At 40.8% G+C, this 72,089-nt stretch overlaps 1 protein-coding gene across 3 annotated transcripts; it reads right to left on the bottom strand.

The window, feature by feature from the left end:
- Nucleotides 1-18,790: 18,790 nt before the first annotated feature.
- Nucleotides 18,791-50,097, bottom strand: Serpinb12 (serpin family B member 12). 3 transcript variants are annotated; one of them, NM_001135867.2, is made up of 9 exons: nt 49,982-50,097; nt 45,682-45,737; nt 31,868-32,053; nt 29,387-29,512; nt 28,944-29,081; nt 28,376-28,493; nt 21,977-22,119; nt 20,291-20,458; nt 18,791-19,476 (listed from the first exon to the last, which is right to left on the bottom strand). In NM_001135867.2, exons 3-9 carry the CDS (start codon nt 32,033-32,035, stop codon nt 19,072-19,074), a joined length of 1,266 nt encoding a protein of 421 aa, NP_001129339.1. In that variant the 5' UTR covers nt 32,036-32,053; nt 45,682-45,737; nt 49,982-50,097; the 3' UTR covers nt 18,791-19,071. The 3 variants fall into 3 exon arrangements, with proteins under 3 accessions (NP_001129339.1, XP_063128286.1, XP_063128287.1); XM_063272216.1 differs by lacking the exon at nt 45,682-45,737; XM_063272217.1 differs by lacking the exons at nt 45,682-45,737; nt 49,982-50,097 and adding an exon at nt 49,864-49,977.
- Nucleotides 50,098-72,089: the final 21,992 nt, after the last annotated feature.

Raw genomic sequence — 72,089 nt, 5'->3', positions numbered from 1 at the left:
GAGTTTAGAAGTTCTGAAAGACAGTCATGACCTTGGTGTATAGGTTCAGATAGTGTCCAGATTGGAATCCTGATGCTAAAGACTTAGTAAGACACAAAAAAAAAGGAGTTGAGAATTACTTAGGGCTAAGGCTATCTAGGTGCTGCAAGGGCAGCACAAGGACATCTGCTGTTGCAATACAAGGCTTATAGAGAATTAAAAACTACCATTGACTCAGATATAAAAAGAGGGAAGGACTTTTTAGCTGACCTCCAAGAATACCTAACCTCCCTCTCAGAGGTAGTCCTTCAGAATAGGAGAAGATTAGACCTGATATTCCTTAAAGGAGTCTGTGTGCTACACTGAAAGAAGAATGTTGCTTCTATGTAGACCATTTCAGGAGTAATTAAAGACTCCATGAATAAATTTAGAGAAAGGTTAGATAAAAGACAGAGAGACAGAGAAGCACATCAGGAATGGTTCGAGAGCTGGGTTAGTAGATCTCCTTGGATAACTACTCTGATATCTTCCCTTATGGGACCCTTCTTAGTTTTGCTTCTGCTTCTGATTATAGGTCCATGTATGTTAAAGAAACTAGTTAATAGGCTTGACTCCTACAAAAAGATAGAGACGCTTAACAAGGTTGGTTTGAGTCTTGGTTCACTCGGTCTCCCTGGATGACTACCCTACTCTCTGCTACAGCTGAGCCATTATTAATAATTTTCTTGGTTTTAGTTTTTGGACCCTGTGTGACTGAGACAACAGTACCAGTCAGTTAGGACAACTGGGGAGGCCAAATACAAGACTTGATATCAAAATTCTAAGATTAGAATTATTTAGTAGAAGGAGAAGGGAATGAAAGGAGAATTATACGAATTCTAGGTTTGGAGATACAAAATTAAAAGAATAAACCCCAAAAGGCCACAGACCGAGGGCTAAGCCCTACAGCCAGGACTAGCAGGCCATAAAGATAAAGGAGCATAGGAAACACTGTCTAGGCAGGACTGGCAAGCCATAAAGATAAGGAAAGGAATGCAGAACAGACCAGGAGTACCGGATCTGACTCACAGGCCACCTGGCAGGAAGAGATAAGCCCCCAGCCCCCGACATCCAGGACGCCCCAAACCTGCCAATGCGTGTAGCTATACCTTATTACCTCATCATGTGAAATAGCCAATCATATGTGAACATGTCTATGTGCCTCGTTTGAATCCACCAATCCCCGTAACTATGCATCTGCTTCTGTACGCCCGCTTCTGCTTCCCCAATCCCTATAAAAGCCCCATGCTGGAGCTGCTGGGCGCGCAAGTCCTCCGAAGAGACTGTGTGCCCGCAGGTACCTGTGTTTTCCAATAAACCCTCTTGCTGATTGCAAAAAAAAAAAAAAAAAAAAAAAAAAAAAAAAAAAATTTAAAAGTACAAGGTTTGGACCCAGTCCTTCTATTGATGCCATTATAAATTTCTGAGTTGATTAAACATAGAAATTAGGGGCCAAATAACAAATTGATGGCTCTAAGTTTATTGCTTGAGTGCTTTCAAGATAATATATTAAGATAGTTAACAGGCAAAAGTCCAGATTACCTTATATAGATAGTTTTCAAACATGTCAGAAATCCACAAAATATAGCATTTAAAGTTATCTTTTGTTGAGGCATATCTGCTCCTAACAGTTCCCATTTGATAGATTTAATGAAGAAATTGAGCATCTCTACATGCAGGTGAAGTAATACTTTGTGGCTAGGCAGCCACTGGGCAGAAAGTGCCTATTTCTTCTACAGACTCATGCAGTCCAAAAAGGGACACTTTATGCAGAATAGTTGACTGATAATCTTTGCAAACCCATAATTATCAGCCCTTCAAGGTTTCTGCATTTCAAGAGTCTGTCAGTTGATTTGGGGCCAGAAAAAAGACTTGGGCTCACATGTTGCTAACAGAGGACTGTGCTAGTAGAGATTTTTCTCTACAACTTCCTCAGTTCTAGAAGCCATGTTAGGCTTCCTATGTTTATAGATATTTGATCAATCTCAGATTTCTGATGAGGTTGAAGATTGATTATAGTCTCCTAATCTACTGAGGCTGTTTAACTTAGAAAATACATATTTAATTAGATAGTTATCAGAGAGTATACAAGCTAGCCAGGATGTAACATAGATTGTAAGCCTTTCTTAAGCTGGAATAGATAACTAAATGTTCTGTTTAACTGATAAAATGTTAGACTGGGTATAAGGTGTATTTTATGCTTTTAAATTACAAAACGATAATAGTTGTGCTCAGCTTATATTTAAAAGAAACGTTTTGTTTTTTTAATTAGACAGAAAGGATGAAATGTAGGTTAATGTCATTATGTACGTGAAGGCAGGTACAGGACAGAATGAGGCCTATCATTGGACAAGAAGAAAGGATGGGCAGGAGAAACGTTTTAGAGGAGGAGAAGACTGGAGCAGGAGAGGAGGAGGAGCCAAGAGAACATGGAGGCAGATGTTAAGATTTCTCTCTGCACATTTACAGGTTGTTATGACTATTCTTAAGGGATGGATGTGTACAGGGCTTTGTATAATATCTAGATGAGAAAACTATATCTTATTTAGATGGACAATTATATCTTATCAATTGGATCAGAAGTTATTCTGTCTTTCATGTGGCAATGTAACTGAGTTCAAGAGAGTGTGTTGTGGCTGGACACACTGGGCCACCACAGAATTTGGGATGTGTATATCTGGCATAGTGGCAACCTGCCTTGGGAACTAGATGGGTAGAGAGATTGTTGCTGGGCTCAGAGAGTAGCCATAGGCAGTGGGATATGGGATTGAGTCTAGCAGGTGAGATACTTTGTTGACTGAGATGAAAATATCCCACAGATGCTATGTGGCCCTATGGTGCTGATGTCAGTATGAAATAAAAGAAAGTTTTTTTTTTAATTTTACCATAACATATGTGTTCAAGGTTCTTCCCCACTTTTTCTTCTATTAGTTTCAGTGTGTCTGGTTTTATGTGGATGTCTTTGGTCCACTTGGACTTGAGCTTTGTACAAGGTAATAAGAATGGGTCAATTTGCATTCTTCTACATTCGGACCTCCAGTTCAACCAGCATCATTTGTTGAAAACGCTGTCATTTTTTTATTGCATAGTTTTAGTTCCTTTGTCACAAATCAAGTGACCATAGGTGTGTTGGTTCCTTTCTGGGTCTTCAATTCTATTCCATTGATCTACCTGCCTATCTCTTCACCAATACCATGCAGATTTTTATCATGATTGCTCTGTAATACAGCTTGAGGTCAGGGATGGTGATTTCCCCCAGAAGTTCTTTTATTGTCGAGAATTGTTTTCACTATCCTGGGTTTCTTGCTTTTCCAAATGAATTTGCAAATTGCTCTTTCTAACTCTATGAAGAATTGAGATGGAATTTTGATGGGGATTGCACTGAATCTGTAGATTGCTTTCAGCAAGATGGCCATTTTCACTATGTTAATCCTGCCAAACAACATTTTAAAGGGTAGGAACACAAAGAGAGGGGAATCTGGGGGTGAACTGCAGTATTATCCAATTGAATGTTGACATTATGCCTTAAACAAGAGAGTACCTTTTTCGTACTGGGCTATATCCAGGGCACCTGGCTTTAAGGTCATTAATTCATTTCTCCTAGACCTTAAGGTCCAGAGCTCAAAGTGCTAGGGGCGGGGGACAAAAATGGGGTCAGCTGCGTGTGGTTAATGAGAGATTGGCAGGCATTGGTCATGTATTTTTATAACATGTGCACCTTGTTTTAGATAACAGTGATTTCTATAATCTTTACTAGTTAACAGACAATAAAGAAAACATTTGGAGAAGTAGGATAATGAGATAGAAACTTGTTCCTAGGCCTGAGCACATAAACTTGTTTGACCCAGCCAGTAAGATGGAGAAGTTGTCCCTGAGATGGATAGACTCAGACAACTGTCTCCTTTCAAGTTGTCCCTGAGGGGTCTGGACTCAGGTTCCTGTTTACAATAGAAGCTGTTCCGACATTGGGAAGTTCCCAACTCCCCCAGGGATTTGGGACTTTGAAGTTAGTTTCTCCCTGTGATTAAATAGAGGCTGAAATGAAATAGTAGCACTTAAAGTAAGTTTCTTTTGTTTGTTCCCAACATAAGTTATTGGGCACTGAAATGACTCCATCTAGTTACACATTCCCAAGAAGAAAACATGAATGTAGAAGAAGAGCTATGTACAGAGGGTCTTAGTGAAGGGAGAAAAGAACTGACCAAAGGAAATGGGGGTGAAATGGCCAAATACATACATACATACAGAATACGCATGAAACATGAAACTGCTCCACCCACTGTCACAGAGTCTTGGTTCTAGACTTTCTCTGTGGTATCAGAGAACCAAACCTCTAGAGACTGCTCTGATTTCCATTTCTCAAAGAAGTGTCTTCTTCCTCTGAAAAATTGGAAGAACAAAATTGAGTGTCTCTGGCTTTGATTCTAAGGTACTTAACCTAAGACAAAAATGCTTAACATATGCTTCAAACACAACATTGCTTTTGCAAAACTTACAAAATTCTTCAGTGATTCTTAAATATTTTTTCCTTCATTTAACAAGACCTTATTTCTGGATATAGATTTGGGTTCTTTTTTTATACATTGTGCAAGGAATTTATTATCTTTCATGCCCCTTGGGAGTGTTTGTAGGGAGGCAGAAATATATAGAAAGAAAAATGTTATCTCTTTGTGATCAGAACAAGGAAATTAAATTGAAATATCATTTGAAGGATTTCTGAAATATAAGATTTTATGCTTATCATTGTAACTATACTTAAATATGATCATGATGAAAACTTTGGTTACTGCAATGTTTTTCTTCAAACAACTTAGGTTTGATTCACAAACTCTAAAACAAAGAGTTGTGATCCTACTGAGCATTAAATATTATTTATGCATACAATAAAAAACCCAAAGGTGGCACACACCATCACTGTATCCATTCAAAATATATACTCAAAAGTACAATATGGATGTTAATTAATTGATTAATTAATTAGCTAATATTTAAAAGAAAAATCAAAATTATACTCACAAAAATTGACACAAACATAAATAAAGAACAAATTTAGAATGATTAGTTAAAGGGAGTTCAATATAAAAATAAATATAGCAATATATTATATGTATATATATTAGAAAATGTTAACATAATTTAAAAAAATCAAAAAGCTATTGATGGCTGAATACAATGCCTGTAATCCCCACACTCAGAAAACTAGGGCAGGAAAGAGAGTCAGACTAGCCTGCCCACACAACATATGCTATTTTATCTGTCAACTTGCAAAACAAAATTTAAAAATCAACATATACTAGGAAATTCAAAAGCTATGTAAACATTTTAAAGGAAAACATACAAATAATTTGGAGTTAGCAGACAAAGAAAATGGAAGTTTGTGTTTAATTTGTGGTTTGGAAAATTCCATACTTAAAGATGCCAGTTTTGTCCAAACTAATCTTTGCAATCTCAGTCACAGTTCCAGGCTTTATTTTTCAAAACACCAGGAGAGTGATGCCAAATTTACAGGAACAAGAAAAGGGCCAAGAGTAAGCACACTGCTCTTTGAGTGTAGGAAGGAAAAGGAGCCAGCTCTCCTATCAGACTGCAGACCTGTTACTAACTAAGCCTGACTGATGCAAGAAGGGTGAGGCAAGAGCAAAGCCACATGTGCACATTTGACTTAAGCTGTTGCTTTAGGGCAATGGGGAAAGAATGTGCTTTCCAACAAATGATACTGAATTCATCAGATACCCACGTGGGGAAAAGGAAATCTTGACTACTGTCCAGACTCCATGTGTAAATTTCCATTATGAATAGGTTACTAGGCTACATTGAGGCACACAAATGCACAGGCAATAATACTAAAGGTTGCCAGATTGTGCTGCACAAAATTTAAACACTTTCATTTATCAGAAGATACTATTGAAAATGAACATATGTGCCCCATGACCTAGTAATTTCATCCCAAGTATTCATCCAGCTAAATGTGTGCAGGGCACCTGAAGCCATGTGTGCAAGGGTTTAAACCGAACTTATTCACGTGTATCTCAGCAACATTTTAATAATTAAGCATGATTTATTCAAACCGTGGAAAACTGCAGAAAGTAATGTGGATTAATTTACAAACAGTATTTTCTAAAGTAGCAAAATATAAAAGAATCCTAGGACATAGTTCTATTTATGTGAAATTCCTAGGTAGCAAAGCCTAAACTAGAGTGCTACAATATTTTGAAGAAGAGGAAGAAAGACAGAACTAGAAAAAGACAGAAGGTGGATATCTGAAAGAGAATGTTCTGTCTTTTTACCCAGGGAGTGGCTACATACTCTCCACTTTGTGGCAGTGTTTAAACGATGCCTGAAATTTTGTTTTATTTTTTGGTTCTGTATTTTGAAACAAGCTGTCCCTATGTAATGCAGGCCATCCTCCAATTTGCAGTTTGCCTACCCCATCCCTGAGCTCTGACTGAGATTGCAGCAAGTGCCACCACATGCAACTACACAGACAGATTTTAATAGTTCCATATCAGTGTAGTTCATCACTGTGGTGGTTTGAAAGAAAACGGCCACAACAGGCTCAAAGAGAGTGGCACTATTTGACAGATTAAGAGTTGTGAACCTAAGGGAGGAAGTGTGCCACTGAGGTGGATGGGCTTTGAGGTTTCAAATAACCCATTCAAAACCCAGAATCTCTCACCTTCTGCTGCCTGTGGATCCAGATCTCGAACCCTCAATTCCTTCTCCAGCACCAAGACCACCATGCTTGCCACCTTACTTACCACCAGGCTGACAATAGCCTAAACCTCTAAAACTGCAAGCAAGTCCCAACTAAATGCTTTCCTAAATGCGTTCTTTTATAAGAGCTACCTTGCTCATGGTTTCTCTTCACAGCAATAGGACATTGACTCAGATTCATTCTCTCTCTCTCTCTCTCTCTCTCTCTCTCTCTCTCTCTCTAACACACACAAACACACACACACACACAAACACACACACACACACACACACACACACACACACAAACTTTGATTACACTCATTAGTAAGTCCTTCATAATTTGTTGTTTGTTTTTGATCTTACGAGTCAGTCTGGGAGCTTTCCATCATTTACTCAACAAATGTTGAGCTTCTACTTTATATTAGATTCACAGTAAATGCTAATGAAGTACAGCAAGGGATCTGATTCAAGGGCTTTTTATCATTAAATCCATGTCTTTCTGATGAGATATATACAATACTATACCAAAAGATAGTTTCCACTATACTGTAGTGTTATCAATTAATTAACGGATTGGATAGGTAAAACTGTTGATGGTGAGTAAAGTAACCTTTTGCAGGGAATAGCACACTAACCATTTGACAAATTTTCTCTTGTTAAATTTACTACTTCTTTCAAATGGATTCTTCGAAAAACAACCAAGAAATGTTAGTGTCCCTTTACTGATATTTCTTCCTGTGATAGAACTGAAGCCACTTAATTTCACATTTCAGTGAGTATATGTCAGGGAGTATACTTCAGTGAGTATTATCACACTGGTAATAAGAAAACACACACTGCCCACTCTCTCCCTACTTATTCAATATAGTTCTTGAAGTTCTAGCCAGAGCAATCAACAAAAGGAGGTCAAGGGGATACAGATCGGAAAAGAAGAAGTCAAAATATCACTTTTTGCAGATGATATGATAGTATATTTAAGTGATCCCAAAATTCCACCAGAGAACTACTAAAGCTGATAGACAACTTCAGCAAAGTGGCTGGGTATAAAATTAACTCAAATAAATCAGTAGCCTTCCTCTACACAAAAGAGAAACAAGCCGAGAAAGAAATTAGGGAAACGACACCCTTCATAATAGACCCAAATAATATAAAGTACCTCGGTGTGACTTTAAACAAGCAAGTAAAAGATTTGTACAATAAGAACGTCAAGACTCTGAAGAAAGAAATTAAAGAAGACCTCAGAAGATGGAAAGATCTCCCATGCTCATGGATTGGCAGGATTAATATAGTAAAAATGGCCATTTTACCAAAAGCGATCTAAGGATTCAATGCAATCCCCATCAAAATATCAATCCAATTCTTCAAAGAGTTAGACAGAACAATTTGCAAATTCATCTGGAATAACAAAAAACCCAGGATAGCTAAAACTATCCTCAACAATAAAAGGACTTCAGGGGGAATCACTATCCCTGAACTCAAGCAGTATTACAGAGCATTAGTGATAAAAACTGCATGGTATTGGTACAGAGACAGACAGATAGACCAATGGAACAGAATTGAAGACCCATAAATGAACGCACACACCTATGGTCACTTGATTTTTGACAAAGGAGCCAAAACCATCAAATGGAAAAAAGATAGCATTTTCAGCAAATGGTGCTGGTTCAACTGGAGGTCAACATGTAGAAGAATGCAGATCGATCCATGTTTATCACCCTGTACAAAGCTTAAGTCCAAGTGGATCAAGGACCTCCACATCAAACCAGATACACTCAAACTAATAGAAGAAAAACTATGGAAGCATCTGGAACACATGGGCACTGGAAAAAATTTCCTGAACAAAACACCAATGGCTTATGCTCTAAGATCAAGAATCGACAAATGGGATCTCATAAAACTGCAAAGCTTCTGTAAGGCAAAGGACACTGTGGTTAGGACAAAATGGCAACCAACAGATTGGGAAAAGATCTTTACCAATCCTACAACAGATAGAGGCCTTATATCCAAAATATACAAAGAACTCAAGAAGTTAGACCACAGGGAGACAAATAACCCTATTAAAAAATGGGGTTCAGAGCTAAACAAAGAATTCACAGCTGAGGAATGCCGAATGGCTGAGAAACACCTAAAGAAATGTTCAACATCTTTAGTCATAAGGGAAATGCAAATCAAAACAACCCTGAGATTTCACCTCACCCCAGTGAGAATGGCCAAGATCAAAAACTCAGGTGACAGCCAATGCTGTCGAGGATGCGGAGAAAGAGGAACACTCCTCCATTGTTGGTGGGATTGCAGACTGGTACAACCATTCTGGAAATCAGTCTGGAGGTTCCTCAGAAAACTGGACATTGAACTGCCTGAGGATCCAGCTATACCTCTCTTGGGCATATACCCAAAAGATGCCCCAACATATAAAAAAGTCACGTGCTCCGCTATGTTCATCGCAGCCTTATTTATAATAGCCAGAAGCTGGAAAGAACCCAGATGCCCTTCAACAGAGGAATGGATACAGAAAATGTGGTACATCTATACAATGGAATATTACTCAGCTATCAAAAACAATGACTTTATGAAATTCGTAGGCAAATGGTCAGAACTGGAAAATATCATCCTGAGTGAGGTAACCCAATCACAGAAAAACACACATGGTATGCAATCATTGATAAGTGGCTATTAGCCCAAATGCTTGAATTACCCTAGATGCCTAGAACAAATAAAACTCAAGACGGATGATCAAAATGTGAATGCTTCACTCCTTCTTTAGAAGGGGAACAAGAATACCCTTGGCAGGGAATAGAGAGGCAAAGATTAAAACAGACACAGAAGGAACACCCATTCAGAGCCTGCCCCACATGTGGCCCATGCATATACAGCCATCCAATTAGACAAGATGGATGAAGCAAAGAAGTGCAGGCCGACAGGAGCCGGATGTAGATCTCTCCTGAGAGACACAGCCAAAATACAGCAAACACAGAGGCAAATGCCAGCAGCAAACCACTGAACTGAGAATAGGACCCCTGTTGAAGGAATCAGAGAAAGAACTGGAAGAGCTTGAAGGGGCTCGAGACCCCATATGTACAACAATGCCAAGCAACCAGAGCTTCCAGGGACTAAGCCACTACCTAAAGACTATACATGGACTGACCCTGGACTCTGACCTCATAGGTAGCAATGAATATCCTAGTAAGAGCACCAGTGGAAGGGGAAGCCCTGGGTCCTGCTAAGACTGAACCCCCAGTGAACTAGATTGTTGGGGGGAGGGCGACAAAGGGGGGAGGGCTGGGGAGGGGAACATGCATAAAGAAGGGGAGGGAGGAGGGGGATGTTTGCCTGGAAACCGGGAAAGGGAATAACACTCGAAATGTATGTAAGAAATACTCAAGTTAATAAAGAAAAGAAAAGAAAAAAAAAAGAAAACACACACACACACACATTTAAATAATTTAAATAAACGAGTGGGGCAGGGGAGATTCTTCCATCTTGTCTCAGCTAGACCCATCTTTGGTTTAACTGACTCTCCTCTTTTCTACTTCTCCTGTGAGAAGTCCGATGGGAAAGTACACAATCCTGCTCTAGAGACTTAGAGGTGAAGTACCCAGTGTAGGTTTTGACTTCTGTTAATCCGCTTGCTTGCTTTAGCTCCCCCTGCAACGGTCAACCAAGATGCCATTTTTTCTGTGTTCTTTGCCTTTAAAAGTTCCTGTAAAAAACATTCAAGTTTACTCTATAAGAAATGTTCTCCAGGGAATCACTGACTGGCTTAACACAGACTCTAAATGTGGACTTTGGTCATGCTTCATGGTCTTTCGGTCTCTACCCCGTAACATTATATAATACATATCCTGTCCCCTGTGCACCCTCTCTAAAAATGCACTTATCTACACAAACAGAAGAGGGCAGTCTTGAGTCAAGGAAAAAATATGACACTCCTCACTACATAATTTTCATAACATGTCATTCAACTATAGTCTGAATATTTTACACAGTTAAGCATGGAGGCAAGGGTGCCTTTAAAATCTATTAAAAATTTTTCAAAAAAAAAATGAACTCTAAATCTAGACACTAAAAAAGCCTGAGACTATGAACATGGGGAAATTTGAGAGTGAATAATGAAGTCTGAGACATATCTTGAGAAAACGGCAGGAGGGGAGCAGTAAGAACAACACTTCTCAGCTGCTGAGAACCCTGCGAGCAAGCAATCACAGGCCATGCCTGCAGCCCAGATAGTGACGTCACGAATGTGTCGGGATGAGAAAGATGCTGAGTTGTGAGTTAGCACAGCGTGAAAAAAAGACATGTATCATTGTCTTAAACCAGGAAATAAATTTATAGAAATAAATTATTCTTCCCAGAAATGAAAGAAAACAAGTTGCCTGCAAGGTAAAGTACAATATGAGCATAGAAACTCCAGACTATAAGAACAGCCTAGAAAACAAAAGCAAAATACAGGGTGAAAAGGTCACATAAAACAGAAACAGAGAAAGCGAAGAAGCCTAAAACATGTGCAATTGGAGTCTGTAAAAAATAGTTGGGTAGAAATTTTATTTAAACCTATGACCCAAAAAAGTATTTCAAAAATAAAATAAGTCCTGAATCTAGATATTGAAATTGCCTAGGAATATATACCTGGGAAAGCAAACAGCAAATGAGGAGAACTGAGATGGTTGGTTCTTTAACATTTCCAAAGAGAGAGAGGAGAGGGAAAGGGGTGAGAAGGAAAGAGAGGAGAGAGGGAGAGAGGAAGGGAGGGAGGGAGGGTTGAATCAAGTCATCCATTAAAAAAAATGCATAAAGGAGCGTTTAAAATCTTGAGAACAACATACAAATTAATAGAGTATATACATATTTTGACTATATTCATGTGTGTACTGGGGTTTCAGATATGGGGTGCAGGGAATGAAGTCCAGGCTTCCTGTGTGCTAGGCAAGCACTTTACCAACTGAACTACATCCTTAGAACCTCAGTGGAACAATACATTTAAAGAAACTCTAAACCATGGATTCAACACCCCAACAAGTATGCTTTCAACATAATATTTTATTATTTGGGAATTTCATGTAATGAACCCTGAACATACTTACTTCCTGGGCTATCCCCCTCCTTCCCCATCTCTGAAACCTTCCCTCCCCCACCCATCTCCCAAAAAGCAGAAGAAAAAGAAAAGAACAATACACCAAGTCTGCAGCATGGCCAAACCCCCCAGTGGCCAGCCCCTTAAAGAAAACTGAGACCCAGCAACACCCCCACCCCACTCCCCCACCCCAGCTAGACACCATCATCTGGGAGGAGCTACATACACTTCAGCGTCCGTATCTTACTTAAAGAATGAACTGCATAGAAAAACACTCAAGAGTCAGGGATTTAGAGAAAGTACTTTTGGGCCATTCCTGTAGAATTTAGCAGGTGAACTTCACAACCTGATTGCAGAAACTTCACAGCAGAAGCGCGTCCGTGGAAGTAAAGTGTGTAACTGTAAGCCTATATAACAAACGTCCTTTCCTAATCCTTTAGTGTGCAGATATAGATCACGAGACTTCTCCAGGAGCAACTCATCACAGCCCCTTTTCTATAACTGTCTGCGTGTCTATGTCTTCACCTATCTGTCCTGTTTTCCTGGAGAAAGCCTACTTACACATTGTCTCTGAACATAGTTTGTAGTTGTATCCTTGTCCTCATAATGCAGCTTGTCCTTACATAGGGTTATGGGGTGTCCCCTTCCACTCCTCCACATGGCACGGCTACTCAGGGAGGCATGATGCAGGAAACTGACTGTGATTACCCCATGCCCTCACCAGGCAAGGAACAACCGGAACTAGTTTGGGGGTCCCTGGGCCTGTGACGAGGCCAGAGCCACCTGGTTCTCAGGCTCTTGAACATACCAGGCAATGCTGGATGCCTTGGAAGAGCTGAGAATGAAATTCCCACTCCCACCCCTCACCCCCAGGCTGGATCTAGCCTAGGCTGAGGGGAAAAGAGGGGAGCTCTGGCTGGTCCCGTGGGGATAGTCCCTGGCTTGACGGTTATAGGCTTGGTTTTGGGCTTGGCTTAGTCTTGGTGTCAGTCGAGGCTGGCAGAGCAGAGAGGCCTTCTACAGATTTGACAGCAGCTCTATAGGCCAAGGCCTTCTCCATGGCTAAGAGGCAGTCCATGGTTTGAAGGCATCTATTCTCATAGCGGAAAGTGGATAAGTAAAACATACCCCATTTCTCAGGGCAGGCTTGAAGTTAAATACCTTTTGCAGGGGGCAATGTCTATAAAGGAAAACTTATTGGTAAAGCCCTCTAATCCTTTAGGTACCTCATTAAAATGGAGCTCTCTCTTGAGCCTATGTGAGCACAGGTCATGTCCTCCACATGTGGACAGAATTGGGTTGTTGCCCTTGCATGACTGATGGCCACAAATCTCTGGAGCACTGAAGCTGATGACAGGAGCCTGGTGCCCTGGAATCGGGAGAAACTCCTACTGTCCATTCAGGGTCTCCAGGGTTTCGGGCCTTAGCTCAACTAGGAACCAGGCAACCTTTCACTGTCCCACATCCTTTAACGACCAACCCAGCACTGCTCACATCTTAAGCCAGTGCACTGGGAATGTCTGTATGTACCCTGGATATCTGTGCCCTGGGGTTCTACCAACCACTGGATGTCTGGATGCACATTTCCTTGTGTCCTTCTTTACTTACTTTGATTTGAAGTGTTTGGTATTTTTTTCTAATGATTTTGGAAATTGTTCTTTAGTTGGTTAGCATAGTTTAGTACAAATCCTTCACATCACTTTCCATTAATTTCTAGAGTTAAATTATTTTCTTGCTGCCTCTCAAAGTAGAGCAATAACTACAAAAGATTTTCCTCGTCCTCTCTGCTCTCTCATTTCCTTCTCGCCCTTGTCCAGTCACCTGCCACCTCTGTGTCCAGGTCATGAGCACCTTCCTTGTCAGTGTTAATTCTGCCTTAACTTAAAATCATGGTTGGTCTTTTCACCATTGCTAGTCATAGACTATAGGTCTTTGTCATTAGTTTTATATTTGTAGAGTAAAACTAGCTACGTTTTAAAGTTAGGGCTAGCAGATGATTAACTAAAAGGCCTTTCTTGTGTCCTCAGTATGTTAGTTTTGAGTTGTAATTATGATTTTGTTTTGTTTGTTTGTTTGTTTCTATGTGTGAGTGTTTGGCTTGCATGTACATCTGTTTAGCGAGTATTTGCAGTGCCCTCAGAGGCCAGAAGAGGTCACTGCATTCCCTAGCTCTGGACTTACAAACAATTTTAAGTTGCCCTGTGGGTGGTGCCCTGCATCTTCTGGAAAAGCACCCAGTGAGATCGACCACTCTGCCCAGAGGTCAGACCATATTAATTTTATTCTCTCAGTAAAGATACCGTTCTGTGTCTTGTACGACCAAAAAGAATCCTGACTTTTATTCTCTTTTACGATGTATTTCTTCTGATTATCACTGCTTTGGGGAAGCTTTTACTTCATCTTTGAGCTGTGCAAACTGTTCCAGAGTATGACAGGGTGGGTCCATGATAGGTCAGATCTCCATCCTTGGCCCTGAACATATAGTTCTTATACTTGCCTCAATTCCTTCTTCCTGTATTCCTGAGGTGTTTGCTAATGGTTGGTTATATTTTTTTAAGCCACCATACATATAACTCAACATTTATTGAGAGAGGATTTCACTGTGTAACTCAGGCTAACTTCAAACTCACAGTGATTCCCCTGCCTCAGCCTTCTAAACGCTGAGATTTCATGCATTAGCCACAAAGCCAGACTACCATTTCTAATTTCTTTCCATTTCTACTTGTTTAGCTTCCTGCTCTGCATTTTACAGGAGCCCCTGAAGCACTCGTTCCCCTGATGCTTCCCAGATTATTCTGCTGGTCCAACTGCTGTTGGTCTGCTCTGGTAATGAGATTCATAGAAAGAATGAATCCTTAATCAATGACTATTATGACACCAGTTTTTGTATTTTTATGTCTTTTGTTTGGTCTATGAACTCTGTTTATGTTGATTTTCTTGTGGGATTACTTCCCTCCGGTACTGAGGAGGTCTAAGTGATAGGCTGATCTCTACAAATGTAATCTCTCATCAAACTGTGCGTTTGCCCTTTGGGGCTTTGCCTCAACTTGTCTTAGAAATGAGTGGAAGAGGCTGCATGTGTTTCCATTTAAGTGAATTAGTGGCATAGAACATTGTGTGAGAATGTCTGCTTTCTCTTAAGACCACCAGGCACCCTCAGGCACCACAACTCCAGCTGACACACTGATAAGGTCTTGGCACAAAGACCTGGGCTATTCCATGTCTGACACATTGCAGTGCTCCTGCTGTAGTTCTGAAACCAGCCCTGGGTCGCCTCACCTCAGGCACTCTCCTGAACTCTCCATCTCTGCCCACAGGAACACTGGCACTTTAAACCCAGATTCTACTCCCTTACCCAAAACTTTCCAGTGAGTAAGTTCTGTGTTCTCATAGGTCAAATTGTAAAATAAAGAAGTAGAAATAAAGGCCTCTTTGTATCCTTGACTTTTGCTTAGAAAGACAGACAGACAACCTGGTTCAAATCTAGATTTGACCATTTTCTTCCATACATGATCTTGGTCTCATTATTGAATCTCTGTACCTCAGTTTGTCACTTGTTCAGTGTGAATAAGAGTAACCTAGATCTCAGAATGAATGGGATCATAGCTTATAAAATGGAGGTTACCAGGACTGCCACATAAGTAGCACAAGGAGTATTGGGTTTATTAAAATCCTAATTCATAGACTTTGTGGCTGCACTCTTATTCTGAAATTTGAAACTCATCCCATACATGGATCCAACATTAAAAAAAATGAGTATGAATGGGAAGATTCACAGAACCTGAAAAATTTAGGGATGGTAAAAATTCTAAATAAGGAATTTCTCTTTTCTTGTGATTGTAAATTGAAGATATATATTCTACTGGCTCAGTTCCTTGGCTGAATTTTTAAATCTTTCACTGATTTAGAATCCATTCACACAGCACGTTTCATTTCAATGTACTTGGTGTTTACAGCATGGTGTCAGGTGTTGGGATTAAATATACTCATACAGATGCAAAAATATATGAGAATAATTTTCTATTGGTTTGTACATAAAAGTCACTTTGGCTGTGAACATTTTTAAGAATGTATTTCCCCTTCAGAACTCTAAACTTGATTTTATAGTTCTCTAAAAATCCAACACAAAATAAATGCTCTAGAATATGAATGTTGCCCAAAAGAAGTTGAAGGGGAAAAGTGGGATGGTTATGAGCAAAATTATAGACATGTGTGAAGCTCTCAAAGAAACAGTAAAAATATCTGCTTAGGTCATGTGACTGTTGCTCTTTATACATTAACTATTTCGGTAGCTGCTTTCATCCTGATATCTTCCTCAAACTTTTGTTTGTAAAGTTTGTTGGCATGTCTTTTTTCAGTAACATTGTAATTCTTGAGTTTCCTTCCTATGGTAAAGAAAGTATCTTTCTATCTCTGTTTCTCCATATCTCTTTATCTCAGTCTAATCTCTGTCTATGTCTGTCTCTATGTTTCTCTGTGTAATTCTTGGGTTTACTTCCTATGTCTATCTCTGATTCTCTATATCTCTTTGTCTCTGTCTAATCTCTCTCTCTGAATCTATCTCTGTGTCTCTCTGTGACTCTCGATTTCTGACTTTGCTTCTGTCTCTGTCTCTCTCTGTCTCTCTCTGTCTCTCTCTGTCTCTCTCTGTCTCCCCCACCCCGTGTGTGTGTGTGTGTGTGTGTGTGTGTGTGTGTGTGGTGTGTGTGTGTGTGTGTGTGTGTGTGTGTGTGTGTGTGTGTGTGTATGTGTGTGTATCAAAGGACAACTTCAAGTGTTGGAACGTTGGTGGGTCTTTTGTTGTTTCTCACTGCCCTGAGAGCTTCCAGAAACTCTCCTCAATTTCCTGCATCACAGTAGAAGAAGCACTGGACTCCAGGGGCACCTGCTGTGTGTTGAACTCTCTGTGTATTCTGGGCATCTTCACACTTGCATGACAAGTACTTTCCCCGTGGTGCCATCTCCCCAACTCTCATTTTCTTTCTATATCTACAACTTCCACCATTTCTCATAAATTCTAAAGGAAATCATCTTATTGTCATATTTGACTAGTTATAAATTCTAATGTGTTATGTTTGCTTCTTGACCACCTTTAAAATCTATTTAGTCTTATATTCCATTTGTATTGCTCTGGCACTTTAATATCTCAGTTTATCTTATGGGCTCTCTTACATTTATCTGACATTCAACTACAGATCTAAGAAATCCGCTGAGGCAGCTGCACATCTTCCCATTCTTCTGCACAGGGTGAAACTGCCTTGAGGTAATGATAGAGTGGTTTTTAAAGCACTGCCCATGCAAAAGAAATAAACAGCAATTACATGAAGCAACACATTCCAGCTTGCCCAGCTCAGGAGGAAAACTTGGGGAGGTGTTTGATGGAGACGGATGTATTAGACAAAATAGGAGTCACAAAGAGGAGATGGATCAAAATAAAACCATGTGGAGTCTGAAGGAGCAGCAAAGGGACTGCTGATGCTTTTGTATCCAAAGTCTTCTTCCCAAACTTTGGGATCATCAGAAAGCAAGCCACCCCACCTGTTCCTCCTGTCAATACTGCTGGATGGAAGGAACTGTGCACTGGATAGTGGAAACGTTGATGCTCGTGACTGTGATAATCTACTTGGTGTCCTAGTCGTTACTCAGCTCACTGGGCTGATCATTTTTCCTGCCTCTGGAGAGTAAATCTTGCCAAATCTTTCCTGAGCCTGGAGATGACCGGGGTTTGAATCCTGACATCCACATGTTAGCTAACAAGCATCTGTAGCCCCAGTTGCAAAGGATCCAATACTCTCTTCTGATCTCCATGAGCACTGCTCACACAGCGCACAGACATATATGCAGACAAAATACCCATATACATACAATAAAAAATGAATCCTTAAAAAGAGTACTTCCTCAAAGTCCCTACCATTTCAAATTGGTTTGCTTCATTAATAAGCTTAAAAGATGAAATAGCTGTATAAAGAATGCAAGGATTGTGTCTCATAACAAAAAGAAGTCACTAAGAAGAAATGAAGGAAGGAGGAAGTGGAGGAGGAGGTCAATGTCAGAACAGGAAGAATGGCTCAGTTTCCTGCAAGACCTGCTTCAGCCACCCTTCCCTGTGCAATGGCAGCTGGAAAGAGGACCGTCACTGTGAAGGGCAGGAAAGCTGGACCAGGAAGAAGAAGTATACTTGTTAGAGGTGAGCCTCACTGATTCCTCATGATGGAAGGGCCAGTGGCCATTTCAGAGCAGCAGGGGAAAGCAGAGGTCATGAACTCTGAGTGCTATTTCAGATGCAAAGATGAGGCCCCAAGAACATGCATTCGCCTGTCCTTTTGTAGCCTGGAGCTTGACATGAAACCAACAGTTTTCCTGAAAAGTGTTTTAATATACACTGTGTCCAGGCAAGAACTGTTCTTACTGTATGGCCAGCATTACAGCTCTGGAAGATTAAATAAAACAGAGAAGAGTGTCTCCAAGCTGTCCACATCTTGCCTACCACTCCAGTGATGAAGAGCAACTAGCCATAGACAGGCATTCTCTGAGGGAGAGCAAACAGACAGAGCGGAGTTCATGAGTAATGATGGCATGACGACAAAAGAATTCAATATGGAAAACTGAGAAAAACCAGACCTTTAGAAGAGACTTGCCACCTTCTTGGTCAGGGTCGGACACATGATAAAAATAGCATTGTCCCGTGCCAAATGAATACTGACTGGGACATTGACATATCCTTGAGCCATCTCTTAAATAAGTCTCCACCTCTTCCTATCTTCTCTGGATTGAAAAGATATCACGGGGCATCTCCATGAAGTACGGCACATATGCAAAGGGGGTTAAGAGTGCTGCCTACAGGATATCTGTGAATAGAAGAACCCTAGAAATAGAACCAAGTTTCCCCAAGCACATTTAACCACATCCTGAGGTTTGAATCTCTCATAATGGTCTAAGGACTAACTTAACAGTATTTTTCCATAAGGAGGAAGGTAACCTAAACAAAATCAATACCAGTCTGCATTGTGTTGACCTCCAAATCATAGAAGGTGAATTTATATGCTTGAAAGTGTAGAGCAGTAAAGATTAGGGAGAAAGCAAGGCTACTTCATTAACAGGTGGAGAGATCTGGCTTCTGGTGACAGAGGGTGGGAACAAAACTCAGGGGCGGCTTGTGGGATTCCGTGCACAACTGCAGCAGCAGGTGGTCTGTTTCAGGCACTCAGCCAAAACCCACATGCCCTTGTTTTACAAGGGGAAAACATATTACCATTCCCCTCAACACATCAAAAGCCAGAGTAGATTCAAGGGGAGTAGACTCTGCCACAGAAAAGTAGACTCTGGGTTCCATTGTGTCGGATGAAAAAGAGGAATGGGCGGTTGGCATTAAATTCCACCCTGGACGGAAGGGCCTTCTCTGCAACCACAGCCCCACTGGCTGCAGCTGCCTGGGTGCCCATCTCATCCACTTCCACAAAGGTCTTGTGGACAACTTTGGACAAATGCAGACTGGGACTCTTAGAGATTCCAGTAAGGTCAGCCTTTGTTCCATCAAAGACATCCCTAATGCCCATATCCTGTAGAACCGAGTTGAGGTCGTAGCTATCTTCCATGATGAACTGGGGGAAGGAAATGGCTACGGGTTTTTCTGACATGTTTTCTGGGTTACTCCAGGCAAGTAGTTTTTCGTGGTTTATTTTCTTTTCAAGCTGTAAGAGGGGGAAAAAAGTTTAAGGTCAAATCATAAACCTGAGAAAGTATCTGTTATTTCAAATCCCTGAGTTAATCCATTTTAATAGTCAGTTACAGATGCTCCAAAGACTTTCTCTAAACCTCAAAATAGTTTCTTTTTAATCTCTCCTCTCTAGACTTCACTTAAATCTTTCCTCCCTAAAATTACAGGATAACACTGCCACTGCAAAGTAAATTTTCCTTTCCATGAAGCAGGGATAACATGAAAAGGCTCTTCCAAACACTAACCAAAGAAATACATAGGATATAATTAGTACACATTAAAATAATGCTGCTGCATCATGTATTTTGAACAATGAAAGTTATTATAATTACCATGTTGATAATTCTGTCTGTCTTCTATACATTTATCTATTTACCTATCTTGTCTTTGCTCCTAGGCTTCATTCATTTCTTTCTTATAGCATAAGTATTACTGCTTCTACCAAAGAGCATGCTCTCAAAAAATATACAACTAGGCAGTCGGATAGTCTAAGGCAGAGGCCAAAGGTCAAGCTATTTTATCTGTAGAAATCCTCAAGCTATTCAGCATACAGATTCTCTGATCTACAAAGCAATTGCAGAAGTCTGTGAACTTGATCAGGGAAAACTCTTGTTCTGGCGTTTACTCACTGAGTTGAAACTAGTAAGGAATAAATATCTAATTTCATTCAGATTCCATGTGCTCTCCAATGTGTCTATCAGCTAAGATAGCACCCTTCTTGGATGATGGGCACTAGCATTGCTCCTCGGTGATCTGGAATTTGTACGAATGTGTCAATGAAGCTCTACCTCTTGCAGGCTCTTCACATTGTCTTCTGAGGAAGATGGAAGCAGGACCAGCATGCTGAGTTTGCCCGTGGTATACTTCATTTCCAGGATCTGTGCCTGCAGCTCCTCAATGAAGCCAATTCTAAACTGACCCTTCTGATTCATCATCTTAACAGTCTTCTTTTCATTCTGCAATGTACAGAAGTACACACAGATTACAAAGGTAATAAAAAGCTCAAAGGCCATAAAAAAACTCAAACATCCCTTGCCCCAACATTCCTGAGAAGGAAGGTGCTTTAAGAAGGAAAGGGGCAACAGCTGGAATAATAATAAAAATAATAATAATAATAACAACAACAAATGCAAAAAAGGAAGGGAAGGATCTACAGCAGAAGTCCATAGTCAAGCCAGTGATCCAACCTAACACATCTCTCTGCCTGAAAATCAATAATGTGCCCTCCTGCTTTACAAAAACTTTATCTTCCCATGTCTTTCATCAGCTCCTTAGTTCCCATCACTACTTACTGTTTTCAGTCCAAAGATTTCTCACACCCTAATCAGCCAAAGCAGGTTCGGAAAGCCCAGAGTCTTCATTGTCCAACATATCCCAAACCCTTGTCTTCATTCACCTTTGTCCCTTTTGCCTGAATGACTCTATTTGGCACCAAGAGGAACCTCAGTTAAACACTAATCATCTGTACATTAAAAATGACACCTGTGTTCAAAAGCTTCCTTCAGAGGCAAAGGCACTACCCTCAGCACCTCCACTTGGCAGTAACATGGAGATAGGGGAGGTTGTCAACATACAAATGAGGACATAGCATGCTTGTAAAACAAACTTGTTAGCACAGCTAACTGGCTAACATGTGATTAGCTGGGATCTGACCTCTGACATTCCCTCCGATCTTAAATTATCTGGCTTAGAACATAAAACATGTGAACTAATAAAGATATGAATTTTTACCCATGGCTAGTTAACTCAGCTTGCACCTTTTCCCTCAGGCCTCAACTGGAGATAATACCACTCCTTGCATAATGCTCGTTCAGATAAAAGTGAGTTAATGAAATAATATCCAGGATCTATCAGGTTGATCTGCTCTTTTCTCAACTACCAACAATATGCCAGACCACTTTCCCCAGGAAACATATATTCAGAGTGTTTATAGTTCTGGACAAGGGGAAAGCGGACAGATAAGTCTCAGGAGAGATGCCCAGGGGGTATTGAAAATTAAAGGAAAGCTGAATTGCCTCATATGTTAAGTGAGACCAGAAGCAAATTAAAATTGAAGAGGCCCATCTTTTTTCTTACACGTATACATTGGTTTGGTTTGATTTGGTTCTATGTCATTCTAATTTATGACAAGGTCTGCTATTCTTTATGTAGATTAGGCTGGATTTGAACCTGTGATCCTCTTACTCTGCCTCCTAAGTGCTGGGTTTATAGGAATGCACCAATCTACACAAACTTTTAATTGGGTGTATGTGTTTAGTATTATGGATGTTCTGAAATGTTTGTTGTGTTACAAAATAGCTATTTTTAAAATGTTCAGTGGACTTTAGGTACTGGCCTTTATAAAATCACAAATGGCTTATTATAATTGTAAGCCACCTAAGCATTTGTCTTGAGTCTTTAGATACTCACCCTGATCACCATGAGTAAAATTAGGAGCAGACTACCTACAAAATGGCAGCTAATACAGTAAGTACCTCACTGAGACAGAAAGGTGCATCAACAGTGTTTTCAGAGTCGAATTCTTTCTCCCACTTGGCCTTGAAGTAAACAGCATTCACCAGCACCAGCACAGTCGAATTATCAATAGCCTCCTTGTCAAACAGTTCTTTGATTTTTCCTAGAAAAGCATGCCAGAGCATGTGTTGCATGAAAAGTATTCATGGAGACATTCAACAGTGTCTAATTCAAGCGCTTGCCCAAGAAACCCAGAGTGTTAGGGGTTATGGAGGAGAACTCTCACTGCCCTGGAGGAAGACCCAATCCTGAACACTGCAAACATAAGCATCTCCTCTATTTTCTTGGCAATTTTGATTTAAAATTGTCATAAACATCTATAGTTTATACATCTCATTATATACCTAATTGCCTGACTTTTATAATATCCTAGATAAGGTAATGACAATATGAACTTCCTAGTTTTAGGGATGTTACTGAGGCTTAGTATATGCTCTCACATATAAACAGATAGCTAGATGATACACGCACACACACACACACACACACACACACACACACACACACACACACACGGCCATGGTATAAAGCTTACTTTGTAAGCTTTGTAGAGGCTTATACACCCTCTTTAATTTCACCTCAAAAGAAGTTTCATTCAGTTTTGTAAATACACACATTCATTTGCAGAAGGGAGCACCTTCTAAGCCCCACCTAGATATTATGCCTTGAGAAGGACCAACAGTTGTCCCTTCTTCATGGAGTAATTTGATGTAAGCTACAAAAGCAGATGCCAAATAGTCAAAAAAGGAACAAAATGAAGGATGAGCTAAGACTGATTCTAGACCAGGCACCCTGTGGTATGAAAGTAAGGACAACGAAAAGCACCCAAAAAAATGTCAAGAGGTGGCCTTGCTGCTGAGATCCGGTACTAGTCTATTTTAAGACATGTCCACTTTACAGCAGATGCTGGCGAGGATGTGGAGAAAGAGGAACACTCCTCCATTGTTGGTGGGATTGCAGACTGGTAAAACCATTCTGGAAATCAGTCTGGAGGTTCCTCAGAAAATTGGACATTGAACTGCCTGAGGATCCAGCCATACCTCTCTTGGGCATATACCCAAAAGATGCCTCAACATATAAAAGAGACACGTGCTCCACTATGTTCATCGCAGCCTTATTTATAATAGCCAGAAACTGGAAAGAACCCAGATGCCCTTCAACAGAGGAATGGATACAGAAAATGTGGTACATCTACACAATGGAATATTACTCAGCTATCAAAAACAACGACTTTATGAAATTCGTAGGCAAATGGTTGGAACTGGAAAATATCATCCTGAGTGAGCTAACCCACTCACAGAAAGACATACATGGCATGCAATCATTGATAAGTGGCTATTAGCCCAAATGCTTGAATTACCCTAGATCCCTAGAACAAAGGAAACTCAAGACGGATGATCAAAATGTGAATGCTTCACTCCTTCTTTAAATGAGGAAAAAGAATACCCTTGGCAGGGAAGGGAGAGGCAAAGATTAAAACAGAGACTGAAGGAACACCCATTCAGAGCCTGCCCCACAGGTGGCCCATACATATACAGCCACCCAATTAGACAAGATGGATGAAGCAAAGAAGTGCAGACCGACAGGAGCCGGATGTAGATCGCTCCTGAGAGACACAGCCAGAATACAGCAAATACAGAGGCGAATGCCAGCAGCAAACCACTGAACTGAGAATAGGTCCCCCGTTGAAGGAATCAGAGAAAGAACTGGAAGAGCTTGAAGGTGCTCGAGACCCCAAAAGTACAACAATGTCAAGCAACCAGAGCTTCCAGGGACTAAGCCACTACCTAAAGACTATACATGGACTGACCCTGGACTCTGTCCCCATAGGTAGCAATGAATATCCTAGTAAGAGCACCAGTGGAAGGGGAAGCCCTGGGTCCTGCTAAGACTGAACCCCCAGTGAACTAGACTATGCGGGGAGGGTGGCAATGGGGGGAGGTTTGGGAGGGGAACACCCACAAGGAAGGGGAGGGGGGAGGGTGATGTCTGTCCGGAAACCGGGAAAGGGAATAACACTTGAAATGTATATAAGAAATACTCAAGATAATAAAAAATAAAATAAAAAAAAAAAGACATGTCCACTTTAAATCACCAAGCACTTGAATGCATACTGAGGTCTTAATGAGGGAAGATCCTTTTATGTGGAGATACAGTATAAGGCTATAAACAGATTCTATCACATCATGTCCTCATCAACCACACTTAAAATACTCTAGGAAAGCTAACTCACTAAAGAGAAAACACATATTAGCGTTTAGACAGGATTTCTTCACCAAACCTTCTAGATAGCTGAATGGAATCTTGAAAGTGCAGGAATTCCGAGGCACACAGAACAGCAAAGTAAATAATTGGAGGCTGTTAAAGATTTCACTTAAGAAAACACCATTCGCAAGTTGACCTTAACTCCATGTTAAGAGTACAGGAAACTAGAAAACAGCATCCTGAGTGAGGTAACCCAGACCCAAAAGGACAGGCATGGTCTGTCAACTGATAAGTAGATATTAGCTATAAATCACAGAATACCCATGATATATCCACAGACCAAAGCAGTTAAACAAGAAGGAAGGCCCAAGCAAGAATGCTTGAATCACGCTTAGAAGGAGAACCAAAATAGTCATAAGAGACAGAAGGAGGCAGAAAACTGGGTAAGAGAGAGAAGGCAGAATCAGGTGTAGAGAGAGACAAGATAGACAGGAGAAGGAATAGAAATCTGCAGCTGCAGCTGTCAAAGGCAACGAGTTTATGAGGTTCGTGGGCAGATGGTTGGAACTGGAGAGTATCGTCCTGAGTGGGCTAACCCACTCACGGAAGGACATACATGGTGTGCACTCATTGGTGGGTGGCTATTAGCCCAAATGCTTGAATTACCCTAGATCCCTAGAACAGAGGAAACTCAAGACGGATGATCAGAATGTGAATGCTTCACTCCTTCTTTGAATGAGGAAAAAGAATACCCTTGGCAGGGAAGGGAGAGGCAAAGATTAAAACAGAGACTGAAGGAACACCCATTCAGAGCCTGCCCCACATATGGCCCATACATATACAGCCACCCAATTAGACAAGATGGATGAAGCAAAGAAGTGCAGACCAACAGGAGCCGGATGTAGATCGCTCCTGAGAGACACAGCCAGAATACAGCAAATACAGAGGCGAATGCCAGCAGCAAACTACTGAACTGAGAATGGGTCCCCCGTTGAAGGAATCGGAGAAAGAACTGGAAGAGCTTGAAGGTGCTCGAGACCCCAAAAGTACAACAATGTCAAGCAACCAGAGCTTCCAGGGACTAAGCCACTACCTAAAGACTATACATGGACTGACCCTGGACTCTGTCCCCATAGGTAGCAATGAATATCCTAGTAAGAGCACCAGTGGAAGGGGAAGCCCTGGGTCCTGCTAAGACTGAACCCCCAGTGAACTAGACTATGCGGGGAGGGTGGCAATGGGGGGAGGTTTGGGAGGGGAACACCCACAAGGAAGGGGAGGGGGGAGGGTGATGTCTGTCCGGAAACCGGGAAAGGGAATAACACTTGAAATGTATATAAGAAATACTCAAGATAATAAAAAAAATAAAATAAAAAAAAAGAATAAATGAAAAAAAAAAAGAAATCTGCAGCTGTCTGGGGGTGTGAAGGGGGTGGGACTCTCTACGGAGTACTAGAGACCTAAGATAGGAGAGGTTCCCAGGAGTCAATTCTGGAGATGCCTAATAGTGAGGTCATAGAACCTAAATAGGTTACCTCTTATAACCAGGCAGGATCCCCAGTGGTGGGATAAGCACACCAGCCCACGCATAAAATTTTTGACCCAAAATTTTCACTGTCTAAAAAAATGCAGGGATGGAGCAGAAACAGAAGGATTGGCCAACCAATAATCAGCCCAACTTGAGACCCACCCACGGGCAGCATCAATCCCTGACATTATTAATGAGATTATTAGACTTGCAGACAGGAGCCCAGCAAAACTGTGCTCTGAGAGGCTCTACCCAGCAGCAGACTTAAACAGATGCAGATACCCACAACCAATTCCTGGATTGAGGTTGGGGATACTTATGGAAGAGTTGGAGGAAGGGTTGAAGGCCCTGAAGGAGATGGAAACCCCCAGGAAGAACAACAGAGTCAACCAACCTGGAACCCTGGGAGCTCTCAGAGCCAACAACCAAAGAACATACATGGGCTGGAACGTGGTCCCGGGACATAAGTAGCAGGTGTGCAGCTCAGTCTCCCTGGCTGCTTTGTCTGACCTCAGTGGGAGAGGATAAGCCTAATCTGGCAGGCTTGATGTGCCAGGGTTGGGGAATGCCCAAGGGGCCCCATCCTCTCAGAGGAGAAGGGGCGAGGGAAAGGGAGAACTCTGTGAGGGAGGGGCCAGAAGGGAGAACAGCATTTGGGATGTAACTAAATATATAAATAGTACAGGACATGAGAAGTATGTGCCTTCAAAAACAAGAAGGAAACAGAAAGCAGTACCAAAAGCAACTGGAAATAAACCAACCACTGTTGTTCCCTGGCTGTCAGTCACTCAGGTGTACAAGTGCCCTGAGTCAGAGTCTCAAATTTAGAGGCAGGAGATGCAGTGGCTCACCTTTCCCTCTGCTTCTCCAAACATTGAACAGGAATAACTCCAACTCCACAATGACAATCATTAGATGCCCTCTTCTAACACTTAGTCCTGAGATGAAGAGCTCACTTTTATAAAGTATGCATGCACAGGTGGGGGCAGGGCACTCTCCACCTAGAGATTCAAGCCTGCTGGTACCCTGCCTTCAGACTTAATGACTGACAAAACCACATGTCACTTCCCCTCTGAGAGGCCTGAGTTGATTGGAGTCTCTCTCTACCATGGTAATAGTGGAAAAGGTCTGGAGGGAGATGAGACAAGCAGCAAGTGAGCTACAAGTTAAAAGGGGAAATGGAAAAATGACTGAGAGGAGAGTTTACGTCTCTCCCTTATTGGCTGGGTTCAAAATCCACTTTAAAAGGAAGAGGCCAAACTCCCATTTAATGTATTTATTACTGGAATCTGGTGAGTAACAATCTGCACTTATATACAGCCATAAATAAGAATGAAATTATGCTACTTGCAGCAACATGAACGAAAGTGGACATCATCAGGGTAGGCAAAATAAGCCAGATGCAGAAAGACAAGTGGCCCGGGTCTCCTCTTATATCAGGATTCTACACTCAGCTGTCTATAACACTAAAGGGGAAAACTGGCCACAGGAGGGTAGAAGAGCTCTCAAGACAGAATGGAGGGGCAAACAAGAGTGGGCAATGGGGAAAGGAACATAAAATATTGCCTATTTTCTCTCACCTAGAGAATCTGAAGTCACACAGAGGAAAGGATACACAAGCAGCAGGAGGGCTATTTCAGAAGGAGAGAGACAGAGCTGGGGAAGTGGGTGGGCAGATCTAAGCAAATGACAATGATTACACGTAAATACATCAGGATATCATTATAAAAGCCACTTTATACATTAATTTTTAAAAATACATTTAAATCATTTCCCTGTCTCACAATGCTAGCTTCCCTTCATTCTTAATTTCTCATGTAAAAATCATCCTAAAAACATATATGCATGGGTAGATTCTTATACATATTTCTATATCGATTCCAAGTACATATAAGGAATTATGTACACTACTGTAGCTTTCAATATTGTAATTGTATAATTTTAATGTTTTAGATTATTTTGTTACATGATAGAAATTATAAGTAAAAGTGGAGTCTTCAGTAATTTGAATATGACAGGTGGATGTTTTATAGAAAAGATGAGCTTTGGTCCTAAGGACAAAGAGACATTCCGTGCTGTAAGCGTTGCTGTTTCTTTTTTTTTACATTTTTTTTTATTAACTTGAGTATTTCTTATATACATTTCGAGTGTTAGCGTTGCTGTTTCTAACAGAGGTAACTGTCCAGTCACAGCACGCAAAGGAAACCCCAGAATAGAAACACTGGAATACGAGACACGACTGAAAAGTCATGGGCTGGCAAGATAGTTCAGAGGTAAAGTCACTCGCTCGGAAGCCTGACAACATGCGCTGAATTCTAGGATACACCTGGGAGGAGAGAACCGACCGGCTACTGCAAGTAGTCCTCTGACATCCACATGTCAAGCACATGCCCACATGAATACACACATGCACACACAACAAGTAAATAAATGCAATTGCAAACACCTTTAAAAATAAGAGATCCTAGGAGAAAACAGAAAATCAGAGACAAATGTTAAAATTGCCCAGTTAGCCCCCACCCTGAACTCACCCAGACTTGTCTGATGCTGAGGTGGGGGAGGGGCACTGCTTTTCTTTGAAATGGAAGGGAATGAATGCCAGCCTCACTGCTCAGACCTTTCTTACCTTGGCTTTGACTTTCAACCCAGAAGTTAATCTCTTCTCTTGATTTCTCCGTATCCTTCTGGAAATCTACACTTTCGATTGTTGTGTGGTAAAATTCAGTTATGTCATCAGAGTATTCCTGTTCAATTCAAATACATGGGAAAGAGCATGACAAACTCATACAGAGCTGCTAGTCACTAAGATAAGAAGGTAACCAGGAGATCCTGGAAAAGAAATTCCTGGCCATCTAACATCAGGAGACTCGAAGCACCATAAGGGATCGTAGAGCCATCCTTTCTGTCTTAGTAGGCACACAAGACACAACAGATGACTATCAGAGACCCCATTTGGAAGACAGCCGCATGGATACCTTACGAAGCTCATTCATGTACCAATGGGCTGTGAACTACATGACCCTTTTTATCCATGCTGTGCCATTTAAAAGTGGCCTCCTAAGCCCAAGGTGAAAACTTGGGGAGACAGAAGTGTGGAACCTCAGAAGCAGGTCACAGATATGCACCATTTAATAGCCCCATGGACTCACTTATTTACAGAGTATGCTCTGTGGATACCTTTCCCTGATACTCACCGGGCAGATTGGGAATTCCTGCTCTCCATAGAGTCTGTTGGCCATACTCAGAGTATAATGAGCTTTGTCTCTGTCTATTCTGGAGAGAAGTTTCCCAAAGTGGCAGCCAAGCAATCGATGCTCATTTGTAGATTCACCCTAACAAAAGAAGAAAGAAATGGTTTCCTAGTAATTGGAAAGTTCAGCACCACTAAAGGGAAGGTATTTTTAAAGGAGCAATGCAGAGCTGGCCAGGGAGATAGATGGCATTGTCCTGTGTTACCAGGTTTGGGGAGGCACCGCTAAGGACATGGAAAAGATGTAGGCAGAAGGGAGTTGCAGGTCCTATGTAATTACTGCTGTTGGTGACTGCCTGCGCCTACTCTTCAGAGTAAGCAGGTATCACCAAGTACAGCAGAGGCACAGTGAGCAGTTAGCAAAGAGGAGCGTTTTCTGACACTCACCTGCTGACCCTGAGAAGCTGTGGTTTGTTTTTGCCCTTCCAGAGAGCTGTCAGATGCTTTGCTTTTTGAAGAGGGTTCACTGGGCTCTTTGCGTTCATCCTTGGGAAGCTCATTGAAATGTAATACCTGTGTAGTAATAACAGAGGGCAGATGAAGAATATGAAACATGGGAAGCCTACAAAATAATCAGCGATAGTTCACAGAAGTGGGGCTCACTGAATACTGCCCTCGCCCTCTGAATACGTTTAAGACAGTGGACAAGCTACACAGAGTCCTGAGTCCTATCCCCACACATTCCTTTAACTCAGTGGATTAGAAGTTCCAGATTATCCTCAGCTTCATCGAAAGTTTGGGGTCAGCCCATGCTACATGACACCTTTTCCCAACATGGAGCAGAAAGAAAAGATAAAACTAGAATAAATATAGCCAAACCAAGGAAAAGCAGGAATTAAGAGCTATGTGCCATTAACAACCTATACTTCTCCATGCCCACTCTTGATTGAGTGTAAATATAAAATGCACATGAGGTCTTGGGGATAGAATGAAAGATAGTGTAAAATACCCCAGCATAATGCATTTTGATTATGTATTGATCAAATATTGTGGAAATGTTGACTTACCTTAAACTTATTATTAAACTTAGCCTTATCTTTTGGAATTTTTATGTGACTCCTTAAAGCATTTTAAGTTCATACATGACTTGAGTTGTATCGTGTTGGACAGCGCTGGTCAGGGCAGTGAATGTAACACGAGACAGCTCCCCAGCACCTCAGAGGAAGTGGAGAAAGAGAGGCATACTCTGCACAGCTCAGATCTAGGTTACTGGAAGGTACCACCAACTGCATGAAGGAAAGAACATCGGCTGCTCCCGGAAGTTACTAACCCCATTCCACAGTTAAGCGTTGCTTAAGGAAGAAGAAGTAACAGTAAATCAGGTAAAAGTAGATGCAAAAGCATAATGACCCAGAGTAATTCTGCCTCCACCTGTGACTCCAACTCCTCCATGTTCAGGAACGGCAGCCTCATTGATACCTAACCTTTGTGCTGGGTGATAGAGCCAAGGAGGTTCAAGGCCAGCCTCAGAAGGGTCTTGTCGTGTGCACTCACTTGTCCTACAGTAATTTATTTGGTGGCTACACTAGGCCATTGCTGCTGTAGAACACAATATCTCTGAAATCGTGTAGTAATACAGAAGGTATAAAAATAATATACATAGTGCTTCGTTACTGTGTGCACAGTGATCGAAAGTGCTCCACGGGTAAAAGTGACTGGGTTCTTGTATGGGATTGGGAGCTTGGATGGAGCCTTAGATTGGAAGATTACAGTGAGTCTCTTAAAGGTTGGAAACATTGATGAAGGAGAAAGTAGATAAAACAATTAGGTATCTGAGTGTGGTAGTTAGAACAAAATGGCCCCCATGAGCTCAAGTTTGAGTACCTAGCCCCTCACTAGCGGAACTGGTTTGAAAGGATGAGAATAGGTAGCCTTCTGGAGGCAGGGTATCACTGGTTGGGGGATCAAAGGTTTCAAGACTTGCACTATTCCCAGGGTGCTCTCTCTGCCTCCTGTCTGTTCATCATGATGTGCCTCTCAGCTATTCCTACTGCCATGCCTTTGCTCTGCCATCATGGACTCCAAACCCCTGAAACTGTAAGCCCAATCGAATGGTTCCTTTTACACATTGCTGTGATCACAGTGTTCTGTCAAAGCAATAGAAAAGTAACTAATACCTTGAGGGAAGACACACAAGGCAAAGGAACCCAAGCACAGGCCCCAAGGTAAGACTCACTTTCCTTTCACAAGGGACCCAAGTGACAACTGTGACAGGCTGGCTAGAGGTGAAGGAAGGTGAGAAAGCATCGCAGGTATGGAGATTTATATGCCCAGATCTTCAGCCCAGGATAAGGACTTGGGTTTCTATTTTGAGCCTAATGAGAAGTCTTGGTCTTACAGAATCTTAAAAGTTTGATTTCTGCCTTAAGGAGTCTCAGGCATCTGTGTTGGGAACACTGCCAATGGGAGTAACCTGGGTTGCTGCCAGAGAAGTAAGAAGAACTCAGGGAGTCCAAAGTGCCCTGATTCAGGAAGCTTATCAAAGGGAAAGCCAATGGGATTTCCCAACAAGTGAAATTTAAATGTCTAGGTCCTAATACACTTCTAGTTAATGGGAGGGGAAGAGAAGAAGCTTATTCCTATTGCAGATTGCTAGCAGTATTAGTACCGATAACTGTAGAGAGAAAGAGTGACAGCATGAAGACTGTTGTGAAGAGCTAAAGAAACAAAGATGAATGGGAAAAGCTGTGAGGCACGGAGAAGAGGGAGATCCTACAGAAAGATGAGGGAAAATGTAAACGAAACCTTGGAGCTTTCCAAGACCAAATGCTGAGCACAGAGAGTATCTCCAGCTCACGAATCGAATTAGCTTCCTGTGCAGACCCAGACTGAGCACAGGCCCTGTGTGGCGTCCTTCTCGATACGTACCTCATCAATCTGTTGTGCACTGTCCCCTCTAGCTCCCAGGCGGACCATACCAAAGGCAGCTGAGAGACTCAGAGGGCATACAAAGATATTTTTATGAGCATCATCTTTGCTAATCTCTTGGAAAAAATCGAAGCAAAATTTGTTATTTGCTGCAACAAGAGAGTCCATTGTCAAACTTGTTACTGTCTAAAAGAAAAAGAAAGAAAAAAAGTGAATGGAGAAAATTGATAAGCAAGCCATTGTTATTTTTAATGCCTGGAATGTAACAATATACAATTATTCAATGTGTTTCTTAACAACTGGAAAAATTAACTTTGAGTATAGCTCCATGGTAGAATACTTGCCTAGCATAGGCAAGATAAAGAAAGAGGGAAGGAGAGGAAGAAAGGAGAAAAGGAAAAGAAGGAGGCGGAGAGAGAGAGAGACAGAGAGAGAGAGAGAGAGAGAGAGAGAGAGAGAGAGAGAGAGAGGAGAATCCAGAAGGAGAAGAAAAGGAAAAGGAGGGAAGAGGAAGAGGAAGAAGGAGAGGAAGAAGACATGGAGCGTGAGGAAAGCAGAGTGTGTGTGGAGGATTTGAAAACGAAAGTCATCATCTTTCTGTATAAATAGTGAAATTGGTATCTGTGTTAATATAGATAGAAGTCTTTTTATTCACAACTACAACAGAAAAAAAACCACTAGTCAGTTGGCTTAGGAAACAGAAATCTATTATCCCACAGTCCTGGAAGCCAGGAAGCCAGAATCGAGGGATCTACAGAGCCAGTCGCTCTGGAGGCTCTCAGCAGAAGGCTGTCCACACCTCACCACTTCTGGTGTTGTCAGTCATCTCTGCTATTTCTCAGATGACAAAGGTGCCATTCTAACCTCTGCTCTGTCTTTTTATACATGTATATGCACATATATGTGTCCACATTTCTTCTTCCTCTGAATGAGGACTCAGAACCAGCATGACCTTATCTTATCGTGAGTACATCTGTAAAGACTGTTTCCAACTAAGGTCGCAGTTGTGAGAACAGAGGGTAAAACAAGCCCATTCACTCATGTCAGAACTTCATTCAGGTAAAATGAAGAAGAGGTTAGCACCAAGTCAGCAGCCAAGAAAACACAACTATCTCTGCCTCCTCTTGAGCTGTGCTCTATTCTGTTCTTTCCTCCATGGTCTGTGTCTGAGAAACTGTCTGGAAAATTGTTACGCTGTGTATTCTCTGTTAAGGACCTCTTCATCTTTTGACTAACCATACATACAATCTAATTTCATATACTTTAGCTATCAACAATACTGCTCACGACACAGCAGAGCTTGAAAGCCGCCAACTTTGTAGAGGTAATTGATTTTAATTCCTTTGTGGCAGCCTAACAGTGCAGGTAAAATGGAACCAAACTAGGAGAATGGCTTTTCTAATAACAATTCCTTGACTCATCCTCACTCTAGTCTAGAAATACAGACTAGTATTTAGGTGTCATCCTCCCACTCAAATTAAATAGTTTCTTCTCTTCTCTTATGGACCTCATGTGTTTCTTTTTTCTTTCATTCTCTTTCTTTCTTTTCTTTTTATTCCCTTATCTGTAGTGTGTCCCTAGCCAATATTATTTTATTGGATATTTTATTTATTTACATTTTCCTTTCCCGGTTCCCCCTCAAGAAATCCCCTATCCCATCCTCCCTTTCCCTGCTTCTATTAGAGTGCTCGCCCACCACCCACCCACCCACCCACTCCCACCTCCCTATCTTGGCATTCCCCTACACTGGGCCATCAAGACTTCACAGGACTAAGGGCCTCTCCTCCCACTGATCTCTGACAAGGTCATCCTCTACTGCATATGCAGCTGGAGCCGTGTGTCCCTCTTTGGTTGATGGTTTAGTCCCTGGGAGCTCTGGGGGATCTGGTTGGTGATATTGTTGTTCTTCCTATGTGGTTGCAAACCCCTTCATCTCCTTCAATCTTTTCTCTAACTCCTCCATTGGGGACCCTGTGCTCAGTCCAATGGTTGGCTGTGAGCATCTGCCTCTGCATTTGTCAGGCTCTGGCAGAGCCTCTCAGGAGACAGCTATATCAGGCTCCTGTCAGCATTCACTTCTTGGCATCCACAATAGTGTTTGGGTTTGATAACTATATATAGGCTGGATCCCAAGTGGGGCAGTCTCTGAATGGCCTTTCTTTCAGTCTCTGCTCCATACTTATTCTCCATATTTCCTTTATTGAGTATTTTGCTCCCCCTTCTAAGCATCCACACATTGGTCTTCCTTCTTCTTGAGCTTCATGTGGTCTGTGAATTGTACTTCTAAGGCACAAATATAAGCCCTGGTCTGTGTTACCACTGTGAGACACTGAACACAGAGTTAAGCACTGAGAAAGTTACTGCCCTGAAGAGAATGGTGCTTGTGGCTCTCACATGTTACCAATTTGATAGAAACTCACTCTACCATGAAGCACAGATCAACAAGATCCTAGGCAACTTTTAAAAAATGTGCCTGCCTCACACGTGTTAAATGTTTTGTATACATGAACTTTAGTTCTGGAATTCTACAAAGTGTATCCAATCACTTTCATATGACAGAGCAAAGCACTGAAGAAGTAAATCATATATGCATTAAGGTTCACATTAACACTGTCACACTACACTGATTTAACTCCATCAATATCTCCTCTACAATGAAAATAGGCTGATTGCACACACACACACACACACACGCACACACACACATACACACACACCCCACTACACACACACACACACACACACACACACACACACACACACACTGAATGTACAATGGTGCAGTCACATCCCTTTAAATGAAAGTTTATAATTATTTTTAAGGGTGTTTTTCTGACAAACTTGTAACACATTTGTTCTTCCCATGACAGGCCTGATATTAGGTTTGAGATAAACTTTTGCTTTAATGCTATATGTGGCTGAGGTGACCAGTCCTATACCCACGTGTATATAAGAAACACTAATTGAACCCAGAAATAGATTTGAGAGGGGAACATAAATTTTATTTAAGAGGAGTTCTGGAGACACAAGGGAAGAGTAAGAGAGAGGTATGGACAAATGCCTTGTACCCATGTATACAATTCTCATAAAAGATATTAATACGTAAGCCTATTTTCAAAGACCATTTAAGTTTTTTGTTGTTTTTGTTTTTTGTTTTGTTTTCAAGAGCAATATTCCCCCTGAAAAGTGGCATTTCTTCACATAATGTGTTCTGGATATCTCAATAAAGTTGAATTGCCTCAGAAACCATGCTCTTGCTGGGAAATACCTTCACTTTCTTTATAGTTACTTTAAATTCAGCTTCCATTAGCAATTTTGAAGAAAGCGTACTAGTGAAGTAAAGAAAGGATGCCATTGCCATGAATTGAAGGGATTTAATCTTAACTTTTTCAAAAAGGCTTAATGCTTTTAAAGCCTTGATTTTATTGCCACAGTTGATATAGGTAACATCTCTGTGAATGAAGAGGACAGTGGCCGCTCTGGCTGACTGTTTGCTACTCACACAAAGGTCAGAGGGCATGCTGAGTCCTGGCTGGCAAATGGTGGACTCAGCCTGGTGAGCACCCACTCTGCGGTTGCATCACAGCATCTCTGGCTCTTGGAAGGGTTGTTCATTCCTACCATCAGTGCTCACAGAGCTAAAGGAATGAAAGCTTCACTGCTTTAGGAAGAACATGATCGTTCATGTAGACCAACTCCCTTCTCAGAATAAAAATACTCTGAGAACAGATGAAGTGTAGTGATTTGTACACTACCATGAGTGGGCCAGGAGAAACGCCAGGCTAAGACCTCACCATGCCCAGGCATGTTCTCTATTACAACATCTTTGTTTTATTAACAATAATTTCACTTGTTTCTAATACTCGTGCTATCTCTTGCTTACACACTGAATATCCTCACACTCTATAACTTTTGCAGACAACATCTAGGAATTTTATGACCTAGTTTTCGTGACTACCTTGACCAGGCTATTCTGATCTCAGCTTCCTTTTCTGAGTCTGAACCTGTTAGAATGCCACAGACTGTCTTGTATCCCCTACTGCACTCTGGGTGTCTTTAGCACTTCCTTTCAAGGAAAAGTTTCTACTGGAATATGTCCAGAAAAAGTAAGCAGCAGAGTTATTGTCACAGCACTAACAAGAAGTCAATGGTTGTTCTTCTTGGGTTTATATAACTCTAGAATAAAGGAAAAATTAATGTAATATTTTGATTAAGATACCACTAATAACCAACTTCTCAAGGTCAGTTGGTTGGTTGGTTGGCTGGTTGGTTGGTTGGTTGGTTGGTTAGATGGTTGATTAATTAGTAGGTTGGCTGGTTAATTAGTTTGGATGGAGATAAAATTAACTCAAACAAATCAGTAGCCTTCCTCTACTCAAAAGATAAACAGGCTAAGAAAGAAACTAGGGAAACAACACCCTTCACAATAGTCACAAATAATATAAAATACCTTGATGTGACTCTAACCAAGCAAGTGAAATATCTGTATGATAAGAACTTCAAGTCTCTGAAGAAAGAAATTGAAGAAGATTTCAGAAGATGGAAAAATCTCCCACGCTCATGGATTGGCAGGACTAATACAGTAAAAATGGTCATCTTGCCAAAAGCAATCTACAGATTCAATGCAACCCCCATCAAAATTCCAACTCGATTCTTTACAGAGTTAGAAAGAGCAATTTTTTATTGGATATTTTATATTTGCATTTCAGATGTTAACCCCTTTCCTAGTTTCCAGTCCATAAACCCCTTATCCCCTTCCCTCTCCCCCATATTCTATAAGGGTGCTCCCCTACCCAACCACTTAACCCCTTCCCACCTCCACACCCTGACATTCCCCTACACTGGGAGATCCAACCTTGGCAGGACCAAGGGCTTCTCCTCCCATTGATGCCCAACAAGGTCATCCTTTGCTATATATGAATCTGGAGCCATGAGTCTGTCCATGTGCAGTCTTTGGGTGGTGGTTTAGTCCCTGGGAGCTCTGGTTGGTTGGTATTGTTCTTATGGGGTTGCAAACACCTTCAGCTCCTTCAATACTTTCTCTAACTCCTCTGTTCTCAGTTCAATGGTTGGCTGCTAGCATTCACCTATGTATTTGTCATGCTCTGGCAGAACCTCTCAGGAAACAGCTATATCAGGCTCCTGTCAGCATGCACTTCTTGGCATCAGCATCAGCAGTATTGTCTGGGTTTGGTGGCTGTATGTATATGGACTGGATCTCTAAGTGGGGAAGGCTCTGAATGGCCACTCCTACAGTCTCTGCTCCAAACTTCATATCCATATCTCCTCCCATATCTCCTCCTTTTAAGAAGGACTGCAGCATCTGCACTTTGGTCATTGTTCTTGAGATTCATGTTGTCTGTGGATTGTATCTTGGGTAGTCCGAGCTTTTGGCCTAATATCCACTTGTCGGTGAATGCATACAACGTGTCTGAGAGTTTTGTTGGAGGGGGGATTGGTTTACCTCACTCAGGATATTTTCTACTTCTATCCATTTGCCTGTGAATTTCAATTATTTTTAATAGCTAAGTAGCATTCCATTTTGTAAATGTACCACATTTTCTGTATCCATTCCTCTGTTGAAGAACGTCTAGGTTCTTTCCAGCTTCTGGTTATTATAAATAAGGCTATTATGAACATAGATGAGTGAGTATCCTTGTTTTATGTTGGAGCATCTTTTGGGTATATGCCCAGGAGTGGTATAGCTGGGTCCTCAGGTAGTACTATGTCCAATTTTCTGAGGAACCTCCAGACTGATTTGCAGAATGGTTGTACCAGCTTGCAATCCCACCAACAACAGAAGAGTATTTCTCTAGAAAGAGCAGTTTGCAAAATCATTTAGAATAATAAAAATAAAAATAAAAGAACTTCTGCAGGGCTCACCATCCCTGACCTCAAGCTGTATTACAGAGCAATCATGATTTAAAAAAACAGCATGGTATTAGTACAGAGACAGGCAGGAAAATCAATGGAATAGTACTGAAGACTCAAAAATGAGCCATACAGGCGAAGGCACGTATAAGATAGAATGAGGCCTGTCATTGGACAAGAAGGAAGAATGACCAGAAGAAAAGTTTTAGAGAGAGGAGGAGACTGGAGCGAAAAAGGAGAAGCTGCAGAGAGAACATGGAGGCTAATATTAAGATTCTACTCTGCGAGGCAAAGATTAAGACAGACACAGAAGGAACACCCATTCAGAGCCTGCCCCACATGTGGCCCATACATATACAGCCACCCAATTAGACAAGATGGATGCAGCAAAGAAGTGCATGCTGACTGGAGGCAGATGTAGATCTCTCCTGAGAGACACAGCCAGAATACAGCAAACACAGAGGCGAATGCCAGCAGCAAACCACTGAACTGAGAATAGGACCCCCGTTGAAGGAATCAGAGAAAGAACTGGAAGAGCTTGAAGGGGCTCGAGACCCCATATGTACAACAATGCCAAGCAACCAGAGCTTCCAGGGACTAAGCCACTACCTAAAGACTATACATGGACTGACCCTGGACTCTGACCTCATAGATAGCAATGAATATACTAGTAAGATCACCAGTGGAAGGGGAAGCCCTGAGTCCTGCTAAGACTGAACCCCCAGTGAACGTGATTGTTGGGGGGAGGGCGGCAATGGGGGGAGGATGGGGAGGGGAACACCCATAAAGAAGGGGAGGGGGAGGGATTAGGGGGATGTTTGCCCGGAAACCGGGAAAGGGAATAACATTCAAAATGTAAATAAGAAATACTCAAGTTAATAAAAAAAAAAAAAGATTCTTCTCTGCACCTTTACAGGTTGTTATGAATATTCTTAATGGATGGATGTATACAGGGCTTTGCATATCTAGATGAGCGAATTATATATTATCAATTGGATCAGAGGTTATTGTGTTGTGTGTTCTTTCCTATGGCAATTTAAGTTTAAGAGAGTTTGTGCTGGTAAAGACACTGGGCCACCACAGAATTGAGATGTGTGTGTTTGGCATGGTGGCAACCTCAACCTGCCTTGGGAACTAGATGGGTAAAGAGATTGTTGCCAGGCTCAGAGAGAAGCCATTGGCAGTGCGATATGGGACAGAGCAGAGCTGGTGAGACCCTTTGCTGACTGAGATGAAGATGTCTACCAGATATCTTGGGGCACTGTGGTGCCGGATCTAGTACGAGATAAAAGAAAGCAATTTTTTATAATTTTACAGCAACACCAACACCCCTTTGGTCACTTGATCATTGACAAAGGAACTAAAACTTTCCAACAGAAAAAGATAGCATTTTCAACAAATGGTGTTGGTTAAACTGGAGGTCGGCATGTAGAAGAATGCAAATTGACCTATTCCTATATCTTTGTACAAAGATCAAGTCCAAGTGGACCAAGGACCTCTACATAAAACCAGATACACTGAAAATAATAGAAGAGAAATTGGGGGAGAACCTCAAACACATAGGCACAGGGGAAATTTTACTGAACAGAACACCAATGGCTTATGCTCTAAGATCAATAAACAACAAATGGGACTTTATAAAATTGCAAAGCTTCTGTATGACAAAGGACACTGTCAATAGAACAAAACAGCAACCATCAGATGGGGAAAGATCTTTACCAATCCTAAATCCGACAGAGAGCTAATATCCAATATATACAAAGAACTCAAGAAGTTAGACTGCAGAGAACCAAATAACCCTATTAAAAATAGGGTACAGAGCTAAAACAAACAATTCTCAACTGAGGAATATCGAATGGCCGACAAACACCTAAAGAAATGTTGAACATCTTTAGTCATCAGGGAAATGCAAATCAGAACAACCCTGAGATTCCACCCCACACCAGTCAGAATAGCTAAGTTGAAAAATTTAGGTGACAGCAGATGCTGGCAAGGATGTGAAGAAATAAGAACACTCCTCCATTGTTAGTGGGATTGCAAGCTGGTACAACAACTCTGGAAATCAGTCTGGCCGTTCCTCAGAAAACTGGGTATAGTACTACCTAGGACCCGGCTATACCACTCCTGGGCATATACCCAAAAGATGCTCCAACAAATAACAAGAACACGTGCTCCACTATGTTCATCGCAGCCTTATTTATAATAACCAGAAGCTGGAAAGAACCCAGATGTCCTGCAACAGAGGAATGGATACAGAAAATGTGGTTCATCTACACAATGGAATATTACTCAGCTGTTAAAACAATGACTTCATGAAATTTCTAGCCAAATGAATGGAACTAAAAATTATCATCCTGGGGTTGGGGATTTAGCTCAGTGGTAGAGTGCTTGCCTAGCAAGTGCAAGGCCTTGGGTTCGGTCCCCAGCTCCGAAAAAAAGAAAAAAGAAAAAATTAATTATCATCCTGAGTGAGGTAACCAAGTCACAAAAGAACACACTTGGTATGCACTCACTGATACTAGCCCAAAACCTTGGAATACCTAAGAAAAAATTCACAGATCATATGAAGCTCAAAAAGGAAGACTAAAATGTGGATGCTTCGGTCCTGCTTAGAAGGGAGAGCAAAATACTCATGGGAGGAAATACAGGAACAAAGAGTGGAGCAGGGACTGAAGGCAAGGTCATCTAGAGACTGTCCCACCTGGGGATCCATCCCTTATGCAGCCACCAAACCCAGTTACTAGTGCTTGCTGACAGGAGCCAGATATGGGTGTTTCCTGAGAGGCTCTGCCAGTGCCCTACTGATACAGTGAGGATGCTCACAGCTAGCCATTGGACTGAACAAGGGGACCCTAATGGAGGAGTTAGAGAAAATACTGAAGAATGTGAAGGGGTTTGCAACCCCATAGGAAAAACAACAATATCAAACAACCAGACTTCACCAGAGCTTCCAGGGACTAAATTCCCAACCAATTAGTGCACATGGAGGGACCAATGGCTTCAGCCGCATATGTAGCAGAGGATGGCATTGTCCAGCATCAATAGAAGGAAAAGCCCTTGTTCTTGTGAGGGTTCATTTCCCCAATGTAGGGAAATGCCAGGACATTGAGGTGGGAGTGAGTGGGTAGGAGTGGGAGCATCCTCATAGAAGCAGGAGGAGGGGGAGGAGGTATGGCAGAGGGAGGAAAGGGATAACATTTGAAATGTAAATACATAAAATATCAAAGAAAAATAAAAATAAATAAAATTAGTCAGGGATGCAGTTTTTATAATTGAAAGTGATCTAATCATACAATGACTGTTGATAACATCCTTGTACTGGGTTAGGTTCTGTAGAAGAATGAACTGAAAGAGATGCAATGTCTGCCTTTGAAATATTGACAGATCATAAAAAGTTCCCAAACAACCCAATCTGGTATCTTAAAGGTGAGGAAAATGGTGGGTTTGGGGAAGAGTGGTCAGTGTCAAGTAGAAGCATTAGTGATCCAATAGACTGACTCCCCGAACAGAACCATTTGAGTGTTTGCTAAATTCTGTGGTTTAAATGAACAAACACACTAGTTCAAACTGCGAACAGCACATCAGTATGCTCAGATTTGGGAAAGAATGGAGTCTGCTCTCACTAAAAGAAGGAATCAGCTCCTGGGTACCCTAGACCCCAAGCATGAAGACTTCTAGAAGCAGGTCATGTTCTCTTCCCTGATCTAGGTGTTGCCTTGCATGGTAAACTTACATCTTTACACATTCATGCAGACTTATATATAAAGATAACTTGCATATATATGTTTAATTTTAAAATGCATTACAAATATATTATCAAGCATGATTGTTAGTTTAAGACACTGTCAGCTTGTATTTGGTACAAGAAGGAAGAGTACTGGAAAATTGATAAGCAATACCACACGGTGAAACTCAGGCTGTAGAGGCAAGCAGGGCGGGCTCTCGAAGACCAAAAGGAAGTGCTTCCCTTTTACTCTGGAACACAGTCCCTATACAAACTGAGATTGTGTAAGTCTAAAGGTGATTGACTGCTAGTGAAGACTGCCTATTAAGCTGCAACTTGAAAAACTTGAACATGATTTGCCCTAGTCATCACTGTTTCCAAACACCCCTGAAATAACCTTTTAAAGTAGTAAGGTCCCCCCAAATCCATTAGAACTACCCTTACCCATGATGACTTTAGAATTCTAGCCACAGTGTACCCAATGTTTTGCATATATTGTCTCATTCTCATGAAAAAAAAAAAAAAAACCTTATAAATTTAGCAACTCACACGGTCTAAGAAAAGTGACTAGCAGATTGCAAACTGGTTGACTCAGACTGACACCAGAGTCTTTGTCCCACCATCTATATGTCCCACCCTCAGCAAACATTAGCACCCTAGTGGCATATCCTGAATGCACCATCAGCTGTCTCTGTTATTACAATACTTGCTGTAGGTGCAAGTCCACTTTGTGTCTCTCACCAAAGCAACTATTTACACAAAGAACCCCCAGCCTAGAGAGTCTTCCTTAGGACTTCCTTCCCTGTCAACATGTGTTTTAGACCCCAGTATGCCCTCCTATGACTCTCAGAACCATTGCTTATAATACTGGCCTTGGAAAAGTCTTCATATTGCTTACAGACAGAAATTGAGATACCAAGACTGTAAATAACCTTAACCTTCATTGAGATCGTCTTGCATAGTTCCTATATCTACTCACCCCAAGATCACCTCTTTCTGATCATGGCTACCCAGAGATGAGGTAACAGATAACTTCTATTCAGAAAATAAAATAAAAATCCATCTATGTAAAAAGGAAAAAATCTATAATAATTTGCCAATATTTCCAAATAACTGATATACTATTTAACTTCTAACAAGAATAAAGAATGTGATAATGTAAAGAAAATTGATTCTCAAGTTATAACTGACTGTACAGATGGGCGGACAATGACAATGAGAGGTTTGTCCTCATTGTATTCATAATTTCATTGTCTTTGTCTCCCATGTGCTTTGAGGTCTTGAAATTTCATGCACTTCATATTATATGTGCATTATGTATGTGCATGTGTCCAAATGTGTGCATTGAATACGTGTGTACATGCATATGTGTGTGCATATGCCTGTGCATGCATGTGCAAATGTATGCATGTATGTATGTATGCTCATTTAAGCATGTGTGCATGTCCATTTGTGTGTGCACACGTGTCTCTGTGTAAATGCATCATCTTCACCACTCCTCACTTCAGACCATGTCTGACGTGTATGTCTGCACTGTAACTGTGTCATCTCTGTCCTTTTACTCTTGGTACAATTCAGTGAACATATGCAATTTTTACACGGATGCCTTAGTCACTTTGTTAGTTTCCCATCTTTCACTGTAACGACGTGAACGTCTTTGTGACTGCAGTTGTTCCTCTTTCATCGTATTTCACGACGATGCTTCTTCAGCATGAGATTTCTAGTTCAGATATTCTAAGATCTTTTGTCTTTCACACTAACACATCGGGGCTTCAGATAAAGACACACGAAATATACGAATCATAATCTATCTTCAGATAATAGCAGTTTGTCGTTCTTTATTACTTAAAGTATAAATATGGGGTCAATAAGATGACTCAGCTGGTCAAGGTCCTTGCTGACAAGCCTGAGGACCTGAGTTTGATTCTTGGGACCCTAATGGTACAGGAGAGAACAGATTCCTGTAAGTTGTCCTCTGAGCCTCACTCACACATCACAACATGGGCATGGGTGTATACACACACACACACACACACACACACACACACACACACACAAATAAAGCCTTTAAAAAGTAAGTATACCAAAACAATAGTATTGCATTAGGTTCATAGTCTAGTGATAATTGTTAATGTGGAAACATCTAGAATATGCTTTCTCCTGTTGTCTGTTAATTGTCCTCTAATATCCATCTGTCACTCATCCATTGAAGTCATGAAATATATGGATGGACTATATATCATTTTATTTTATATATACACATATATGTTTCACAAAAGCTGGTTTATTCCTAAGTTTTATTTCCCATTACTGCTATTGTAGATTATTTTTACTCTTAATTATTTAAAATTCTCAATATTTTAGTGCTATTTTGTCATTTAATTACCTGAAATTATCATATCTTAAGTAAAATTTTAAAACACATCAAATTCTAATCTTTATGAGAAAATAAATCTTCCTGGTACAGTTTTATCTGTGTCTTGTGTACTTTTTATTCTTAATGCTTTTCTTTTGTTAAGAAAGGATCTTTTTTACTTCCTGTTGTCTGGCTTAGTGAGAGGGGTTTGATGATCTACTGTTTGATTGTTTTATTTTTCTGTGGTGCTAAAGACAGACCCATGTGCTCTACAATCATGCTGCGTTCACAGCACTTTTTTTTTTATTTATTTTATTTATTTGTATATGAGTACACTGTGGCTGTCTTCAGACACACCAGAAGAGGACATCGAATACCATTACAGATGGTTGTGAGCCACCATGTGGTTGCTGGGAATTGAACTCAGGACCTCTGGAAGAGCAGTCAGTGCTCTTAACCGCTGAGCCATCTCTTCAACCCCCGTTCACAGCACTCTTAGATGGTTTGAGGCACCAATACTTGACCTATCACACCTAGTTTCTGTCTTCCTGGTTTCTCTATTCATGCAACGCCCTCTTACACTTGCTGCCACCCTCTTCTCCTAAAAGATCAATTATGGTACATGATTTATATCTCTTTGCTTGTCCATATTACTCATAAGTACTTGTTTTTTATATTTCAATATTCACTTCATGTTTAAATATGGTTCCCTGGAGAGTAAACTCAGGGTTTTTATTCATCTCTGTTCTTTGTCAGTGGAGAACAGAATGGCAGCACGTAGAAGCATTTATAGAGTGCACATGCACGGCTTTGCCTTGTTTCTGTGGTAGACAGTTCTAACATCTGAAAACCTAGGCATATTTAAATATGTTGGCATCTGCTGCAGCCACAATGCATGGAAGTGTTACATAGTAGACTCAGCCCTTGATTAATACTTTACTAGATTAGAAACAGCTCCTGCTTCTTTCCCTTTATGGGAAAAAAATGTTAGATTTAAACTGGACAGAGGTTTTAACAACTCAGAAGATTTTGGATAAAATTATTCTTTCCTGGTTGACATGATGACTCACAGGGTAAAGCTAGCTGCCACTAAGCCCAAGGTGCAAGGAAAGAACCAATTTCCACAAGTCAACCTCTAACCTCCACACACGTGCCATGGCGCGCACACACACACACACACACACACACACACACAAATAAACATATTTTTCATTTAGAAAAATTATTCTTTCCTATATACAATAGGAAAAACCTTAATACTCCAAAAATTTCTTAGATTTTATAATTTCTATAATTTCCTCATCTAACAACCCAATATTGAAACCCCAACTTTATATAAGTGGATGCTATTCTGCTGGAATCAGTGGTCAAACCAGGAAATAGCAAGCAACATAGTAAATAATATCTAAAAATAAAGAAATAGTTGTGAAAGATGTTAATCAAAACTATTTTCCTAGATATGATACAAAGATGTATTTAAATTCACATTGTTTAAAATGCAGACATTACATTCTTGTGCCATTTTATATTTCAGCAATAATGTATTAAAAGATGAGATATAATCTCAATGTGAAGATGAAAATATTCAATCAGCCCCATCTTTTAAAGACTCAATCAGACATATCAACTTGCTGCCTGGCCAATTGGGGCCTGAGGAATAGAATGTTATTTTTAGATTTTGATGAGTATTACCATAGCTGAAAAATATCCAAACCATCATAATATCAAAATACTATTTTTAAGGGCATCTGACTTAATAGATATAAGATAGAGGATCATTTCAATTACATCCTTTGGGTATTTAAAATAAACTTCCAGTGTAGTCCTCATTGTCCAAAATGACACAAGCACGCAAGCATTTACCTTCTTGCCTTCAGATTTGCTTCTGAGTCCTGGCCAGGGAAGTTTCAATCCACACCCTGTCAGGAATGGAAATATATCAGCATGGCCCCTCCCATGCTGGCACTTTTCCAGGTACCATGTTGAAATCTAGAGTAGAGTTGTCATTGATTGATTGAGGGAAACAAAAATGTGGCAAGTGTTTCTTAAAGAAAGCTTGCATGCCCTATGCTTTCAGTTAAATTAAATACTTAACACGACACATTTACATTTTCTTTACTATTTACAGTTGTGTCTTTTCATGAGTCCCTAAAAATAACATCAGTCTAGCACTCTTCACTCCAACATCAACAGTAAAGGAAAGCAAGGGTCTCATTAATATCCCATACACACCATCCTACATGTCTTATGACTGGTTTTCAATTGTTATAAGCTTCTATAACTCACTACATGGGAGCTGCAAGGTGTGCTATTTCTAAAGTAGGGCTATGGTTCTTGCAGCGCTGCAAAGGTGGGCATGGGGACTATTATCTGACCACTGGCTAGAATAACTCACTATCTATTGCATGATGGAGGTTATAAAAGAATCTGGTAGAGAACGTATGAGGGATAGAGACAGAGAAAGGAAGCTTCTAGAAAAGAACTAGTTGTTAGGAAGCAGAGACAGGCACTGGACGTACATCAACATCACTAAGAAGCTCACTGTCTACAGTGGCTTCCTCAGCTTGCTTATTTATGATATGTTTACTCAAGGAATTTCAGGGGCTCAGATACCTCTGCTTTTCTCTTATAGCACATTTGTACTTTTGTAAAAGCTTCCATTAAAAGATACTGAGCAACTGGGGAAAAGGGGTTTAAAACTGAACCCAAGAAAATTCTGATGTTACTTCTAGCTCAAACACTCTAGGATCTTAAAATGCTCTTGCCTGTGGAGTGGAGGTCATCCAGAAAATGCTATAACAAGAAAGAGGGAGCTATAACAAGAAAGATACAATAGGATGTAGCAACACATGAGGGCCCCTCTCCTTTCTGTCATTCTGTGTGTGTGTGTGTGTGTCTCTCTCTCTGTCTCTCTGTCTCTGCTCTGTCTCTGTCTCTCTTTTTTCTCTCCCTCTTCTCCCTCTCCCCCTTTCCCCTTTTCTTCCCCTCCCTCTCTCCTACATCTCCTGTTACTTCTTGTCAGACAACGATATTGTCAGAGTTATCATATCAGAAATATGAGCTTCTAAAAGTGCAGGGAATGTCAAATGAATGGTTTTAAAATGATATTGCTTTTATGGAGAATGTGAGTTTCTTAGTCATCTAATTCACAAATGAAGCAAGTTAAAGTCATCGTCATCCTTACAACATAAGATGTCAGTTGGAATCAGTGGCTAAACAATGAGAAGCTCTCTTCTGTCTCAAACATCAGAGAAAACGCGTTTTCTATTAATGTTCTCCCCTTCCTGATCACTTGAAGTGTGGCTCTGTCTCTTTCTCTACAATGCCAAACACCACTTACCTACTGGTAATGATTTGTAGGAAGACAGAAAATGTACCATGTGATTCAATAAATGTTTGGTGCTAACTGATCATTGGCTTCTATGCGAATGTGAAAAAGACACTGCAGTCTTTTACAAAGATCACTCTTTAACCTTAGAACAGGGTGGCTTCTCGCCTATCCTTATGGATTTGTGATTCCCCCTTTTGTTATTGTTGGCTGATGATATTGCCGTGAGATTCTAAGCACCTCGGCAAATCAATCCCATTTGATTATCTTTAATCTAGGATTTCACCTATGTATCCCCAAATTTAAAAAAAAAAATCTGACTACAAATGGCTGTACAAATAAGCCTAAAGACATGGGGTGGTGTGATAGCTCTACCAGTGGAGACATACGTACACCCCAACAAGCTGCCGCTGCATGCTAAAGTCACCTGATGAATTACCACCAAAGAGGAAGGTGCATGTTGTGAGCTGCCCGTGACAAGGTCCTCAGGACCTCACAGACAAAGTGTCCTCTGAGCAGCTGAAAGAAGTCTGCCTCTAAGTACAAATGAATCCATGATATTGAAACATGTGTTAAACTTTTTCCAAGTTTTCTAATTGTAATCTTGTTTTTTAGAATTTTGTGGATGCATTTAGAGAAAACACATACTCATTGTCAAGTGATCAAGGAATTGGAAGGAATTTTGGAGGTCAACCAGCCTGAGTGTCCTAAAGAAAGTGAGGGAAAAACAACAAGAACAAAAAAAATCTGTCACCACACCATAAAAAATAGTGCCTGCTTCATCAACTGTGGCTTCCTCTCATTTATGTTACAACTCATCATGAGCTATAAACCAATCAATTAACCTTTTAATGACCAATTGAACTTTTTCTACCTGGAATTAAAAATTCAAAGATGCCAGAATGATTCATCAACCAAAGCTTTTGCCAGCTGGTGATACAAAATGCCATGATTAAGAGTCTCCTCTTGATGACAGCAGTGTATTCAAGATAATGATAATAATAAGCCTCACATCTAAATTTGTACCGCAATACTGAGAAAAACAAGGTATGTTTATAGAAAAATATCAGAAGAGACACTAATTTAAAATTGGATTTAAAATACCAATTCTGCTGGGCATGGTGGTGCACACCTTCAATTTCAACGCTCTGGAAGCAGAGACAGGCGGATCTCTGAATTTTAAGACAACTAAGGCCTAGAGGGGCAGGGAGGAGGGAGGGAGGAAGACAGAGAGAGAGAGAGAGAGAGAGAGAGAGAGAGAGAGAGAGAGAGAGAACAAAATAACCAATTTCCCTTCCCACAAAAGCCTTTGGTTCTCTCAGAGCATAAACTGAATCATCTAAGATTGGAGATAACCCCCACTGCTTGCCCCAGTCTGCCTGAGAGGTGGAGGCCACAGACCACCCAAACAGCCAAAAGATGGTGGAAGATAAGGGATTCTAAGAACAGAGCAAGTGGGTGCAGGACTCAAATCAGCCTGAACTTTATTACCTGGGACCTTGAACAAGTACCTTTTCAATGTGAATCTTCTCATCCATAAACAAACAAAAAAAATCAGTCTTTATGAAATATATTTATTCTGTTCCAAAACTGTAAAGCCGGGCTTCATTTGGTCATCAGTACTGACAAAGATTAGCCTCTGGCATATTCAGCCTATAGCCCTATTTATAAAAATGAGGTCTTATGAGAAAGTGGCACATCTAACCACATAGCACTAAGGTTTGGGTTGTTGTGTAAGAATGTATCCTACAGAGCCAAACCCCTCTGCCCTTCTCTAAAACGGTTTCTGAGCCTGCTTTAAATGAAGACCCTTCATAACTCTGAAGCCTGTAAAGTATTTATATCCTTAAATATGCAACTGATCCTTACACTGATTTAATGGAGAGAATAATGATAAGAAATATAGTTTCTTTCTGTAAAAATATATTTGGGCTAGAGAGGGGTGGGTGAGAGCTCTTGTTCTTGCAGAGAACTTGAGTTCAGTTCCCAGTACCCATGTAAGGCAACTTGTAATTGCCTGCAACTCCACGGAATCTAACGTATCTGCCTTCCATGAGCGCCTGAACTCACATCCACAACTCCCCCCACACACACACAGAGAGAGAGAGAGAGAGAGAGAGAGAGAGAGAGAGAGAGAGAGAGAGAGAGAGGAGAATTTAAACATACATGATTTGGTTTAATCTCAATTCCAAGTAAAACTCCCTTATAGGACTTCTATAAAATAATAGCCCAGACATGATTTATTGAACCACTAATTATCAAATGCCAACTGTGTGCCCACCACTAGGTACATGAAGAATGGGGATAGCATTGTCCCTCTATCATGACATCTGGCACAGCAGACCTCTACAGGACAGGCTAGATCATCTGCATTCAGGTATGAAAACATCAATTTAAGATCTTATATGACCTGGACATTGGTGGTGCAGGTCTCTAATCCTAGAACTTGGAAAGCAGAGGTAAGGGGATTGCTGTGAGTTCCACCCAGGCCAGTGTGACCTACACATCACTTCCAGGACACCCAGGGTTACACAGAGAAACCCTGTCTCAAACAAACAAACACCAAAAGATCTTATATGTAATAACATTTCCACATCCATTGTTTCATTCAGACTTCTATTAACTATGTCAACATGACTTAAGAAAAAAATTAGAACTCAGAGCACTTTAGTCATCCTGCTAGAAATTAACAGAATGGGTGGCAATTGAATACCTACCTGTTTTCCATGATTACCCTGGAGTAAAAGTCTCCAGCATGTCTGACTTACACACCAGGACAACTAGCCACAGGAGCCATCACTACCCACAGGAGCTTGTCTACTGCTCAATACGTACCTGCAACCTAGTGACGGCTGTCTCCAGCTAAAGTCCAAGCTGTGATGAAGTCAGTTCAATACCTCAAGGTAGGAACAGCCAAGTTGTTCAGCCTGCAGAGACTGGTAAGGAGAGGTGTTGAGCCAGCAATTCTTCCACTTTTAAATAATGATCGTGAATCAGATTTTTTTTCAAGCTGGCACGTTGCCTGCTTATTTCGAGAAAGCCATAGATTAGGGGATAGAGCCTTTAATAATTCGGCTGCTAAAGGAACCAGAGCCTGGAATCTCTTTTCTTTGTTCTCCCTAAGCACTTTGCGTGCCCCTTTGAGCACAGTGCTACATCACGAGTTTATAATCTACGCAGGGAACACACCAAATCCAAGTGGAGTATTCTCCACAGCCTGTGCCATTGCAGCACCAAATGATCTGGGCACAGATGGGTCTGTACAGTCCTAAGCCATGTGGAAATCTATAGTTATATTGTCCAAGTGTTCTCAACAGCTCCTCTCAATGCTTCTGTTACCCACTCAATCATGCCCACAGATCCACAGCTGTCTAGAATACTAGTTATCTTTTTTCCTTCTGGCATCTGAAACAGAACATAAACAACTGGCAAAATCCCCTTTCCTCCCTTTCTTGCCCCAGTTCCCTCTCTCCACCTCTTCCTTCCTCGTCTCCTGTTTCTTATCCCATGGACCCAACCCACCAATTTTCTCTATCTGTGGCCTCCTCTTTCCCTGGTAGCACCCCCTTATCAGTAAGGCCAAAACAGATGGATTAATTCTCCAGCATGATTCAACAGATAGTATCTATCAACATAAAACATTGGCTCATTTTCAAGAACAATTCATATTTTGTTAAGGGTAACACATCCTTTGGGATAGCTTCAGGATATCCGGGGTCATTTCGGTCTAATTTGTAGAATGGATTTTGAGAAAGGCTCTTTGCCCAATCTGAAGGCAGCACAGTGTGGTTCATCATCAAAGGCCACTCTATCCTCTAAGATATGAGCAACCGCCATAAGTTCCTATCACCAGAGAACATGAAATCGGAAAGTACTTAAATTTGTGCACAGTTGCAAATTAAAACCAAGGTGCCATGAAACTGGCTTAAGTCAGAGAATAATATTATAACCAGTAAGATGACTGTAAAAGCCATAAAATTTTGAATAAGAAGATGATAAAAATAATAGAGTAGAAAAGTATCAATGAATTTTAATAAATTATATCACTTTTAAAATGTTTAATAGTGCAGAAATTAAAGATAATTTACAAGACCAGAAAAGTCCATAATTTTCTCTTCACTGTATGCTCCTTAAATCACTGAGTTCAGACTGCATTTGAGATTTTTCTCCATATTCTATTTAATGCTTCAATCTAAACATTTATTTCTTCATATCTTGAAATTCTATTTAGAAGAATTACTTATAAATTACTCATCCATCCTCTGGATTTAACATTAATGTGGCTTCCAAATGTACGTGAATAGTGCCATTTAAATCTTTTATTTTTAATCTCCTGATCTTAATCTCAAGTATTCTCTTCTCTGTGTATAGATGTGTGGATGGTGAACTATAGAACACAGTTTATGAGCATTTTTAAAAGTGGAATGCTTCATTAAATTGTACTGTGGGGAAATCCCACAATCAATATATGGGAAAGTGTGCTGTTCCAATGACATTGTTTAAGCCATCTTTCTCACCCTAAAACTGAGACTCGACCATTTATCTTCTGAGGAAAATCCCCACCAGAGTATAGAAAATGACCCCTATGTCTCCTGGAACATAAACCATAGCTCTACATAAGTAGACAAGAAGCTACTTAGATATTCTAGGGCTCTTTCGAGTCAGGTTGTACGAACCCTTCAAACGAGTCTGTCACCATGGGGTGGGGACAGGGTGTAACCACCTAATTTTCTGAGTATTCTTAAGGGAACAAAGACAACTCGGAGCCTCCCTGTGACTCTCACAGGATTGCAATTCCCCATATCCTTGTGCTGAGCTTCTCTGGGGCACAAGCCCTGACTTCTGGAAATGGGCTATTTTAAACACCTGGGATGAAGATTCCTCCAATGTGCAATTTATCTGATTCCAGCAATGCTCTAAAAGACCCAGCACATGCAGCGCTTGTCCATACAGCATGCCATCCCTGCTTATGCCCACCTAACTATTGCCTCCAACCCGAGGGCTTCCGGAGAGCGGTCACCCCACAACCCCAGCCTCCTCGGGTGTTTAAGAATGTAACTCATTTTAGAAAAACTCTACTCCAGATGTCAAAGAAAGGACCCAGAAAGAATTTCAGGATTTTGATGGTCTTTTATTTGAAGGTAGAAAGAGGAGGTGCCTGGGCATTGGAGAGAAAATCTGGACAGACAGACGGTAGTTCCTCATGTAGATCTTCCAGTCTTTGGATAAGTGGCTGAGACATAGTGACACATCGCCTTCCCCAAGGCTTATTCAGCCCTATTGGAGGCTGAGGCCTTTGTGCATACTGCTCTTGTATCTTTTAGATAAATATTTTTTGGTTTTGATGTTAAAAATACTTTTTAACAGACATTATTTACAGAGATTTTTAAACAGAGATTATTAGTTATTGGAAGGGAAAAATTAAGAATTATAAACACAGTCTACAAATTTCTCTCTTCCCTTTCCTCCCTCCACATACCCCTCCCTGCTCTCCTTCGAATCCATGGCCTCCTTTTTCATTAATTGCTATTCTATATGCTATCCTAAATATAGCCCGTTCAGTCTGTATAATGTTACTTGTCTGTGTGTTTGCAGGGCTTACCATTTGGTTCTGAATAAGTAATTGCTCTGCTGTTCCCTGGGGAAGACTGTCTCCTGCTCTCAGTATTCCTTAGTTGCTTGTAGCATTTTGTGTGGGGTTGAACTTTTCCCCCCTCCACTTTGACACATCCATTGGTGTCCTCCTTATCCAGCTCACATTTGGGCAGACATCTTGCTAGATTTTATGGTGTGGCTTTATGTCTAAGATCATTCTCAGGCTTGCTGGAAACTACACAGGAATACAGAAAACACTCTTGCTTTTCATGGTATGAATCCTCATCTGCTCTGACTGAGTCTTTGGAAGGAACATGGCTATGCCTGCTGCTGAGGATCACTAGGTGCTAGAAAAGGCTCAGGATCATAAGAAGGGAACCATTCGTGGAGAGAAGAAATGGCCCTAGAGACTGGGGAGTTTGAGTTCCCTACCCTCAAAGAGAACCAGGCAGGTGGCCAGCTTAAATATTGACCAGAACAATTCAGTCCTTTGAAATTGAATCCACTTAACTTGAGCACTTAAGGAATGATTTGCTCAAATCAACCATCAGTAAAACTAAGGGCCCTGTGGTTATGCATAAAAGTCCAAAGGAGGAAATGTTTACATACAAGCTTATTCAGTCCAAATGAGGCAGCAGGACCTGTGGATAAAATCCTGAGGCATTATGGTCATGTGACAGTCTGTGTCAATGAAGTTGTGACTCCCCACACAAACTCATGTGCCCTTCCAGTTTCTTCAAACCAGAGGACAAAGTGTCTTCCAAAACATCTTACCTCTAGATTTGGCACGACCAATAAGGTAAAATAGCAGAACTTAATAGTGCAAGAAATGCCATAAATTAAGTTGGTGACAAGCCAGTAAAGCCACAGCTTTCTTTCCCATGCTGTAAGGAAATCCATGTCCAGGAAAAAATCATCACAAAATGAACTTAGGGACCAGAGAAATGAGTCTGCTGGTAAGGACCCTTGCCTCTAAACCTGCTGATCCCAAATTTCATCCCTGGAGACCACATATTAGAAGAGAACTGACTCTAAAAGCTGTCCTCTGACCATTGAATGCAGGACACACACACACACACACACACACACACACACACACACACACACACTTGCTGGCCTACCTTTCAGAAATTCTCAGAGTGAGCCACTACTTTCTTCAAGGGGAGACAATGACCTTCCAAGGTCTCAGCTGTGCTCTGTGAGTGTTTAACAGTCTAACTCATTTGTCTTTCAAATTCCATACTGAATAAGATATCTGGGAACGTTTATTACTTGTTTTACACTGTTCACTTTGGATTCTAGAAACTGCCCTTTCCGCCATGCACAGTGAGCTCTTTTGGTAGAATTCCCCATTTTTGAAACTTTGTGGTCTTTTCTTTATATTTCCCAATTAATATGGGGGCAGAATTTTAATTTTAGTCCTCTTGAGTTAAATATCTTCAAGCAAATAATAATTGTTATTGCTTGAGAGTTTCGTAATTTTCATAATTGTTTTAGTCATCCTTGCCCATCCCCCTCCCTCGTCCCCTTTCTCATCCTCCTCCCACTCAGGGAGCTCCCCTCCTGCTTCCCTGTCTTCTTCTTCTGTGGCCCGCTGAGTTTAACTTATTATGTACTTCAGGCTACACTTCATGTACTTCATCAGTCCTGGCACTGTTCATCTTTGCTCTTGAGCTTTGTCCTGACATCACTGGGGCTCGCTGACACCAACTAGACTTTAACGTATTAGTCAAACTTAAACCCAGAATGTTAATTCTCCTCTTATTGGTTTCTGCATCACATCACCGTGGTATCACTATGCCTTAAAATGTAAAGTTATTGTATCTTTGTTAAAAAGTTCAAGTTCATGGATACTTGGATGGAAAAATATCATGAATGAGGTAACCCAAGCCCCAAAAGACAATTACATGTTTTCTTTTATGTATGGATCTTAGATTTTAAGTCTTTAATATTAAGCACACTTTTAGAATCTGTATAGCCACAGAGGTTAGGTACCTAGTAAGAGGCTAGCAGAAAGGGATGGATCTCCCAAGGAAAAGAAAATAGAATATATAGTTATGGGAAGTGATGGGTACTTGAATTATGGAAGGACTCAATGTGGAGAGGATGGAAAAGAGAGCTAACAGAGGGAATGAGGGATGGGACAGCTAACACTGAAGGCCATTTAAAAGCCACATGGAGACCTATTGCTGCAGAAACTTCCTGAAATATATGCATATGTAAAAGAAATATAAAAAAGGTCACCAAATTGTAAGGACAATACCCCAACTGGAAATATTTCATCACCAATTGAAACTACCAATGCCAGGAGTAAGTTATATCTAGTTGAGTCATTGGCCAAAAGGACACCACAGCAACTCCCAAACATCTCAGACTATTGACTGTTCTCCAAAATTTAATGGTAAGGCCCTTTGCTGAAGACAGATCCTACATAACTCACTGAACACAGAGAAGTTGAGCTAGTGCCTAAGTGGAAGCTTCACTCCTATAGACTAGTGCTCATGGTACAGGCGACCAGAGCAAAATAGTAAACATCAACCCAGCTACAAACCCTGTGATCTACCGTGGTGGCCTGACACTGCTCCAGTGGTCAAGAACATAAAAGTAGATAGATCATTGGCCTAGAAAAAGACCAAATACTCTTGTTCAGCTAAAGGAAAATAGTAATTAAATGATTCTTCATGAAATTCTGATACACGTATAAAACACTGCCTCACACATTCATCATGAGAGAAGCATGTTGCAGTAAGTGGGAATTAGCAGAGACCCACAACTGAATAATGTGCAGACAGGGAGAGAGGTTGGAGCATTCAGACTAAATGGAATGTCTTAATCAAGCTCCTTCCTCAGTGCTCAAGGAGCTATGCAGAAGAGGAGTCGGAAAGATTGTTAGAGCCATGAGAAAGGATGGTCCGAGGAAACAGTCCTCCAGGTACAACAGGACTAGTGCACATGTGAACTCACAGACACGCTGAGAGCACACACAAGCCTGCATGGCTTCAAGCCATGTGACAGTCCAACACTAGGAGGGCAAGTGGACACGGACTCTCATCCCTAATGAAGAAGCCATCTGCAACTGATACCCACTTGCAAAGGAAAAACTAGTGTTCTCCAGTGGAGTCTCACAGGGTATATTAACCACATTTCAAGGTAGGCCCCATGCTCAGCAAGGAGATGGCCATAGCAAACTCATTCGATCTCAACAGTATTTTTGTAGACTTTTTTGTCTTATATGACTTTGTCCATTTTTGTCTTAATGACTCTTTTGATTATATATTATGGATTCCAATTTCGTGTTTCTGTGGGGGGTATTTAATGTAGAGGAGTGGGGGTAATAAAGAGAGAACGAGGGAGAGGAGTTTCGTGGGTTTTTCTTGTTTGATTGGTTGGGTTTTGCTTGCTCATTTGCTTGTTTTATTTAAAGAGAGAATGGAAGGGTTTGTAGTTGGATAAGAAAGAATGTGAGGAGGATCTGGGAGGATTGAGAGGAGAGGAAAAGCTTGATCATAATATAGTGTATGAAGTTTTAATTTTTTTCAAAACTTATTTAAAAAATAAACATTAAAGTTTTTTTAAATAATTAATTTATTTGTTTGTTTATATCCCAAAGGCTACTCCTGGTCCATCCCTCACAAAGTACCTTCCCCACACTCCTCTCCTCTTCTCATCTGAGAGGGTAGGACACTCCTGGGTATCCCCTCACGCTGGCACATCAAGCTTCTCCCAGATTAGCCCCATACTCTCCCACTGAGGCCAGACAAGGCAGCCATGAATACAGGGCTGCCTATCTGCTACATAAATATGGCAAGGGGAGTTTTAGGTTGGTGGCTTAGTCTCTGAGAGCTCCTAGGGGTTCGGGTTAGTTGACTCTGTTGGTCTTCCTGTGAGCTTTCAATCACCTTCGGGGCCTTTAATCCTTCCCCTAACTCTTCCATAATTCTCTCCAACCTCAGTCCAATGTTTGGCTGTGGGTATCTGCATCTGTTTAGGTCTGCTTCTGGGTAGAGCCTCCCACAGCACAGTTATGGTAGGCTCCTGCCTGCAAGAACAACAAAGTATCATTAATAATGTCATGGATTGATGCTTGTCCATGGGATAGGTCTCAAGTTGGGCTGGCTTTTGGTTGACCAATCCTTCTGTCTCTGCTCAATCCCTGCATTTCTTTTAGTCAGGACAAATATGGGGGTCAAAAGTTTAGTGGGTGTCACTATATTTCCCCTGGGGGTCTTGCCTGGCTACAAAGGTGACCTCTTCAGGTTCCATGTCTCTGCTGTTAGGTGTCTTGGTTAAGGTCCCCCAAATTTACTCCTGAAAGCCTCCCATATCCAAGGTCTCTGGGACTTCCTAGAGATTCACACACCCTCAAGCAGCTTCAGATTTCTATTCATTCTCCTGGCCCACTTGACCTATCTCCTGTCTCTCCCTGCACCTGATCCTGGCTCCCCATCCCCTGCACCCCTTCCCACTCTTCCAAGTCCCCTCCCTCTGCCTTCTATAACTATTTTGTTTCCCCTTCTAAGTGTGATTCAAGCATCCCTGCTTGGGCCTTCCTTCCTGGTTAACGTTTTTGGGCCTGGGGGGCATACTATAGGTATTCTGTACTTTATGGCTAATGCACACTTGTCAGTGAGTGCATACCATGCCTGTCGTTTTGAGTCTGGGTTACCATACTCAGGATGATATTATCTAGTTCCATTCATTTGCCCTTTTGAGCAGGGTGAGCAAAATGAAATTTTGCTTGCAAAATTCACAATGTGCTTATTTTTAATAGCTGTATGTTATGATATGAACCACATTTTCTGTATCCATTCTTTGGTTGAGGGACATCTGGATTGTTTCCAGTTTCTGGCTATTACAAATAACACTGCTATAAACATGTTGGAATTCGTGTCCTTGGGTAATGGTGGGGCATTTTTTTTTTAGGCATATGCCCAGGAGTCATACAGTTGGGTCTTCAGGTAGAACTCTTTCCAATTTTCTGGGAATCTACCAGACTGATTTCCAGTGTAGTTGTACCAGTTTGCAATCCCACCTGCAATGGAAGAATGCTCCCTTTCTTCATGTCCTTACCAGCACATGATATCCCTTAAGTTTTTTATCTTAGTCATTCTGATTTGTGTAAGGTATAATGTCAGGGTCATTTTGATTAGCACTTCACTGCTGACTAAGAACAGTGAACATTTCTTTAACTGCTTCTCTGCAATTCAAGGTTCCTCTGTTGAGAATTCTGGTTAGTCCCAGGCCCCATTTTTCAATTTGGATACTTGTTTTCTTTGAAGTATGACTTCTTTTTTTTTAACTAATAAAACTTTATTACATTTTCATTATTTTTAAATTTTCCTACAAAATATTTTGATCCCATTCTTCTCCTCACCCAAGTCCTTCCAAACCCTCCTCATCCCCAACAGTAGAAGCTTCTTAAAATATGTAAACATAGAAAGTGAATTTAAATGGACTTAAATGGTGATTTAAATGAGAATGGCTCCCATATACTCTTTTTTTTATCTTTATTAACTTGAGTATTTCTTATTTACATTTCTTTTTTTTTTCTTTTTCTCCCCCTGCCCCCCCCCCCGCCCCCACCCCCGGAGCTGAGGACTGAACCCAGGGCCTTGTGCTTGCTAGGCAAGCGCTCTACCACTGAGCTAAATCCCCAACCCTCTTATTTACATTTCAATTGTTATTCCCCTTCCTGGTTTCCAGGCCAATATCCCCCTAGCCCCTCCCCCTCCCCTTCTATATGGGCTTCCCCTCCCCATCCTCCCCCTATTACCACCCTCCCCGCAACAATCACGTTCACTGGGTGTTCAGTCTTGGCAGGACCAAGGGCTTCCCCTTCCACTGCTGCTCTTACTAGGCTATTCATTGCTACCTATGAGGTTGGAGCCCAGGGTCAGTCCATGTATAGTCTTTGGGTAGTGGCTTAGTTCCTGGAAGCTCTGGTTGGTTGGCATTGTTGTTCATATGGGGTCTCGAGCTTAAGTTCTTTGTATATTTTGGATATAAGCCCTCTATCAAATGTAGGATTACTGAAGATCTTTTCCCAATCTGTAGGCTGCCATTTTGTCCTGCCAACAGTGTCCTTTAACTGACAGAAGATTTTCAGTTTTATGAGGTCCCAGTTATTAATTGTTGATCTTACTGCCTTAGCTGTTGGTGTTTTATTCAGGAAGTTGCCTCCTCAACCAAAGTATTCAAGGCTATTTCCCAATTTCTCTTCTATTAGATTCAGTGTGTCTTGTTTTATTTCATGTCCTTGATCCACTTGCAATTGAGTTTTGTGCAGGGTGATAAATACAGATTTATATGTATTCTTCTACATGCAGACATCCAGGTAGATCAGCACCATTTGTTGAAGATGCTTTCTTTTTTTCATTGTTTTGTTTTGGTTTCTTTGTCAAAAATCAAATGTTTGTGAGTATGTGGTTTTATTTCTGGGTCTTTGATTCAATTACACTGAAAAACATGTCTCTTTCTGTACCCTGCAGATCTAATCACTAATGTTCTGTAATATAGCTTGAAGTCAGGGATGGTAGTTCCTCCCAAAATTCTTTTATTGTTTAGGATTGTTTTGACTATCCTGTTTTTTTACTTTTTCATATGAAGTTGGGAATTGTTCTTTCAAGGCCTGTAAAAATTGTGTTAGAATATTTATGGGGATTGCGTTAAATCTTTAAATTGCTTTTTGGTAAGATGGCTATTATTAATCCTACCAATCCATGAGAATAGGAGATCTTTCCATCTTCTGATATCCTCTACAGAATCTTTCCATAGGGTATTGAAGTAATTGTCATACAGATCTTTCACTTGCCATGGTTAAAATTCCACCTATTTTATAGTATTTGTGGCTATTTTGAAGGGTGTTGTTTCCCTAATTTCTTTCTTTCTCTATTCATCATTTGTATAAAGGAAAGCTACTGGTTTCTTTTAGTTAATTTTATATCCAGCCACTTTGCTGAAGTTGTTTATCAGCTATAGGAGTTCTCTGGTAGAATTTGGAATCGTTTATGTATATTATCAGATGATTCATAAATATCAATACCTCAACTTCTTCCTCTCTGATTTGAATCCCATTGCTCTCCTTTAGTTGTCCTATTGCTCTGGCTAGAACTTCAATTACTGTATTGACTAGATAGAGAGAGAATGGGCAGTCTTGTCTTGTCCCTGATTTTAGTGGGATTGTTTCAAGTTTCTTTCAATTTAATTTGATATTGGCTATTGGTTTGTGATATGTTGCTTTTATTATGTTTACGTATGGGCTTTGAATTCATGATTCTCCAAGACTTTTAGCATGAAGGAGTGTTGGATTTTATCCAAAGCTTTTTCAGCTCCTAATGAGATGCTCATGTGATGTTTGTCTTTTAGTTTGTTTATATAGTAGATTATGTTGATGGATTTTCTTTTTGTAAAATTTAAAATTTAAAAAAAAAGATTTTTCTAGATAAAATAAAGAATTGAAAATTCTAAAAATTAACTTGTTTATTCTTAAGACCAATAAAATCCATAGTTGTTGTATCAAATCTTTTGTTGGAAAGCTGTTCTTTCCCCCATTGAATTGTCTCAGCACCCTTGTAAAAACAATTGACCGTAACTAAAAAGATTTACTACTGAATTCTTAATTCTCTTCCTAGCCATATGTCCATACCTTGCTGCCTTGATTACACATATAAAAGCATGAAATAAGATCCTTCCTGGAACTATATACAGAAATTAACTTAAAATCAAACACTGACTTACATGTAAGAGCCAATTTTTATTTTATTATGTTTTATTTATTTATTATATGAACATATATGTGTGGGCACGTGTGTACCATTCCTGTGTGGGAAGGTTAAAATGCAAGTGTGGGAGTTAGTTATCTCCTTCTACCATATGGTTCATGGAGGGTCAAATTCAGGCGGTTAGCATTGGTGACAAGCCCCTTTCCCTAGTGGAGGGGAATGCCAAGGTGGTGAGGTGGGAGTAGGTGGGTGGGAAAGGGATCATCCTCCTAGAAGCAGGGGGAGGTGGTATGGGAGAGGGGGTAACCAGGAAAGGGGATAACATTTGAAATATAAATACATAAAATAAAAAAATACATAAAATATCTAATAAAAATACACACACACACACACACACACACATATACACACACAAAGAATAGGTAGCTGAAATAGTCAGCCCTTAGGAGAAAAGTATCTAGGACCTAATGTTTTAGATGTCTGTAGATAAATTGCTCAAGGTAACTGAGCTCACTGGAGCTAATCATTAGGTGAAATGTTTATAGTTTTACATGCCAACCAATCATGTAACTACCAAGTTGAAAAGCTCCTAACTGTGCTGCAACCATAATAAAAAAGGCTAAGGTGCTGGGAGCTTTGGTGCTGCCCTGCTATGTCAGAGGAGCCTGAGGGTTCAAGCTGAAGACTCTTGCTTTTGCATACAACTTCCACTCCTGGTGGTCTTTGGGGACCTTGGACCTCAGCATTACAGTTACTGGGACTAAAAATCACTGTGCTACTTTGTAAAACACTTGAGCATTTTCTTCAAAGGCTGAACAGAGAGTTCCTGTAAGACCCAACAAGTTTGTCCCAGCCACATACTTAAAAGAAATGAAAGCATATGTCAACTATAGAAAAGAACTTATACAAAGTATATGTGAGTGTTTATAGAAGTAATATTGGTAATAGCCAAAAAGTAGAACTAACTAAAATGTCCATAACTGACAAATATGAAGACATGTGCTGATTCCTAGATGGAACGCTACTCATATATGCATATCCATATAAGAATATATCTATACAAGGATAGACACAGCTAAAATGAGACATAGAAACATTTTGCGAAATGAAAGAAGAATCGCATCACAACAAGGACTGACATACTTTAATATTCGAGTGACACAAATGTCCAGCATAGGCAAAACCAAAGAAAAACAGTAACAACTTCGTGTTTCCAGGATTAAGGGGGTAGAGTGGGGACTGCCAGCGCATACTGAGTCCTGTGGAGGGGAAATGAACGTTCTCAGCTTTGCTGTGGTTCTGCTTGTACAGCACTAGAAATTATATATGTCAAAGTAAATTTTCTCCTATGAGGATCATATCTGGATAAATCAATTTCCTTCAAAGTTTCAGACATGTTACTTGCAGCAGATCCAAATTTCCAGTAGATGTTCAAATGCCTAAAGACCATGCAGGTGGACATTTTATTTCTGAAATTCATGATTTTGAGAGTGTCTTCAAACTCACTATCTTCCAGCCCCAATCTCCAAAGCTGGGATTTTAGGCAACCAGCACCACGGCTAACACAATTTTTACTTTTATCTTCGATTTTCAATAAACAGATTATCATTGGGCATATGCTGCTTCTGGAAGTGAAGACAACAGACCCAAAGTTAAAATTCATAGAATCTCAGTTTATAATGGGAAAATGTAAATGACTTCCCGTTCACAGCGGTGTTTCCTTGTGTTTGCAACCTCATATCTAAATGCAAAAGAAACTACCATTAAAACTATCAATACAATATTTCTAAATGTTATTTCTTAACTATAAATTGGTAAACATTACCAGTCTGTTATCAGTATTTAACCAGGTCAAGAAGCTTCTTATAGAGTATTTACTTCAAATAATGTTCTAATTTGGTCATTTGTAACTGACCACCTAGGAAAATTCAAACTTTTTGGTTTGTTTTAATCTCCCGAGTGTCCTGTAACAATTTTCTGGACACTGGTACAATGCATTGCATCTCTGGTGAATTTAGAAATATGGGTGTAGATGACAGTCCATCAAATTATCTTTCAAGTGGTACATGCTCCAGCTCTGTCATTAAAACGACGGGTGTTGTCAGACGAGGAGTGTGCCTGCTGTGCCTTTCTATTCTTTGCGTTTGGTCACACCTGCAGAGTACTCTTTTACTTACTCAATCAGCCCAAACAGAAAGCAGAACTCATAAAGTGTTAACAGATACAAGATACCACAATCATATTTATTCCCTGGAGGAACGTGGCTCAGTGGAGAGAAACAGAGGACATACTGGTGAACCTGTAAGCCTCTGCACACCAGTTCTTACCAGAGTCCAGCTGAGCCAAAACCTCATGTGGCAATGAGATTCACAGTACGAATATGTGCTCACTGATTAAGACAAACGCATACATTTCTCTCAATATATGTATATAAAACTTTCTCCCTTTGAGAGGGCAGATAGCCATTTGTCTATATCTTCAGACTTTATCGTTCACTTTTTAAAACGTATGCCAAGAATTCACGTTGGAGTTGGCATGGCGTGTGCTTCAGGGACAAAGGCAGAAGGATTATGACTCTGAGGCCAAAAATAGACAATATGGTAAGTTCCAGGCTACCCTCAACTCTGTAATAAGGCTCTGACTAAAACAGTAAGTTGGTCTATGAGGTTCCCCTTGCTTCGGAGAGTCCACATGGATAGAATGTGAATAATATGAAAATAACGTCATTGTGAGGGAGGCAGGAAATACCATTTGTGCATAATAATGAAGTCCGAATAGTATTCAGCACATGAAACCTTCCTGAGAGTGACAGACTAGCTCAGTGCAATGGAGATCGACTCTGTCCAGCCAATCACTGCCTTCAGGTGGGGCAGGCAGGGAATGGAGAGAAGGCAGTGTCCATCTGCCCTTATTTCCTTTGTTTCTGTTTATGACAAAGACAATTTCTCCAAATCTCAGTTCTGCTAGCATTGGGTAAGTGATAAAGAGTAGAATCCCTCTTGTTTTAATTTGTGTTTCCTTAATCACTTTTACTCCATTGCCACTTTCAATAATGAACTTCTCTTGTGTTTTGTTATTGGTTCATACATGCTTTTGATGACATAAATTGTTTTCATCAGGGTTCTCTGTTTTTTATTGGATTTTTTTGTTTATTTACATTTAAAATGTTATCTCCTTTCCCAGTTTCCCATCCATAAACCTCCTCCCCCATCCTCCCTCCCCCTTCTTCTATGAGGGTGTTCCCCACCCAACCACCCTCCCCTTCCTGCCTTCCCACCCTGACATTCCCCTACACTGGGGAGTCCAACCTTGTCAGGACCAATGGCTTCTCCTTCCATTGGTGCCCAACAAGGCCATCCTCTGCTACATATGCAGTTGGCGCCATGGGTCAGACCATGTGTAGACTTTGAGTAGTGGTTTAGTCCCTGGGAGCTCTGGTTGGTTGCTATTGTTGTTCTTGTGGGGTTGCAAACCCCTTCAGCTCCTGATGACATAAATTTTAACTGTGGATATTATTATGAATATTCTCTTCTTCCTCCCATTTGGTCTTCGATTTTATTGCAATTTATTTACAAATATCGGCTTTTTATTTTTCAAGGATCCATTTTTTTTTGTACCTCTACAGAGAACTTTCATTTCATTTTTAAAATCTGTATCAAGATCTAATTTTAAATGTTTCAGAACTATTCCAGATGAATTCTGCTATCTAACCTTTATCCAGATTTACCATGGCTGACACTTTGTCTCATTCGCTTGTAATCGTCTCCCTGATACAAATGGTTGCACATGAACATGCACGGAAACTGTTAGTGAATTAGGTTAACACATTGTACTTGAATCTCTATACGTGTTGTACATTTCCTAAGGAAAAACTGAAATCCTATTAAATAATCATAGCACGTTATTGGTCCCCAAAGTAATTTAAATCCGCCTTTCTCAGTCTACGATCTAATCCAGGATTGTAGTTCACATTTTGTGGTCATTTCTCTTTTGGCCTCTAATCTAGGAAAATTTTCCTATCTTTAGTGACTCAAGACTTTTAGCAGGGTATAGCCAGGCATTGTGTAAAATAGCCTTAAGTTAGATTTTTTTTAATGTCTCCATGATTAGATATATGCTAGCTATTTTGGACAAGAATATTACATATGTACCCATCATCCTCTAACAGAGCAATGACTCTACGCTATGTCCTATAGTTCCTCCATGACTACTCATCCTGCCTTTAATCATCGCAGTGGGTGGTGGCCACTTTATGTATTTATCACCCCTGTTAATGTGTACATTATAAAAAACATGTTTCCTTTTTTCATATTCATCTTTCATATACTATATCCTGACTGCCATTCTCCCCCCACCGCCTTCCTCCCACTTCTTTCCCCACCTTTCCACTATCCCAGATACACCTCTTCCTCCCCTCAGAAAAGAGCAGGCCATATCAACTAAACATGGAAAGAAAAGGCCAGGCAATACCCACTTATCAAGGCTGGATGGGGCGAGCCAGTAGGAGGAAAGGGGTCCCAAAGGCAAGCAAGGTTTAGCACCCTTTAATGACTCTCGCCTAAATTATAACAGTAGTTGTAAAATTTTGACTTTTTGAAAATAGCATTCAGTTTGTGTTTATTAATTGGAGATCTTGGATTAAAGAAAAGTTACTCCATTTGTCTGACACATGGACTCTGCTCCAGGAAAATCTGATGGTGTCCCATATGAAACCAATTTGTTGGTCATAATGTGCTGTGACTATGTTAGGCAACTTTGATTTCCAAATACATTGGATCCCAGGCACACACCTTTCTCGCTACCTAGTCATTATGCCAGAGGCAAAGAAGACAAAAACAATATTGCAAACTGTTACAAGACCAAAAAAGCAACTCGTAAGGCAAGTCCTGATGAGTAAGGAGCAGATAGAACATATTGGACTACAAATGGGTGCAAGCCACTGGGGACTCGGCTTGGTGGGACGTTCCTAGACATTGTTTCGTTCTGCTGAAGAAAGAGAAAAAAGGCATTGTGAATTTCCCATGTGAGAAGTCATGTTCCTTTAGATTGATACCGCAGAATCAAAATTTCCAATGAAAATCAGCAGACTCTAGCTGGAAATAGCTTAGAAGACAATATAACAAGGCCATCCCATAATAAGCCATGTCTCTCTAATTTTAGTATAAGTCTCTATAGCTCTCCACATGTAAGTCTTCAAGTAAAAATAAAAATTAAAAAAGTTGTTCATGACATAATTGGCCTCTTCATACAATTTTGTTTTTATTTAGATGCCGAGACTGTGAAGCAATATTAATTAGAAAGTATTGATGAAAAGTGTCTCCACTGGGTATGTGAGTCTAATGAGCAAGACCTAAATTTAATACTCACACAATGATGCAAAGATGGAAATGTGTGGGACGGTCAGTCACTACACTACCAGGTTGTAAACACAGCAGTCTGCATTCCAGTACCACCTCACCTCACAGATATCTTCTCTGGAAGCTAAAGACACTACTGAAGAGTTCAAGCTGACCTTCTTAAGTCAATGTTCTCTTCATCAAAGCTTAGATCACAGGCAAGGCCATAAAGGCTTAGAGTAAAAAGTAGCAAAGAAAAAAGGGAAAGCCCATCTCACATTCCAGACGTGTGTGTCTCCCTTGTTCCTGCACAAATTTCTATAATTCCATCTTTGTATATGTTTTATTTGGGGCATGACAATACAAAAGTTGGGAAGGTTTACTGTAAGGAAGGAAAGAGGTTGCCGAAGTTGCAAGCATGCCATAATGGATACAGTCATGCAAACTTACCTCCAAAAGGCCAGGTCTCAGTGTGCAGTGATGAGGGTCAGAGCCTTCTCATCATCGTAGTCACCAAGGAGACTCTGGATTAGCATGTTCCAGAAGACTTACTAGCACTCTTTCATTATTGACAGCATTAAGGGTTTAGATAAAAGGAACTGTGATTCCTCCCAGCTGTGACATTCTGTCATTCCTGACTCGAGGGAGTGGAAGAGCTGCTGTGTTTGTTCATATAAAAATTAAAGGGATGGACAGTGGTTGGATTAGCCAGTGATTGTATGAAGATGACAAGGTAAATGACATTCTCAAATGCTGTCTTTATATCCAATCCTATACAGCCCCCAGATGAGAACTTAACTATTGATTCATAAGCCTGGACTAAGTACTTACTATATGCCAAAGATTTATGTAACAAGAAGAATCTGTCACACCCAAGACCAGTTTTTGCAAGCTTAGGAGGGTTTAGAACAGCTGGAGACATACCCTACAAACAAGAACAGTGACGGGGTCTCCCATTCCTGCCCCTGCTGCTGTCCTCTTTCACCCTTCTTTCATTTTGGACAACATGCAGAAGGCAGAATTTGCACAAACTTTTTGCAAATTCACCCCCAAAGGGAGCAGCTCTTCAACAAACTTTACAACTGAATTTCAAGAACCATTTGCATCTACCATAGAGACAATCTCTTTCATCTTTAACAACCATGCTCTTAACGATGAGTACAAGGTGGATGAAAGACAGAATCATTGAGTCGGAGAAAAGTTGCTAAAGTTTACTCCTCCACCTGTGACACCCCCACAATGCCTACAGACACCTGGCCCAGAACAGCATGTGATAGCACCCCCTAATCGGCATTCTCCCAATGTTTGCCAAAGCCTCAATATCCAAATTTGATGAGACCTTGGTCTTTTTCTCATTGCTGTGTGAGTGGGAAATGCCACTGATATGCCACTGATACGCTACAGGTAAAAAGACATTTCCTATGATATTGGTGACCTTCCCTGAAAACCCATGACCTTGTTGGACAGTCACTGACATGTGGCTGTATGAAACCACTCAAGTATTTTAAGTCATGTGCAGAAAGATCACAGGATGTTGGCAAACTTCTAAGTAGAAAGCTGGAGATGAGCAGTCCTGAGCCTTTTGAGCTGAAATGTACACTGCGTCCTATATCTGTGACTGGTGTTCCATCACTAATAGAATGTCCCCAGCCTTTCCCATTGGGACATATGGAATAAACATAAGTATGAGATTCAGTCTCAAGGGCCTTGAGAACCAGATGATGGGTATGTTGATTATAGTGTTGCTATTGCCAAGATTTGAGAAATAACTTTTAAACTAATAGGAAGTATTGTATATGCATGATTGCAGCATGGTGCAGCACAACAGTCACCATTTTATCACAACAGGAGCTTTGTCAAGCAGTGCTCCCTTCAATGGACAGAGTACCACAATTGGGGCAAAATTTTATACACTATGACTATATAACAACATTTGCTATGAATGAAATCAAATAGATATGATTGCTTCAATTAAATAATATCTTGCAATCTTGTGTATTTGTCAAAAGTTATATATATATATATATATATATATATATATATATATATCAGAAATAGCTATGATACAGTATAAACTTTAATATAGTGGAGGGATGAGAAGAAAGCATTTGTTGAAAGTCCACTAAATCGGGCACCAAAGTACATATTTTACTAGTTGACCTACCTAATGCTTAACGGAAGACCAAGAATATTGTCCCAGATTTGCATATTAGGGAGTGAAAAGAATGGAGCAGAGACTGAAGGAAAGGCCATCCAGAGCCTGCCCCACCTGGGGATCCAGCCCATATACATTACAGTCACCAAACCCAGACAGTATTGGTGATGCCAAAAAGTGCGTGCTGTGGGGCTGGAGAGATAGCTCAGTGGTTAAGAGCACTAACTGCTCTTCCAGAGGTCCAACCACATGGTGGCTCATAACCATCTGTAATGGGATCTGATGCCCTCTTCTGGTGTGTCCGAAGACAGTGGCATACTCAGATACATAAAATAAATAAATCTGAAGAAGAAGAAGAAGAAGAAGAAGAAGAAGAAGAAGAAGAAGAAGAAGAAGAAGAAGAAGAAGAAGAAGAAGAAGGAAGAAGAAGAAAAGGAGGAGGAGGAGGAGGAGGAGGAGGAGGAGGAGGAGGAGGAGCCTGATATAGCCATCTCCTGAGATGCTCTGCCAGAGCATGACAGATAGAGAGGCAGATAGATACTCACAGCCAACCACTGAATTGAGAACAAGGTCTCCAATGGCAGAGTTAGAGAAAAGACTGAAGGAGTTGAAGGGGTTTACAACCCCCTAGGAAGAACAACAATATCAACCAACCGGAACCCTCAGAGCTCACAGAGACTAAGCCACCAACCAAAGAACACACATGGAGGAACCCATGGCTCCAGCCACACATATAGCAGAGGGTAGCCTTGTTGGACATCAATGGAGGAGAGGCCCTTGGTCCTGTGAAGGCTTGATTGCCCAGTGTAAGGGAATACCAGGGTGGTGAGGTGGGAGTGGGTAGGTAGGTGGGAGAGCATCCTCATAGAAGAAGGGAGAGGGGGTGGAAGAGGGAGAACCGAAAAATGGGAAAACATTTGAAATGTAAATACATAAAACATCCAATAAAAAAACAAAAGGAAGTAGAAACTAAAGATGTTAAGTAATTTCTTCAAAGTCACTGAATTTGAGAAATCATAATCAAAAATACAGTTTACCTGAACGGTGCTGTCTCAGGAACTATGCCTATCAGTGATTTACATTTAAAAAGTTTTTGTATCTCATCATGAAGTCCATGTTTTGGGGTTGGGGATTTAGCTCAGCGGTAGAGCGCTTGCCGAGCGAGCGCAAGGCCCTGGGTTCGGTCCCCAGCTCCGAAAAAAAAGGAAAAAAAAAAAAAAAAAAAAGAAGTCCATGTTTTGGTCCATGCCTGTGAAAATTGTAGATTTACCCTCTGTGTGTATTACTAGCTCTTAAGTTGCCTAGAATTTAAAAAAAATTCATCAATTCATCAAAACTTTTCATCAATAGTTCATCCCAGGAACTATAAGGAATGAAAATTAAACAACCTAACAGTCTAATTGACCTTCTTTGAAAACTCTTGGCCTTGATGGACAGTCATGAACTTCTTTTAAACAGGAAGGCTAGAGGAGCTCTACAGACTATCTGGGCTTTGCAAAAGTACAATTGTACTTCTCGAAATTTCATGCACATTTGAATAAGTAATTATGCCAAGCTCCTGGAGCCACAGTGTTATAAAGAAAAGTTTAAGTCCAGTGTTTGGGGGGAGTTTAAGGAAATGTCCCTCCTTGCCATGTATAGCATGTCTATGTGTAAATTCTGTTACTTGGTGAGAAAATACAATATAGTGAACATATCAGTGACTTAGTATTTGAGATAGATATATAGATGATAGATAGATAGATAGATAGATAGATAGATAGATAGATAGATAGATAGATAGATAGATAGAATCTGACTTACCACACTGCAAATCTACTACCTCCATAAAGATTTCCCAACCCACTGAGACCCTTTCAAGTTCATCCCTCTCATTTAAAATTCACTGTTCTGACTATTGCCATTTTGTAATGGCATAACTATGTAAGTGACATAACTCACTTAATTATATGTTTATCAACTATACATCCTTGAGGGAAGACCAAAATCTGTGGGCGCCAATGTCATATAACATGGAGTACTTGATAAGTGCCTGCAGACTGACTGTGTTGACTGATAAGATTTGATGGCAAGCATTAAAGACTAGTCTTTTAAAGTAACAAATATCCTGAGGGCAGCAGTAACAGAAAGCTGGGAGTTTTGCGCACTTTCCTTTGGCTAGGGATTGACGGTAGCAGCAAGCAGCATATTCCTCCTAGGACGAGAAACACAAGCCAAAGTTCAGGATCTTCCTCTACTTAAAAAGTTATTTTGTCTTTTTTTTCCAGAGCTGAGGACTAAACTCAGAGCCTTGAACTTGCTAGGCAAGCACTCTACCACTAAGCTAAATCTCCGACTCCTCTTCCTCTTCTTAGCTTGAGACTTAGAAGGTTAGAAAGAAGGGTAAGCCCAGGCCTTATTATTCTGTGACTCCCCCTTGAAAAGCAGCTATGAAGTCAGCCATGATGGTACATTTGGAGGCCATACTCTGCTACATAGCAGGTTTAAGCTAGCTTAGACTACATGAGAACACCCCCACCCCCACCCCCCCACCCTCCCACCCCCCCACCCTCCCACCCCCACACAAACACAGAGAGAGAGACAGACAGACAGACAGACAGACAGAGAGAGACAGAGACAGAGAGACACAGACACAGAGACACTGAGAGATGAGGGGGGAAAGAGAGACAAGAGATGGCTGTGAGTGTACAGAAAGCAGTAGAGGTAATGTCAATGATTAGCAACACCAGTACAGAATCATGACCTGTGACAGGGTAATCTTCCCAACTTAGACTATTAATAGGTTACAAAGACATCAAGATCCCAGTCCCTGAGGCTTTGCCTCATGGATGTGGCACTAAGACCCTGACCCCAGAAAAGCAGACTAGCTGGGTTATATGTATGTTCAAGGAAACCAGTACTCCTGTGAACAGGTGAAGTGACACACTCAGGTGCCCTGTTTCTGAGAGAGAGAGAGAGAGAGAGAGAGAGAGAGAGAGAGAGAGAGAGAAAGAGTAACTCTGTGGGTTTTTTGTTCTGATATACTTTTGATTTCCATCCTCAATATTCTCCCACTGTCATAATCAGGAGCAGTTCCTTGGAACATGCAAGAATCTGGTTTCAAAGTTAGGTGGAAGGGAGTTCCTGAAGAAAAGAACAGTGTTAGATGACTAATAGTCGAGTCACTTAACTCAAGTAAAGTGAGTAAAACCAGAACCTACTCTGCCCCAAAATACATAGACATTTTAGGTATTTATATTTAATTGCATAATTCTGTTTCCACAGATTTGAACTTCTCCTACCCAAGGCGTATGTGGACAAACACACACACAAATACACACGCAGACACACACACACACACACACACACACGCAGACACACACACACACACACACACACACACACACACACACACCACTCCACTCAACAAGGCCATATGATAAAATTTTACTAGTTGCTTTTGATAATGAAAGAGAGTTATATCTATATAAATTTATATTGACGTACTGAAATATGGAACAGTAGACAACTGTTAATAAGTCAAACACTGCACAGTCAAAACCAAATTCAACTGAGTTCCCCAAACTGGGTTTCAACCCATGCAGCTGTCATTTGCTCATCCACTTGGTTGGAAAATACGAAAGGCAGCATTGAGTTATCCTCCTGTTTACCTGTTCTCTCTTCCACTGGGCATCAAGCACTTGGCTTTTGTCTCCCTGATATCTGTGTTCTTTCCTCTGGTGTTGAACCTTCCCACCACTATCCTGGGTGAAGCCTTTGTGGTCTTATTCTGGACTGCATCCTCCCATCAGCATTTCTACCTCCAACTGAGGCTGTCTGTTTCCATCTGTTTCCCAGACTTTCTTGGCATATCCTTTCATAAACACTTATCTGGCCATTGTAGAAAACTGCTTCTGAGTACAATTTTGCAGAACCATAGTACACACTCCATCCCTTACTCTCTCCACTGTGTTCATTTCAGCCATGTAGGCCTCTTCTATGCTACCAAACACACTTTACCTTTTCACCGTTCCTGCCTTCCTCTCCCAGAAATAGCTCTCACCCCACCCTTACCTTGCTGAAAAACTCCTTATCCTCCTCCAGGGTGAGGTGGGAGCATGATTTCTGCCACTATTGTTCTATCCTGGAAACTCTGG

This window comes from Rattus norvegicus, chromosome 13, assembly GCF_036323735.1.
Source record: "Rattus norvegicus strain BN/NHsdMcwi chromosome 13, GRCr8, whole genome shotgun sequence".
NCBI classification, from domain to species: Eukaryota; Metazoa; Chordata; class Mammalia; order Rodentia; family Muridae; genus Rattus; species Rattus norvegicus.
The sequence above is the reverse complement of the archived record's forward strand: the minus strand, read 5'-3'. Positions and strand labels throughout refer to the sequence as shown.

Bases quoted from the DNA above. Each gene is read 5' to 3' on its own strand.
- Serpinb12 (NM_001135867.2), bottom strand. From the start codon at position 32,035: ATGGACTCTCTTGTTGCAGCAAATAACAAATTTTGCTTCGATTTTTTC. The intron at 28,494-28,943 runs GTGAGTATCAGG...TGAATTGAACAG, and splicing joins AGGAATTCCCAATCTGCCCG to GAATACTCTGATGACATAAC. The intron at 20,459-21,976 runs GTACTTACTGTA...TGTACATTGCAG, and splicing joins CACCTTTCTGTCTCAGTGAG to AATGAAAAGAAGACTGTTAA.